At 44.6% G+C, this 72089-nt stretch overlaps 2 protein-coding genes across 2 annotated transcripts in view; both read right to left on the reverse strand.

The window, feature by feature from the left end:
- Nucleotides 1–33285: 33285 nt before the first annotated feature.
- Nucleotides 33286–47824, reverse strand: LOC103191322 (hatching enzyme 1.2-like). The gene is made up of 10 exons (XM_042341548.1): nt 47765–47824; nt 45892–45922; nt 44489–44566; nt 43676–43831; nt 42594–42711; nt 39883–40064; nt 38026–38107; nt 37343–37470; nt 36103–36221; nt 33286–33495 (listed from the first exon to the last, which is right to left on the reverse strand). Exons 1-10 carry the CDS (start codon nt 47822–47824, stop codon nt 33286–33288), a joined length of 1164 nt encoding a protein of 387 aa, XP_042197482.1.
- A 5825-nt stretch (nt 47825–53649) lies between these two features.
- LOC103190832 (hatching enzyme 1.2-like) overlaps nt 53650–72089 on the reverse strand; it is a 19724-nt gene continuing 1284 nt past the window's right edge. Inside the window, exons 3-9 of the mRNA XM_042341549.1 lie at nt 71611–71757; nt 69975–70092; nt 67853–68031; nt 66855–66936; nt 65486–65630; nt 64316–64432; nt 53650–53790 (exon numbers count right to left, since the gene is read on the reverse strand). Of these exons, the coding sequence (XP_042197483.1) occupies nt 53650–53790; nt 64316–64432; nt 65486–65630; nt 66855–66936; nt 67853–68031; nt 69975–70092; nt 71611–71757 (929 nt within the window). The remainder of the gene's footprint in view (nt 53791–64315; nt 64433–65485; nt 65631–66854; nt 66937–67852; nt 68032–69974; nt 70093–71610; nt 71758–72089) is intronic.

A 72089-nucleotide genomic window follows, 5' to 3' on the forward strand; every position in this document is an offset into this window, starting at 1 on the left:
TTTGAGATGTCTCCAAGACGTGATAAGGTGCTGTTTCAAATGCCAGGATTATTATTATTATTAGTGATCAGCCTCTGCCTACCCTCATTTTCAAAATTTTCATAAAGAACTTGAAGGACCACGTTTATAATCCTCGACTGTGGACCATAAATACAAATTATAAACAAACACTTACTGCACTGATACAACTTGTTTATCCTAGTAATATCTCCCGCAGAGAAGCCCGATATCTGTCCAATCCGCACAGTTTTATTATGCCTGGCTTCCATTGTGACTGCACCAACCTTTTTGGAAAAACCGTAACTGTAATCGAAAATAAAAGCTTTAATTCCTTCATTTTACCGCAGAAAAGCAATGATTAAGAATTATAAATTGAAACTTTTTTTCTAATAACCTCTAGTTCAAAATTACTTTTTAGTTACTACCTGTGGTACAAATAACAATCATTTATTTTCAGTGACCAATCATCACCAATCTTTCCCACAAAATAGTTTCTATTTGTTTTGTTACCTATATAATGATTGCATTAAAACCTATCTAATATACCTACCTACCTTCCAAAGTGGGTAAGTGAATGATAATCATAAGGTGTGATCTCGTTATTGGTCCTTGTTTTAACGAAAAAGATACGCAAATCTGTAAAAATAAAACACAGGATGAATGGGAATAAGATGGCTTGGATTTAAGCCTCTATTAGTCATACGTACAATATATGGTGCAAGTAAAATTTACAAGCATTTGGTAATGTTGAATAAATATCTTATTTTAATATCAGAAGCAGTGGTTGGGGACATCCAGTCAAGGTATTAAGGTAAAGTCCCATCCATACTATGATCAATGGTTAGAGTAAATTCTACACTCACATTGGATAGGCTGAACGTGCGAGGTACAAAGACTGAGACGTATCTGAGACGGATGAATCTGCACAATGGCCGAAAAAGAAATTTATAATAATAATAATCTTTACATTTGATAGAGAACCTTATCACATCGTCAAGACTTCTCAAAGGGCTTCACAGGATACACTGCAAAGTGATATGACTGTGTATTTTATGTGCAAATGCAGAAGCCAGTTTTGTGCACAGCGACGTCCCACAAACAGTGGACATCAGCCTAGACTATGTGAGTTCCATTTTCCCATTTTCCAATGCAGGGCTTGTACCCTTGAACCTTCTGACTCAGAGGCGAAAGTGCTACTAACTGAGCCAGCCTGACACACATTTATAAGAACGTTTGTGTGTAAATTGGAAACATTTGTCTGGTAAATACAATATTTTCTTGAAGAAGGACATCAGCCGAATAAAGAAAATGCATCAGCAGCAAAATCTGTAACTCATAGGAAGAATCTTCCTACCTGGGATAACATTCTCCAAAAAGATTACTACGTAGTTATCCCGGTCATTTCTACAGTGTTCTAGATGAAACCCTAATGTGCTCATTATAGTTCGTTGTATGATATATCGTTTCATACACAGTATTCTTTCCAGTGAGAGCTGTACCTCTCTTCCTGTTGGTCCTATTTCTGACCAGCATCTGGGAAAGAGGAACAAAAAACATCACTTCAGTTGTTCTGCTTCCAAAAGGTCTTCAATTAACTTAATTGTTAATCACCAAATATACACAAGGAATGATAATGATATCCCTTACATTTGGTAACTCTGGGTCTGAACGTTGAAGGGTTCAAGCAAGCCCTGCATTGTACAGTCTGTAGCTCTCCAGGGCCTTGCACCTCTGTGATCTGCTAACACCCATCCATTCTCTGCTCAGCCAGCTCTGGCCTGCTCCAGGTCCCCTGCCTGGCCCACCCCACCATCGGCGGTCAGGCCCTCAGCCTCTCTTCCCACACCTTTTGGAACTCCAATCCATAGTCCATTTGCTTTGCTCCCTCCCTTGCCTCTTCAAGCCACATCTCAAGACCCTCCTCTTCGACCACATCTTCGGCTAATCTCCTATCCCTACCCTCTCTGCCCTCCACCCCTTCTGAGCCCAATCCCTTGCTTGGATCCAAATTCCTGACTGTCCAGCAGCTTAGGATGTCCACCTGATGTGAAAGGCACCGTACAAATGTAATTTGTTGTTGTATAGAGCCTTTCATGTCAGGAGGAAGTCCCAAGGTGCTTCACAAGATTTACTGAAAAGTGGGTATTTTGTGGGCAACACGGTAACCAATTTTGCAGACAGCAACGTCTCTCAAACAGCCATGAAGTGAACGATCAATTCCACGTTGATAGATTGTTGGACAGGACACCGGAAGAGAGAAACTCTCTTGCCGAATAGCGCCATGGGATCTTTAACATCCACTTGAACAGACAGACAGGACCACGGTTTAGCGTCCCATCTGAAGGATGGCATCTCCAAAAATGTAGCACATCCCCAGCACTGCACTGGAGTGCATTAGACTATTAGACGCTACTCAAAATTTAACCTAAATTAACATAAAACTTTTGAACTTACCCTTTCTCTGCCATAATCTTAACATAGGAATGCTCAAATTTTCTACGTCTGAATTTGACACATGTCAAAGAACTTAACTCAACCAGTGCAGAATTGACCAATTTTTTTTCAATACTTACTGCAGGGAAACACAACAAAGAACATTTATTTACAAATTTAACTAAACAGATGTTTTTGTCAGTTCAAGAACTTCTTTTAAAAACACGGCAGCAGATATATGTACTGTATATTTAGTCTTTTTACTCATGTGGTGGATGGATTTTGGTCCTTTTTCTTCCAGCAATTCCTGTGTTTTTATGTTCATCAATTACTCCCATGTGGAAAATTTTAATAATAATCTTGCATTTGCCATTGCGCCTGATCACGTCTTCGAGACGTCTCAAAGAGGTACACTGAATATACTGTAAAGCAAATTGACTGTATATTTTGTATGAGAAATAATTCAAATTATTATCAGAATTTTGGTGAGATACGTTTTGAATAAAAGCTATTTGACCCATTGATCTCATCCTTCCAGAACAAAAAACATGTCAGTTAGCAATTACAACATGTGATTCCTCTGTTCTGTAATTTTACTGACCTTCTCAGAGCACGCAATACAATGGTGACAGATCTGTGTATCTCACAGAAACATCTGGCACTGGTTGGCTGTGTTGAGAGCAGCTTTGGGCACAAGGATATTACAGGTAAGATATAGTGGATTCACTGGGATGATACTAACAATGAGAGATCACAATTGTGTGGAGAAATTTGAAAAGTTGGGTATGTTTACAATGAAACGAAGAATGGTTTGCATGTGATAAATAATCCCTACGAATAGTTTCTTTATTTAAATAAACTGATAAATAAATAATTTCATGGGGTAATAATCTCTCCAAATTTTTAAAAAAACAATAATGTGGTCACTCAATCCACGACTGTCGGTGGGACACTGCTGTGCGCAATTGGCTGCCGTGTTTCGCCCACAAAATATATAGTCACTACATTTTATCTTGTGAAGGGTTTTGAGACTCAACAACGTGATAAGGCGTTATATTAAATGCAAGGACTATTATATTACTATTTATTATTATTTATTATTATAAATAGTGAAAGATTATTTCCTCTGGTCAACGCATCAGTAACCAGTGGGAATGAATCGTCACCACTACCACCAGCAACAACAACTTGCATTTATACAGCTCCCCTCATGCAGGATAGCACCTCAGAGCGCTTGAGAGTGGTGGAGCCTCCTGCCAGGGGTGGGGGGTGACTGTAAGCATGGTTGACGAGCAAGATCTTCAGGCGCAACCTGAAGATGGGGAAGGAGGGGGCATAGGAGACGGATTGGTGGACAGCGTTCCAGAGCTTTGGAGGGTAGTGGCTGAAAACAACACCAACAAATTACACTTGTATAGCAGACTTTCCCTGGCAGTCAGATGACATGGGTAAATGGCACATGAGTGAAAAGGAACCTTCTCGATGCAACTGGTAAGATTATAAATATGTGAACAAAAGAAAGAAAACCTGGTCCAGTTCCGTGCACAGTCAAAATAAAACATATTCACACCCTACCTTGTGCTTTCCCTCTGCAACACGCTACATGATTGATCCCATTCCATCAGAATGTGTGAACCTCTGAAGTATATAGAGCAATGTCACAGCAATGTCCCACAAACAGTCGTGGATTGAAAATGACCCATTTATTATTGTTTTGTTTTGGAGGGATTATTATTAGGCTCTGTGTGGAGTAAGGAAACTTGCCCAAGGTTTCGCCCTCTGCCGGGAATTGAACCCAGGTGTCTCGCTTGCAAGGCGAGTGCTCTAACCACTGAGATTGCTTAGATTGCGCACTGGTTCAGTGCGTTTGAGGGAGAGCCCAGGGAGGTTGAGGAGTTCAGATCCATATGAGCGAAGACATTGACAGGAGCCAAGGAGTATGGCTTCCGTCTTGTCCACATTTAGAGACAGGAACTTTATACTCATCCATGCCCTAATGTCTGCCAGACAAGCTGATAGAACATTGGGACCTGGAGTTGGTACTGGAGGAAGCAAAGTAAATTTGTGTGTCATCCACATACATGTGGAAGGTCTGCAGATGACATCACCCAGAGGGAGCATAAAGATGAGGAAAAGAAGAGGCCAAGGATGGAGCCCTGGGGTACCCTGCAGGTGACCAGGTGGGGTCAGGTTGAGAAACCATTTGCCGAGATGAAGTGGAGGCGGTTGGTTACGTAGGACTCGAACTATGCAAGTTCAGTCCCTCTAAGGTGGATGAGGGAAGAGAGGCGGTGGGAGGAGGATGGTCCACTCTGTTAAATGCGGCAGAAAGATCTAGGAGGATGAGGAGGCAGAGGAAGCGCTGGTCACAGATAGAGAGGATGTCATCACTTTGACAAGTGCTGTCTCTGTGCTGTGGACAGGGAGAAAACCAGACTGCAGGGGCTCGAGGAGGGAGTGGAGGGAGAGATGTGACAGAAGTTGACCTGCAACACAACCATGCGTTCCAGGACTTTGGCAAGGAAGGGTAGGTTGGAGATGGGATGGCAGTGTGAGTGGCTAGAGGGATCAAGCGTGTTTTTTTGAGGAGAGATAACAGTGGTTTTAAAGGGGAGTGGAATAGAGCCTGAGGAGAGAGACTGGTTGACCATGTCGGTCAGCAGGGGGAGAGGATGGGGAGTTGATTGACCAACAGCTGGGTGAGGAGGGAGTCGAGCCAGCAGATGGTGAACTTTGTGCAGGTGATTGTGATTGAGAGGTGGTGTGGATGGTCTGGGTGGGGTGGAAGTGGACATGGCGGGGAGGACGATTCAGCCAAGTGGATGCTATCAATTCAGAATGTAAGCTTTAGACGTTGAGCAACTTCAAATACAAAGTTGTTTTAAGCCATGGGAATCAAGATATATGCAATAGAATTAAAGCTATTTTACCTTACTGTGTTTCATCAAGACATGAATCGAACAATATTGGCTGAACAAAAAAAAATACCATCCAGCCATTTGTTTACAAATTATTCTTGGTTTTATTTTGCTGAGCTACAAATCAAATTGAGAAGTAATTGTATAAGTGTTAAAAGTTTTGATTGGTTTGGGTTGGGATGGGTTCAATCTTTTAATTTTAACAAATCGATAATTACTTTTAATGATTGTTGTTTTAAGATAAAGTTACCACAAATTTTAAGTTCCCTATAAAGGTAATGTTAGTTGAGATGTAAGATGCATTTTTCTACATGTTTTTGGATTGATAAATTTACTCTCAAAAATTGAAAAATGTAACTGACCAACTGATGCTTATATGTTGGGGGAAAAAAAGCTTTGAAAATGTCTCCCAAATTGCACTCCAATGCAATGCTCTGCTGCATTGTCAGAGGTGCTGTCTTAGATGAGATATTAAACCAAAATCCTATTTGTCTGTTCAGGTAGACATTAAAGATTCTATAGCACTGTTCGAAGAAAGAAGGAAATTTCTTCTCGGGGCCATGGTCAACAATCCTCCAAATACAATTGGTCATCCACTTCATGGTCGATTATGGGACATAGCTATACAGAAAATAGCAACCACTTCTTCTACAAAGATTGTTAGTTCACATTCATTAGATGAATCTTAATACATCCGTTTATACTAAAAACCTGTACAGAACTTGAGCACATTTTTAGAAATGTGTATTGTAATAATGTTTCAGGGGTCTGCAATTGATTTGCAGTTCAGGACCAAATTAGTTTTATTGGAGTTTGATCTAGGAGATGATAAATGAATAGGAAGACATTCAAGATTCAAAATACTTCAGAGCTAAGACAATTGCATCAAAAAGGGACTCTTAATTAAGTTTTCCCAGGAACAATTCACTATTTAATATTCTTCTGTAGTTAAGGAATTTTTAATAGCATTAGATAACATTTTTATAGCTTCAACTTTACCTTGTTTTAGATTTTGCTAATTTTTCTAAGAGGTATATTGTTGTTGTTATAGCTAAGGAGAACATGGCATTATGGGTGATAATCATATTGACCAAACATGCGGTAAAAAACAGTCATTAGTTAGGGGTGAACAACCCCCAAACCCCAGACGTCTCAATGAGCAGAGAGCCCGGAGCATGAGGAGGCAACAGAGTGAGGAGGAACAGAGTGAGGATTCTGTTTGGGAATTAGGTGAGAGTAGGAATTCGGTGCAGGTGAGAACTTGTAAAGGAGAAACAAACCCCCCAAGAGCCTGCTCAAAAAGGTCACATTCCTGTGGCGGTAGGTGTTGAGTAGGCTTTTAGTATATAAGGAGTGTGAGCAAAGGAATAAAAGGTGTGAAATTGCTTGTTTTTATCTATTTACCCCGAAACTGTTGAGATATATTACAAAACATGTCTGAAAACCTGGGCAGCTGAGACCCATTCCATGCACATTGTGTGCCTTGTGGGAACTCCAGGAGGTTCATGTGTTCTGGACAAACACGTGTGTAGGAAGTGCCTCTGGCTGCTGTGCTTGAGGAGAGGCTACAGTCACTACATAGGATACGGGAGGCTGAAGAATTTATGGATCGAACTTTTCAGGAGGTGCTCATCCCACAGCCACAGAGAGTTCAGGAGGTGGTCACCCCACAGCCACAGGGAGTTCAGGAGGTGGGCACCCCACAGCCACAGGGAGTTCAGGAGGTGGGCACCCACAGCCACAGGGAGTTCAGGAGGTGGGCACCCCACAGCCACAGGGAGTTCAGGAGGTGGGCACCCCACAGCTACAGGGAGTTCAGGAGGTGGGCACCACAGCTGCACAGAAGGCTCAGAAAAAGAGTGAGTGACCATCCGACGTAGAGCAATACAGAACAGACAGTACAGAAATCCCCTAAGAGTGTGGCACTCACAAACCGATTCTCGGTACTGAATACCGGTGAGGACGCCTCTGGTAAGAAAAGTCGAAGGTAATGGATGTTCAGGGAGATAAGGGGAAAAATGCCAATGCTGTTGTTATCGGGGATACAACAGTTAAAGGGATAGACAGGCGTTTCTGCCATAAAAGACGAGACTCGCGCCTGGTGTGCTGCCTCCCTGGGGTCAGGGTGCAGGACGTCACGGAACGTGTGCAACAACAACAACAAAATTGCACTTATAGAGCGACTTTCACGTCGGGAGGATGTCCAAAAACACTGCAAAATATACTACAGGGGGAAAGGGAAAATCCGGAAGTTGTGGTCCATGTCGGGATCCATGATGTAGGTGATAAAAGGGCTGAGACCTCACAGGGAGAATATCAGAAGCTTTGGAAGAAGCTAAAGAGCAGGACATCAGAGGTGGTGATCTCGGGATCACTCCCAATGCCTTATGCAAGTGAATGCCAGACCGGGAGGATCAAACACATGAATGCCTGGCTGGAGAAATGGTGCAGAAAGGAGGGCTTCAGGTTTCTGAACCACTGGGATCACTTCTGGGGCAGTTGGGACCTGTACACGAGGAATGGGTTACACCTGAGCAGGGCTCGGACCAATATCAAATGCTGTGGGGAAGCAGTTAAACTGATTTCGAGGGGGGTTGGGGATCAGAATGTAGCATCAGGGAGGGGAAACGAGTTACATAGTGGATGAGGAGAGACAAATGGAAATGAAACAAGGAATAGTCCAGCAAAAAGGGTAAAAAGACGGGGGAAAAATGTAGATCGGATTAAACCGGTTTTGGAGTGCATGTGTGTAAATGCACGGAGTGTGACCAATAAGCTTAGTGAGCCTCAGGCTCAAGGTGCCACATGGGGCTGTGATGTAGTGGCAATTGCAGAGACTTGGCTCAAGCAAGTACAGGAATGGGAGCTGAATATTCCTGGCTACAACCTATTCAGGAGGAACAGAGAAGAGAAAAAAGGACAGTGGTGGCAATACTCATTAGGGTCACGGTCCTGGTAAAGGACAATATGTCAGAGGGTCCAAAGACTGAATCTATTTGGTGAGAGTTAAGGAGCAGAAAAGGAGCTGTTACTCTGTTAGGTATTTACTATAGTCAAACCTCCCTGGATGAATGAGGAAATTCGGATTACAATGAACCGAAAAAAGGAGGCTTATGACAAATGCCAGGTCCAAAACACACGGATAATCAAATAGAATATGGGAAGTACAGAGGTGAAGTGAAAAGGGAAATAAGAGGGGTGAAATGATTGTACGAGAAAAGATTAGCAGGAAATATAAAAGGAAACCCTAAGACTAAAAGGTTAGTCAAAGATAGGGTGGGACCAATTAGGGACCCAAGTGGAAATCTTCTTGTTGAGGAAGAGGGCATTGGCTGATGTTCTAAATAAGAACTTTGCAACTGTCTTCACAAAAGAAGACAATGCAACCAATGCCCCAATATCACAGGCGCGTGAACAGAAATTGGATATGATAAAAATCAACAGACAAAGGCTGTCGGTGCTCAACATAGATAAGTCACCCGGTCCGGACGGGATGCATCCGAGGTTACTGCGGGAAGCAAGGGTGGGAATAGCGGAGGCTCTGGCCACAATCATTCAATCCTCTTTGCACACTGGAGTGGTGCCAGAGGACTGGAAGGTTGCAAACGTTACTCCCCTGTACAAAAAGGGGCAGAAGGACAAACCTGAGATCTACAGCCAATCAACAACAACAACAACAAGATTCCATTTATAAAGCGCCTTTCATGTCGGGAGGACGTCCTAATCAGCCTAACATCAGTAATAGGGAAACATCAGGAGACTATAATCAGAGACAATATAAATTCTCACTTAGAAAAATATGGTTTAATAAAGGACAGTCAACACGGATTTGTTAAAGGCAGATCGTGTCTGACAAACCTGATAGAATTTTAGATGAAGTGACTGAGAGGGTGGATGAAGGTAGTGCAGTAGACGTAGTTTATCTAGACTTTCAAAAGGCATTTGACAAAGTGCCACATAAGAGACTTATAAACAAAATAGAAGCCCACGGTATTAACGGACAGTGGCAACATGGATCCAGAAGTGGCTCGGAGACAGAAAGCAGAGAGTGGTAGTAAACAGTTGCTTTTCTGACTGGAGGGAGGTGTGTAGTGGTGTCCCTCAGGGGTCGGTATCAGGACCACTGTTCTTTCGTGGAGTCCTGTAGCTCAGTGGTTAGAGCACTCGCTTTGCAAGTGAGAGAACTGAGTTCAATTCCAGGCAGAGGGCGAAACCTTGGGCAAGTTTCCTTACTCCACACAGAGCCTAATAATAATCCTCCAAAACAAAACAATAATAAATTGGTCATTTTCAATCTACGACTGTTTGTGGGACATTGCTGTGCGCAATTTGCTTTACAGTGTGTTCTGTGAAGCGCTTTGGGACGTCCTCCCAACGTGAAAAGCGCTATATCAAATGCAAGGATCATTATTATTATTATTTCTGATCTATATTAATGATCAGGACCTGGATATAGAGAGCACAATTTCCAAATTTGCAGACAATACTAAGCTCGGAAAGGTAGTTAATGGTGAGGAGGACAGCACCAGACTCAAAGGGGACTTAGACAGATTGGTAAAATGGGCAGAAACGTGTCAGATGAGGTTTAATGTGGAGAAATGTGAAGTGCTGCATTTTGGTACAGAGAATGAAGGAGAGGCAATATAAGCTGATGGTGCAAACTTAAAGGGGGCAAATGAACAGAGAGACCTGGGGGTCCACATCAGCAAATCTCTGAAGGTAGCAGGACAGGTAATAAAGCTGTTAAAAAACGTACGGGATACTCGGCGTTATAAATAAGGCATAGAATTCAAAAGTCAGGAGGTTATGTTGAATATTTATAAAACACTGGTTAGGCCTCAGTTGGAGACTGTGTTCAATTCTGGGCCCCGCACCTTAGGAAAGATGTTCGGGCATTGGAGAGGGTAAAGGAGGTTTACCCGGATGGTACCAGGGATGAAGGACCTTAGTTATGAAGAGAGGTTAGCGAAACTAGGATTATTCTCATTAGTTCAGAGAAGATTAAGAGGGGATTTAATAGAGATTTTCAAGATCATGAGAGGATTTGATAGGTTGAACTGGGAAAACTGTTTCCACAGGCAGGTGGGTCAGTAACCCGACGATAGCGATTTAATATCGTTGTTAAAAGAAACAGACAGGAGGTTAGGAAACAATTTTCACCAGCGAGTTACTGGGATCTGGAATGCATTACCTGAAAGGGCAGTGGAAGCCGATTCAATAACAACTTTTAAGAGAAAAGTGGATGGGTATTTGGGGAGCACAGGATTTCCGGGCTATGGAGAGAAAGCGGGCCAGTGGGATTGAGCTGGATTGCTCTTTTAGGAGCCGGACAGACGCGTTTCTGTGCTGTGTGATTCTCTGATTCTATGAAATGCAGCCGAAACCCTCGTGCAATGTGTTTGTCACCTCCCACTTGGATTACTCCAACGCACTCCTCACCAGTCTCCCCAACTCCTTCAGAACTCTGCCGCCCACAAACTGACCCCGACCAAACTCCGTGCCCACACCTCCGCAGTTCTGGCCCGGGCTCCACTGGCTCCCCATTACCGAACAGATCGATCCTCACTCTCGTGTTCAAATCCCTTCACTCTCTGGCACCTCCCGACCTCCTCACTCCCCAATCCAGCACCCGGCACCTCTGCTCGACTGGCACCGGCCTCTTGCTTGTCCCTCGTGTCCTCCGCCCCACCATCGGAGGTCGCGCTTTCAGGCACTACACCCCGAAACTCTGGAACACTCTGCCTCAATCCCTCCGCCTCGCCTTCTCTCCCCTTTTTCAAGTCCTGCGTAAAAACCTTCATATTCAACCGTGCTTAGTCAGGCTCCGCCACTGTTAAGCACTTTGAGATGCTACCCTGTGTGGAAGGCACTATGTAAGTGCAAGTTGTTGTTGTTATTAGAGCAGTTGTCTTGCAAGCCCCCGGGAAATTAATGCCCCCGGAAAAGCGATCGACTAACAACCGGATTCCTGCTTACTGCCAGGTAAACAGCGGCGTGTAGAGTAGGGAAACTTGCCCAACGTTTCACCCTGCCCGGGAATCGAACCCAGTTTCTCTCGCTTGCGAGGAGAGGGCTCTAACCACTGAGCTACAGGACCTTACAATGTACGGTTAGGACCAACGAGTTTTGGAAAAATATAATTCCAAATAACTTACAAAAATGTGCCGCAAAAGCATAAGGTATGTAAACAATCCCATCTCTCGAACGAGGCCACACGCAACTCCCGGGGTCTTTCCCACATTTCTTAAAACTTGAAATGGTAGTAGTGACGCTCATTTTTCTCTGTACTTTCTTCCCAAGAGTGGTGTTAACTGAAAAAAGAAAAAAAACAAGGAAAAATATATTCACAGCTGTTTAAAGCATGACAAACAAATTGGAAAAAACAGCTTGTCAATGTCTCTGTGCTTATTAAAGCTCCCCCACTGTTAAGCGCTCTGAGAGGTTACCGCTGCAGCACATTATATAAATGCAAATTGTTGATGGTTAAATTTGCCTCTCGTAGCATTGAGTCATAGATTGTCCCAGTTTCAATCCTAAATCTGTTGTAATAATAATCCTAGAGGATGTCCCACAGCACTTCACAGTGTTTACTGTGAAGTGGAGTGACTCTGTATTTGTGGGTTAAAATACTCATCAGTTGCACACAGCAATGTCCCACAAACAACCATGAACTAAATGACCAATTTTATTTGGGGGATTGTTGCTCAGGACACCAGGAGAGCGAAACTCCCTGCTCTTTACAAATACAACACCCCTCCCCCTCCGCACCGCAGTGCAGTGTCAGCTCAAAGAACCCACAACTTTCTGCCTCAGAGGTGAGAGTGCTATCGATGAGCTGATGTCAGAGATGACCCGCACCTCTGGATTACAATGAAAAAATCATTAAAGGCTCCCAATTCTTTATTGGAATTGGAATTGGAATCTATGGGGAGGCTGCACAGGTTGTCCCAGGGCAGGAAAAGATATTTAATCCATCAAGTCTGTGATGGTAATTTTCTTTTAACGTGTCATCTAATCTACACTCCTGCTTGCTCTCTTTTAATAATCCTCTTTGATAGATTAATTTTTCTGTATAATTTTGGCTGCTATAGTTTAGTCTCCCCGCCCCCCATCACTGCTCCCACCTCCCAAACTGAGTGTATTTTTCTGACGCCCTCATGTTGTATTTGTTAAATAATAATAATCTTAAAAAGCATCATGAAAAGATCTAAAGATACCTCAAACTGTATTAATTTTAACCTGTCATTTTTCTATAATGGAAATTATTGCAGTTTATTTAAGTCAGTTTCTTCCTCTTTCAAAGAATCTGAAAATAAATGATGACCTGATAGATATTACTCTATCATTTTCACTTTAGGTTTCTCCCTCCAATTCAGTCCGTCACGTCGCTCTTGAGCAGAAAAATCAGCTTGATGACAACCTCCCGTCTGATATCTGACCATCTCCAACATTGCAGTAGATGCACAAAATACCCCAAGTGGCTCAGTTGCTGATATTTTCCTTTATTCTCCTGAGCACAACACCTCACATTTGGCCAAACAGTTTCTCGCATATTCTTCATGTCAGCAATGTGCCATGTGGAAGAATAGTAACGCAAAGCCACACTCTCCTTGACAAGAAATTGAAGCACAAATTTTGAAGAAACACTAAAAAGGCAAATGATAATTCGTGATAGTCATGGTAATCCATCTCAATGCTGAAAGGACTGCAATGGCGCACCAAAATGAGTTGCCCACTCAAAGAACAGCACGGGCAAAATGAGTCCTCCCACAGGAGTCCTCCCAGATGAGTATAGATAAAGATGAAATGTCTGTCTGTGTGTCTGTCTGTCAATCTACATTCCATGTTGGATCCTTTGGTTGCAAGCGTAGCTGCAATGGGTACAGCTAGTATTATGTATACTAGAAACAAACCTTCTGATATTGTTCCCGACACATTATGCACCTGCATTTAAAGAATAAAAGTGTTACAAAAATAATTAAAAAGACAACAACAGCAACAACAAGGTCAGTAAACCGTACTAATATTCTCCCTCACCACTTACCACAACTGGATCACTCCATGAGTTGCTTATCATGGATAAGGATAAGACAACTACAATGATGAAGTCCATCTTTTGCTGTTAACAATATTTTCTGAACACCGGTTTTGTATAAAGTAAAAAAGCGATTTGTTAAATTGTTCCAGGAAAAAGGCTACAAAAAGAAATGAGCTCAAACACATAATAATAATAATAATAATAATAATAATAATAATCCTAGCATTTGATATATCTCCTCATCACGTTTCGAGATGCCTCAAAGCGCTTCATAGAACATACTGTATACACCCATAGCACACTCACAGTACACAGCGCACACACTGTATACACACACAGTACATACACACTGTACACACAGTACACACCCACTGTACACACACACAGTACACACATACATTGTGTACACAGTACACATACACTGTACACAGCACACACTGTGTACACAGTACACATACACTGTACACACAATACAGAGTGTATATACACATTGTACACACTACACACACTGTACACACTTCATACACACACTGGACACACACACTGTACAGTGTACTAAATGTACACTGAACACACACTGTATACACGCTGTACACAGACATTGTACACAGCACACACACACACAGTACACACACACTGCACACAGTACACACTTTACAAACACAAAGTACACTGTACACACACTACACACACAATGTACATACACACAGAACACATTGTACATACGCACTGCACATACACAGTACACACACTGTACATACATTGTACCCAGACACACTGTGCAGAGCACATACACATTGTACACACTGTGTACACACACCACACATACATTCTATATACACTGTACACACACTGTACAGAGTACACCCACACTGTACAGACACACACTCACACTGTTTACACTGTACACACTCACACTTTACACACGGGGGGCGAGAGAGGGGGGTTTGGTCGGAGAGAGTAAGAGTGTGTGTGAGGGAGAGGTAAGAAAAGGGGAGTGAGAGAGAGATTGAGAGTGTGAGAGGAGGAGACAGAGTGTGAGATGGGGAAGGAGTGAATGTGAGGGAGAAGTGGGGGGAGTTTGAGAGAGTTTGAGGGGATAGTGTGTGGGAGATCGGAGTGTGAGTGAGAGGGGAGGGGTGGAGTGTGAGGGCAGAGAGAGTGAGAAGTGGAGTGACACAGTCATTGAGAGAGTGTGTGTGTGAGAGAGGAGTGAGAGTGTCCCCCTCCCCCTGTGTACTGTGTGTATGTAGTGTGTGTGTATATACTGCGTGTGTGTACTGTGTGCACATAATGTGTGTACTGTGTATGTGTACGGTGTGTATGTACTGTCTATACTGTGTGTATGTATTGTATGTACTGTGTATGTGTACTGTGTGTAGTCATGTGTACTGTGTATGTACTGTTTATACTGTGTGCAGTATGTAGTCAGTGTGTAGTGTGTGTGCATGTACTGTGTATACTGTGAATGTATACTGTATGTATGTACTGTGTGTATACAGTATACAGTGTGTAGTGTGTGTGTATCTACTGTGTATACTCTGTGTATGTACTGTTTATACTGTGTGTAGTCAGTGTGTAGTGTATGTGTGTGTACTGTGTGTGTATGTACAGTGTATACAGTGTGTAGTGAGTATATGTACTCGATTATGGAAACTCCCTCCTCATCGGCCTTCCCAACTCTTCCCTTCACAATCTGCAGATCATTCAGAACTCTGCAGCTCGTGTCCTCTCACCAGGATCCGTGTCCCCATCACTCCCACCCTCCGCAACCCCATCACTCCCACCCTCCCCAACCCCATCACTCCCACCCTCCCCAACCCCATCACTCCCACCCTCCCCAACCCCATCACTCCCACCCTCCCCAACCCCATCACTCCCACCCTCCCCAACCCCATCACTCCCACCCTCCCCAACCCCATCACTCCCACCCTCCCCAACCCCATCACCCCCACCCTCCCCAACCCCATCACCCCCACCCTCCGCAACCCCATCACCCCCACCCTCCCCAACCCCATCACCCCCACCCTCCCCAACCCATCACCCCCACCCTCCCCAACCCCATCACCCCCACCCTCCCCAACCCCATCACTCCCACCCTCCCCAACCCCATCACTCCCACCCTCCCCCGACCCCATCACTCCCACCCTCCCCCGACCCCATCACTCCCACCCTCCCCCGACCCCATCACTCCCACCCTCGCCCAACCCCATCACTCCCACCCTCCCCAACCCCATCACTCCCACCCTCCCCGACCCCATCACTCCCCACTCTCCCCCGACCCCATCACTCCCACCCTCCCCCGACCCCATCACTCCCACCCTCGCCCAACCCCATCACTCCCACCCTCCCCGACCCCATCACTCCCACCCTCCCCAACCCCATCACTCCCACCCTCCCCAACCCCATCACCCTCACCCTCCCCAACCCCATCACTCCCACCCTCCCCAACCCCATCACTCCCACCCTCGCCCGACCCCATCACTCCCACCCTCCCCAACCCCATCACTCCCACCCTCCCCAACCCCATCACTCCCACCCTCGCCCGACCCCATCACTCCCACCCTCCCCAACCCCATCACTCCCACCCTCCCCAACCCCATCAAAACCACCCTCCCCAACCCCATCACGCCCACCTTCTCCTGACCCCATCACTCCACCCTCCCCAACCCCATCACTCCCACCCTCGCCCGACCCCATCACCCCCACCCTCGCCTGACTCCACTGGCTCCCCATCCCCCAGAGGATCGAGTTCAAGATCCTCATCCTCACCTTTAAGGCCATCCATGGCTTTGCCCCCTCCTACCTCTCTGACCTGCTGACTCCCTACCAACCTGCCCACTCCCTCCGTCCAGTGGGCTCTGACCTGCTCCATGTCTCCCGCCCGACCCGCCCTACCATCGGTGTCCGGGCTTTCAGCCTCTCTGACCCCACACTCTGGAACTCCATCCCACGGTCCCTTCCCCTCGCTTCCTCCCTCGCCTCCTTCAAGGCCGGTCTCAAGACCCTTCTCTTCGACGTGCCTTTGGTCTCCCTCTCACCGCTCCGCCTTCCCTCACCCCTACCCCCCCCCCCCCCACCACGCTCGGGCCCCAACACCTGACCGTTCAGCGCTTTGGGCCGTCCTCCCGACGTGAAAGGCGCTCTATACATGTCATTTTGTTGTTGTTGAATTTTGTTATTGTACTGTGTATACTGGGTTTATGTACTGTGTATACAGTGTATATGTACTATGTATAGTGTGTAGTGTGTGTATGTACTGCATATACAATGTGTAGTGTGTGTATGTACTGCATATACAGTGTGTAGTGTGTGTATGCACTGTGTTTACAGTGTGTAATGGTTGTGTACTTACTGTATATACAGTGTGTAGTGTGTGTATATGTAGTGTGTGTAGAGTGTGTAATGTACTGTATGTACTGTGTAAACTGTAGTGTATATATCTTTAGTATGCATACTGTGTGTAGTTTGTGTATGTATTATGTATAGTGTGTATGTACTGTGTATACAGTGTGTAGTGTGTGTAGATGTACTGTGTTTACAGTGTGTTGTGTGTATGTACTGTGTACACAGTAGGTAGTGTGTGTATATGTATAGTGTGTATACTGTATGTAGTGTGTATGTACTATCTACAGTGTGTAGTGTGTATCTACAGTATATGTATGTATCTACAGTGTATAGTGTGTGTACGTGTATACAGTGTGTACTGTGTATGTATATGCACTGTGTATATACTGTTTATACAGTGTGTAGTGTGTGTGTATGTACTGTGTTTACAGTGTGTAATGGTTGTGTATGTACTGTGTATACAGTGTGTAATGTACTGTATGTTCTGTGTAAACTGTAGTGCATGTATATATTTAGTGTGCATACTGTGTGTAGTGTGTGTGTATGTATTATGTATACAGTGTGTATGTACTGTGTGCATGCACTGTGTATAGTGTGTAGTGTGTGTAGATGTACTGTGTATACAGTGTGTTGTGTGTATATACTGTGTATAGTGTGCAGTGTGTATATGTGTATAGTGTATACGGTATGTAGTGTGTATGTACTGTTTATACAGTGTAGTGTGTATCTAAAGCATATGTATGTATCTAGTGTATAGTGTGCGTACGTGTATACAGTGTGTACTGTGTGTGTATGCACTGTGTATACTGTGTATATAGTGTGTGTATGTTCTGTGTATAGTGTATGTACTGTGTGTAGTGTGTAAATAGTGTGTGTATGTGCTGTGTGTGTATACAGTGTATGGTGTGTATGTGCTGTGTATAGTGTGTGTATGGTGTGTGTATGTGCTGTATACTGTGTGTGTATGTGCTGTGTATGGTGTGTATATGTACTGGGTATGATGTGTATACAGTGTATAGTGTGTGTATGTGCTGTGTTTAGCGTATGGTGTGTATACACATTGTATGGTTTGTGTATGTGCTGTGTTTGGCATATGGTGTGTATATACATTGTATGGTGTGCGTATACAGTGTATGGTGTGTGTATGTGTGTGAAGTGTATACGGTGGTTTGTGTATACGGTGTATGGTGTGTATACAGTGTATGGTATGTATACAGTGTGTGGTGTGTGTATGTGCTGTGTATAGTATGTGTATACAGTGTATGGTGTGTATACAGTGTATAGTGTGTGTATATAACAACTTGGATTTGTATAGCGCCCTCCACGCCGGACGGTGTCTCAGAGCTTCACAGTAACGGATCCCAGGGCCGAGCCGGGGAGGGGGGGAGGGGGTGGGGGGAAGGAGGGGGTGGGGAAAGGAGGGGGGGGGAAGGAGGGGGTGGGGAAAGGAGGGGGGGGGGAAGGAGGGGGTGGGGGAAGGAGGGGGTGGGGAAAGGAGGGGGGGGGGAAGGAGGGGGTGGGGGGGAAGGAGGGGGGGGGGGGGGGGAAGGAGGGGGTGGGGGTGAAGGAGGGAGGGGGGGGGAAGGTGACCAATGGTGCGGTTGAAAAGGTCTTCAGCCGAGACCTGAAAATGGGAAGAGAGGGGGTGTGAGGAAGGCAGTTCCAGAGCCTCGGGGGGTAGTGGCTGAAGGCACAGCCCTCGAGGGGGGGGCGGAGGTCTCGGGGGATGAGGAGGAGGTCAGACCCGGAGGAGCGAAGGCAATGGGTACTGTGTTGAGGAGAGAGGAGGTCAGAGAGGTCGGGGGGTGCGGAGGAGTGGAGGGACTTGAATACAAGGGTGAGGGTCTTGAAGTGGATCCCTCTGGGACAGGAGCCGGTGCAGTCCGGCATACACATATATAGTGTATGGTGTGTGTATGTGCTGTGTATATACAGTGTATGGTGTGTGTAGTGTGTATATGGCGTGTGTATGGTGTGTAGTGTGTAATGTATCTAGTGTGTGTATGGTGAGTATGTACTGTGTATGATGTGTATGAGCTGTGTAGGCTGTGTGTATGGTGTGTATATGGTGTGTGTAGTGTGTATGGTGTGTATGTGCTGTGTAATAATAATCCTTACATTTGATATAGCGCTTTTCACGTCTTCTCGACGTGAAAAGCGCTATATCAAATGTAAGGATTATTATTACACAGCACATACACACCATACACACTATTGTTTCCTAACCTCCTGTCTGTTTCTTTTAACAACGATATTAAATCGCTATCGTCGGGTTACTGACCCACCTGCCTGTGGAAACAGTTTTCCCAGTTCAACCTATCAAATCCTCTCATGATCTTGAAAATCTCTATTAAATCCCCTCTTAATCTTCTCTGAACTAATGAGAATAATCCTAGTTTCGCTAACCTCTCCTCATAACTAAGGTCCTTCATCCCTGGTACCATCGGGTAAATCTCCTTTGAACCCTCTCCAATGCCCGAACATCTTTCCTAAGGTGCGGGGCCCAGAACTGAACACAGTCTCCAACTGAGGCCTAACCAGTGTTTTATAAATATTCAACATAACCTCCTGACTTTTGAATTCTATGCCTTATTTATAACGCCGAGTATCCCGTACGTTTTTTAACAGCTTTATTACCTGTCCTGCTACCTTCAGAGATTTGCTGATGTGGACCCCCAGGTCTCTCTGTTCATTTGCCCCCTTTAAGTTTGCACCATCAGCTTATATTGCCTCTCCTTCATTCTCTGTACCAAAATGCAGCACTTCACATTTCTCCACATTAAACCTCATCTGACACGTTTCTGCCCATTTTACCAATCTGTCTGAGTCCCCTTTGAGGCTGGTGCTGTCCTCCTCACCATTAACTACCTTTCTGAGCTTAGTATCGTCTGCAAATTTGGAAATTGTGCTCTCTATATCCAGGCCCAGATCATTAATATAGATCAGAAATAATAATAATAATGATCCTTGCATTTGATATAGCGCTTTTCACGTCGGGAGGACGTCCCAAAGCGCTTCACAGAACACACTGTAAAGTGAATTGACTGTATATTTGTGGGCGAACGCGGCAGCCAATTGCGCACAGCAATGTCCCACAAACAGTCGTGGATTGAAAATGACCAATTTATTATTGTTTTTGGTTTTTGGAGGGATTATTATTAGGCTCTGTGTGGAGTAAGGAAACTTGCCCGAGGTTTGGCCCTCTGCCTGGAATTGAACTCAGGTCTCTCACTTGCAAAGCGAGTGCTCTAACCACTGAGCTACAGGACTCCGAGTGTGTATAGTGTGTACGGTGTATACAGTGTGTACCTGGTGTACAGTGTGTAGTGTACAGTGTGTATGGTGTGTAGTGTGTACCCGGTGTGTAGTGTACAGTATACAGTGTGTACCTGGTGTGTAGTGTACAGTGTGTAGTGTGTACCTGGTGCAGTGTGTACCTGGTGTGTAGTGTACAGTGTGTACCTGGTGTACACTGTGTAGTGTACAGTGTGTAGTGTACGGTGTGTACAGTGTGTACCTGGTGTGTAGTGTACAGTGTGTACCTGGTGTGTACAGTGTGTACAGTACACAGTGTGTACCTGGTGTGTACAGTGTGTAGTGTACAGTGTGTACAGTGTGTAGTGTGTACCCGGTGTGTCCAGTGTAATGTGTAGTGTGTACCTGGTGTACAGTGTGTACAGTGTGTAGTGTGTACAGTGTGTAGTGTGTACCTGGTGTACAGTGTGCACAGTGTGTAGTGTACAGTGTGTACCCTCCATTCCTCCCCATCCCCCGCCCCAACCGCCCGACCATCGGTGGCCTTCAGCCTCTCAGCCCCGAGGCTCTGGAACTCCATCCCCAGTGCCTTCGCCGCTTCCTCCCTTTCCTCCTTCAGGGCTGTGTCTCAAAACCTTTCTCTTTGACCTTCAGCCTTCAGCTCCGCTCTCAACTCTCTCCCCCCTCCTCGCCCCCTCCCTGCCCTCCCCTCACCCTGACCATTCCCCCCCTCCTCGCCCCTCCCTGCCCTCCCTCACCCTGACCATTCCCCCCTCCTCGCCCCTCCCTCCCCTCCCTCACCCTGACCATTCCCCCCTCCTCGCCCCCTCCCTGCCCTCCCCTCACCCTGACCATTCCCCCTCCTCGCCCCTCCCTTCCCTCCCTCACCCTGACCATTCCCCCTCCTCGCCCCCTCCCTGCCCTCCCCTCACCCTGACCATTCCCCCCCTCCTCGGGTCCTGACCCAACTGTACAGCGCTTTGGGACGTCCTCCCAACATGAAAGGCGCTCTGTAAATGGAATCTTGTTGTTGTTGTACAGTGTGTAGTGTACAGTGTGTAGTGTGAACCTGGTGTACAGTGTGTACAGTGTACAGTGTGTAGTGTGAACCTGGTGTACAGTGTGTACAGTGTACAGTGTGTAGTGTGAACCTGGTGTACAGTGTGTACAGTGTACACAGTGTAGTGTGTACCTGGTGTAGTGTGTACAGTGTACAGTGTATGTAGTGTGTACCTGGTGTACAGTACCCGGTTTGTGTAGTGTACAGTGTGTAGTGTACAGTGTGCAGTGTGTACCCGGTGTGTAGTGTACAGTGTGTAGTGTGTACCCGGTGTGTGTAGTGTACAGTGTGTAGTGTGTACCCGATGTGTGTAGTGTACAGTGTGCAGTGTGGACCCGATGTGTGTAGTGTACAGTGTGCAGTGTGTACCCGGTGTGTAGTGTACAGTGTGCAGTGTGTACCCGGTGTGTAGTGTACAGTGTACAGTGTGTAGTGTACAGTGTGCAGTGTGTACCCGGTGTGTGTAGTGTACAGTGTACAGTGTGTAGTGTGTACCCGGTGTGTGTAGTGTACAGTGTACAGTGTGTAGTGTGTACCCGGTGTGTGTAGTGTACAGTGTACAGTGTGTAGTGTGTACCCGGTGTGTAGTGTGTAGTGTGTACCCGGTGTGTAGTGTACAGTGTACAGTGTGTAGTGTGTACCCGGTGTGTAGTGTGTACCCGGTGTGTGTCTGTACAGTGTGTAGTGTACAGTGTGTAGTGTGTACCCGGTGTGTAGTGTGTAGTGTGTACCCGGTGTGTAGTGTACAGTGTGTAGTGTGTAGTGTACAGTGTGTAGTGTGTACCCGGTGTGTGTAGTGTGTAGTGTACAGTGTGTAGTGTGTACCCGGTGTGTGTAGTGTGTAGTGTGTAGTGTACAGTGTGTAGTGTGTACCCGGTGTGTAGTGTGTAGTGTACAGTGTGTAGTGTGTACCCGGTGTGTGTAGTGTGTAGTGTACAGTGTGTAGTGTGTACCCGGTGTGTGTAGTGTGTAGTGTACAGTGTGTAGTGTGTATCCGGTGTGTGTAGTGTGTAGTGTACAGTGTGTACCCGGTGTGTGTAGTGTGTAGTGTACAGTGTGTAGTGTGTACCCGGTGTGTGTAGTGTGTAGTGTGTAGTGTACAGTGTGTAGTGGGTACCCGGTGTGTGTAGTGTGTAGTGTACAGTGTGTACCCGGTGTGTGTAGTGTGTAGTGTACAGTGTGTAGTGTGTAGTGTACAGTGTGTAGTGTGTACCCGGTGTGTGTAGTGTGTAGTGTACAGTGTGTAGTGTGTACCCGGTGTGTGTAGTGTGTAGTGTACAGTGTACAGTGTGTAGTGTGTACCCGGTGTGTGTAGTGTGTACCTGGTGTGTGTAGTGTGTAGTGTACAGTGTGTAGTGTGTACCCGGTGTGTGTAGTGTGTAGTGTACAGTGTGTAGTGTGTACCCGGTGTGTGTAGTGTGTAGTGTACAGTGTGTAGTGTGTACCCGGTGTGTGTAGTGTGTAGTGTACAGTGTACAGTGTGTAGTGTGTACCCGGTGTGTGTAGTGTGTACCTGGTGTGTGTAGTGTGTAGTGTACAGTGTGTAGTGTGTACCCGGTGTGTGTAGTGTGTAGTGTACAGTGTGTAGTGTGTACCCGGTGTGTGTAGTGTGTAGTGTACAGTGTACAGTGTGTAGTGTGTACCCAGTGTGTGTAGTGTACAGTGTACAGTGTACAGTGTGTAGTGTGTACCCAGTGTGTGTAGTGTACAGTGTACAGTGTGTAGTGTGTACCCAGTGTGTGCAGTGTGTAGTGTACAGTGTACAGTGTGTAGTGTGTACCCGGTGTGTGTAGTGTACAGTGTGTAGTGTGTACCCGGTGTGTAGTGTACAGTGTGTAGTGTACAGTGTGTAGTGTGTACCCGGTGTGTGTAGTGTGTAGTGTACAGTGTGTAGTGTGTACCCGGTGTGTAGTGTACAGTGTGTTGTGTACAGTGTGTAGTGTGTACCCGGTGTGTAGTGTACAGTGTGTAGTGTGTACCCGGTGTGTGTAGTGTGTAGTGTACAGTGTGCAGTGTGTACCCGGTGTTGTAGAGTGTAGTGTACAGTTGTAGGGTGTAGAGTGTAGTGTACAGTGTGTAGTGTGTACCCGGTGTGTAGTGTACAGTGTGTAGTGTGTACCCGGTGTGTAGTGTACAGTGTGTAGTGTGTACCCGGTGTGTGTAGTGTGTAGTGTACAGTGTGTAGTGTGTACCCGGTGTGTGTAGTGTGTAGTGTACAGTGTGTAGTGTGTACCCGGTGTGTGTAGTGTGTAGTGTACAGTGTGTAGTGTGTACCCGGTGTGTAGTGTACAGTGTGTAGTGTGTACCCGGTGTGTAGTGTACAGTGTGTAGTGTGTACCCGGTGTGTGTAGTGTGTAGTGTACAGTGTGTAGTGTGTACCCGGTGTGTGTAGTGTGTAGTGTACAGTGTGTAGTGTGTACCCGGTGTGTGTAGTGTGTAGTGTACAGTGTGTAGTGTGTACCCGGTGTGTGTAGTGTACAGTGTGTAGTGTGTACCCGGTGTGTGTAGTGTGTAGTGTACAGTGTGTAGTGTGTACCCGGTGTGTGTAGTGTGTAGTGTACAGTGTGTAGTGTGTACCCGGTGTGTAGTGTACAGTGTGTAGTGTGTACCCGGTGTGTGTAGTGTACAGTGTGTCGTGTGTACCCGGTGTGTAGTGTACAGTGTGCAGTGTGTACCCGGTGTGTAGTGTACAGTGTGTAGTGTGTACCCGGTGTGTGTAGTGTGTAGTGTACAGTGTGCAGTGTGTACCCGGTGTGTGTAGTGTGTAGTGTACAGTGTGTAGTGTGTACCCGGTGTGTGTAGTGTGTAGTGTACAGTGTGTAGTGTGTACCGGTGTTGTGTGTACAGTGTGTAGTGTGTACCCGGTGTGTGTAGTGTACAGTGTGTCGTGTGTACCCGGTGTGTAGTGTACAGTGTGCAGTGTGTACCCGGTGTGTAGTGTACAGTGTGTAGTGTGTACCCGGTGTGTGTAGTGTGTAGTGTACAGTGTGCAGTGTGTACCCGGTGTGTGTAGTGTGTAGTGTACAGTGTGTAGTGTGTACCCGTGTGTGTGTAGTGTGTAGTGTACAGTGTGTAGTGTGTACCCGGTGTGTGTAGTGTGTAGTGTACAGTGTGCAGTGTGTACCCGGTGTGTGTAGTGTGTAGTGTACAGTGTGTAGTGTGTACCCGGTGTGTGTAGTGTGTAGTGTACAGTGTGTAGTGTGTACCCGGTGTGTGTAGTGTGTAGTGTACAGTGTGTAGTGTGTACCCGGTGTGTGTAGTGTGTAGTGTACAGTGTGTAGTGTGTACCCGGTGTGTGTAGTGTGTAGTGTACAGTGTGCAGTGTGTACCCGGTGTGTGTAGTGTGTAGTGTACAGTGTGTAGTGTGTACCCGGTGTGTGTAGTGTGTAGTGTACAGTGTGTAGTGTGTACCCGGTGTGTAGTGTACAGTGTGTAGTGTGTACCCGGTGTGTAGTGTACAGTGTGTAGTGTGTAGTGTACAGTGTGTAGTGTACAGTGTGTAGTGTGTACCCGGTGTGTAGTGTACAGTGTGTAGTGTGTAGTGTACAGTGTGTAGTGTACAGTGTGTAGTGTGTACCCGGTGTGTAGTGTACAGTGTGTAGTGTGTAGTGTACAGTGTGCAGTGTGTACCCGGTGTGTAGTGTACAGTGTGCAGTGTGTACCCGGTGTGTGTAGTGTACAGTGTGTACCCGGTGTGTAGTGTACAGTGTGTAGTGTGTACCCGGTGTGTAGTGTACAGTGTGTACCCGGTGTGTAGTGTACAGTGTGCAGTGTGTACCCGGTGTGTAGTGTACAGTGTGCAGTGTGTACCCGGTGTGTAGTGTACAGTGTGCAGTGTGTACCCGGTGTACAGTACCCGATGTGGAACTCCGGTGACGGTTTAATTTGAATTATTTTATCGTTAATGATCTCTGACGGTTGGTGGTTGGGGTCTCGCGTCACCGGTCACGTGGGGCCCCGCCCCCTCCCGTCCGACGTCACTGCCCCCGCCCCCCGTACTGCCCCGCTCCCGCCCCGCCCCCATATCACCCCGCCCCCCACACTGCCCCGCCCCCCGCCCAACACTGCCCTGCACCCCCGCCCTGCCCTGCACCCCAACACTGCCCTGCACCCCAACACTGCCTGCACCCCCTCTGCCCTGCACCCCCTCCCCGCCCTGCACCCCAACACTGCCCTGCACCACCTCCCTGCCTGCACCCCCTCCCTGCCCTGCACCCCCTCCTGCCCTGCACCCCTCCTGCCCTGCACCCCCTCCCTGCCCTGCACCCCCTCCTGCCCTGCACCCCCTCCCTGCCCTGCACCCCAACACTGCCCTGCACCCCCTCCTGCCCTGCCCCCAACACTGTCCTGCACCCCCCCCCCCCCCCCCTGCCACCCCAACACTGCCCTGCACCACCTCCTGCCCTGCACCCCCTCCCTGCCCTGCACCCCAACACTGCCCTGCACCACCTCCTGCCCTGCACCCCCTCCCTGCCCTGCACCCCCTCCTGCCCTGCACCCCCTCCCTGCCTGCACCCCAACACTGCCCTGCACCCCCTCCCTGCCCTGCACCCCAACACTGTCCTGCACCCCCTTCTGCCCTGCACCCCCTCCCTGCCCTGCACCCCAACACTGCCCTGCACCACCTCCTGCCCTGCACCCCCTCCCTGCCCTGCACCCCAACACTGCCCTGCACCACCTCCTGCCCTGCACCCCATCCTGCCCTGCACCCCCTCCCTGCCCTGCACCCCAACACTGCCCTGCACCTCCTCCCTGCCCTGCACCCCAACACTGCCCTGCACCACCTCCTGCCCTGCACCCCCTCCTGCCCTGCACCCCTCCTGCCCTGCACCCCCTCCCTGCCCTGCACCCCAACACTGCCCTGCACCCCAACACTGTCCTGCACCCCCTCCCTGCCCTGCACCCCAACACTGTCCTGCACCCCCTCCTGCCCTGCACCCCCTCCCTGCCCTGCACCCCAACACTGCCCTGCACCACCTCCTGCCCTGCACCCCACCACTGCCCTGCACCCCCTCCTGCCCTGCACCCCCTCCCTGCCCTGCACCCCCTCCTGCCCTGCACCCCCTCCCTGCCCTGCACCCCAACATTGCCCTGCACCCCAACACTGCCCTGCACCACCTCCGGCTCTGCACCCCAAAACTGCCCTGCACCCCAACATTGCCCTGCATCCCCTCCTGCCCTGCATCACCTCCTGCCCTGCACCCCGACCCTGCCCTGCACCCCCTCCCTGCCCTGCACCTCAACACTCTCCTGTACCCCAACACTGCTCTGTACCCCAATACTGCTCTGCACCCCATCACTGCTCTGCACCCCAACACTGCCCTGCACCCCCTCCCTGCCCTCCACCCCCTTCCTGCCCTGCACCCCAACACTGCCCTCCACCCCCTCCCTGCCCTCCACCCCCTTCCTGCCCTGCACCCCAGCACTGCACTGCACCCCCTCCTGCCCTGCACCCCAACACTGCCCTGCATCCCCTCCTGCCCTGCATCCCAACACTGCCCTGCACCCCAACACTGCCCTGCACCCCCTCCTGCCCTGCACCCCTCCTGCCCTGCCCCAACACTGCCCTGCACCACCTCCTGCCCTGCACCCCAACACTGCCCTGCACCACCTCCTGCCCTGCACCCCAACACTGCCCTGCATCCCTTCGTGCCCTGCATCCCCTCCTGCCCTGCACACCAACACTGTCCTGCACCCCAACACTGCCCTGCACCCCGTCCCTGCCCTGCACCCCAACACTCTCTTGTACCCCAACACTGCCTTGTACCCCAATACTGCTCTGCACCCCATCACTGCCCTGCACCCCAACACTGCCCTGCACCCCCTCCCTGCCCTCCACCCCCTTCCTGCACTGCACCCCAACACTGCCCTGCACCCCAACACTGCCCTGCACCCCCTCCCTACCATGCACCCCTTCCCTTCCCTGCACCCCCTCCCTACCCTGCACCCCTTTCCTACCCTGCACCCCAACACTGCCCAGTACACCCACACTGCCCTGTGCCCCCTCACTGCCGGTGTCCTGACCAGCAATCCCCCAAATAAAAAGTAATCATTCACTCCATGGCTGTATGTGGGACACTGCTGTGCCATAACTGGTTACCACATTTCACCCACAAAATAGTCACTTACTTTACAGTATATCCTGTGAAGCATTTTGAGACGTCTCGACAACGTGATAAGGTGCTATATCAAATGCAAGGATTATTATTATTTTCACTCCAAATGTTTTCCAAATTTTAAGGCAATAAATGTGCATTTCTAGTAAAGAATGATATCTGCTATATTCTTTGCATGTTTCAGTTTTATTTGGCCCTGAAGACTGTAAACAAATTAAACTTATGAGTATTTATTAAAACACTACTCATTCTTTCATTCACAATATTTTTCAGAAATACATTTTCATTTGGAGACAGGTTTTGTCTGTATGGATAGTAAACGATGGAAGAGTAAATAAGGATCAACCAAACAATGATTTCTGAACTTTGATTTACAAAACTATTTACATAAAGTAAAAAGGTATTTAAAACTTCCTGTTCACCATTGTGCAAAATAATGGCAATCTTTGTATTCTGGAATAGAAACCAATGTACCAAAAGGGAAAACAGCTGAAGTTAAGCAGGAATTATGCTAAAATTAACAACATGGACAATACCAACATCAATGCATTAAGATGGTTCCAATGAATCGAACCTCCATCTGTGGAAAAAAAGGAAAACAAAACTTAGGAAGATCATTATCACCTGAGTTCTCTTAACTAAACAATTCATTTAAATAAAGCCACAGCTATGAACTTGCAGTAAAACTATAATGCATATATATATATAACTATACTGCAGTAAAACCATAATGCTCTGTATGTTAACCAACAGTGAAGATGATTGATAACAGCTTAGCTGATGAAGTACATGTGATTGAAAACAAAATATTTTAATTAAATAATTGTTAGTCTGTTGGATACAAGACCTAATTAAAAACTCTTTATTCTAGGTTTTAAGCTTTGTAAGCGTGAACCTTCTCTAGCTCTTAACACTGTCTAAAGCAACATTGGAAACTAATGACAAAAATATGAAGTGACTTCAGTTTGTCTTGGTCATTGGACCCCAAGACCAAGAACACCCCCTGCTGTATCTTGACTATACTGGTTGATGGTGAATGATTCAAACACATTTAGGATAGATTTATTGGGAGGGAGAAACGTTGGACAAGTTTCCTTACTCCATACACTTCTGGAGTCCTGTAGCTCAGTGGTTAGAGCACTCCCTTTGTAAGTGAAAGACATGAGTTCAATCCCAGGCAGAGGGCGAAACCTTGGGCAAGTTTCCTTACTCCACACAGAGCCTAATAATAATCCCTCCAAAACCAAAAACAATAATAAATTGGTCATTTTCAATCTACGACTTTTGTGGGACATTGCTGTGCGCAATTGGCTGCCGCGTTCGCCCACAAATATACAGTCAATTCACTTTACAGTGTGTTCTGTGAAGCGCTTTGGAACGTCGAGAAGACGTGAAAAGCACTATATCAAATGCAAGGATTATTATTATTATTATTATTATTACCTAGCAGTAAGTAGGAACCCGGTTGTTAGTTGAGTGGTGGATCACTTTTCCTAATCCTTTTTTAAAAAAATTGGCCACTCAATCGACGAGAGTTTGTGGGACACTGCTGTCGGCAATTCCACCGCGTTTCGCCCAGAAAATGCACAGTCAATTCATTTCACAGAATATTCTGTGAAGCACTTTGAGTCACCTCGAAGATGTGATAAGGTTATATATCAAAGGCAAGGATTATTATTATTAAAGAATATCATATCGCCAAATTTTTATTTTGATCTTGCTAATCCTTTGCAGATTTGGGAATTAGACACACAACAACAAAATTACATTTATAGAGCGCCTTTCACGTCGGGAGGACGTCCCAAGGCGCTGGACCGTCTGTGATCAGGAGCCGAGCATGGGGGAGGGGTGGGATACGGGTGAAAGAAGGCAGAGAGGTGGGAGAGCGACCGAAGGCACGATCAAAGAGGATCTTGACACCGGCCTTGAAGGAGGCGAGGGAGGAAGCGAGGCAAAGGGACCGTGGGATGGAGTTCTAGAGTGTGGGGGCAGAGAGGCTGAAAGCCCGGCCACCGATGGTAGGGCGGGTCGGGCGGGAGACATGGAGCAGGTCAGAGCCCGCTGAACGGAGGGAGCGGGCAGGTTGGTAGGGAGTCAGCAGGTCAGAGAGGTAGGAGGGGGCAAAGCCATGGATGGCCTTAAAGGTGAGGACGAGGATCTTGAATTCGATCCTCTGGGGGATGGGGAGCCAGTGGAGTCGGGCGAGGGTGGGGGTGATGGGGTCGGGCGAGGGTGGGAGTGATGGGGACACGGAGCCTGGTGTGTGAGAGTATACGAGCTGCAGAGTTTTGGATGATCTGCAGCTTGTGAAGGGAAGAGTTGGGAAGGCCAATGAGGAGGCTTCCATCTGACAATTTTAAATTACTGTACTAGATTCATAACAGGTAAGACATCGTGGTAGGCCTTGATTGTTGACCTATGAAAGGCATCCTACTGTAACAGTCTTGACTTTATCAGACTCTGCAAAAGGAATATCCAAGTACCATTTCCAGTGAGTCCTGCTTCATGCCCTAGATCAGAATTAGGTATTTTAATAAGGGTAAAAAGCAAGAATCACTGTTGTGTGGTTGGGGTAGGCCTGAGGACAAGCAAGAGACAACATAAAGTATTTATTTCATAGAGGATAATTAATGGTTTATAATAATATAATAATTCTTGTATTTGATATCGCGCTTTCCCCACCTTCTACGTATCTCAAAGCACTTCACAGGATACACTGTAAATTGAATTGATCGTATATTTTGTGGGCAAAACACGGCTGTCAATTGCACACAGCAGTATCCCACAAACAGTCATGGATTAAGTGACCAATGTATTATTATTATTTTGTAAGGAATTATTACCCCCGGAAAAACGATTCGCCAATCGACTAACCGGGTTCCTACTTACTGCTAGGTAAACAGAGACATGGAGTAAGGAAACCTGCCCCACGTTTGCCAGGAATCAAACTCATGTTTGTGAGGAAAGTGCTCTAACCACTGAGCTACAGGACTCCATTAATATCAGGAAGGTGGATGAAGGCAAGTCACTGGACTTGTTTAAGAAATGGCTTCATGCTGTAATGGTAGGATGGTGGAGAGCGTATTCAGGAAGGACGCAGTCAAATGGCCTGAAGGATTTTCTTCATCTCTTTTTATCTTGTGAAAGTAGGGAAAGCTCATTTGACTGTTCAGAGAGCAATGCTTCTGTCTCCAGTGATTTTCCCTTGTGATGATAGCAATTCCTATTTTTTTTTGGTCAGCCGGGTGTCTGACATATGCGGAATCCCAACACCTGCTTAAGAGTATCCAAACCGAACTGATGTCAACTGCATTCGGTTGAAGTTTACTTTGCTAACTGAGGAAAGATGATGAATTCATTTTGATTTTTGTTAACTTACCTCTAAATAAACATTTATAATCAATTCCAAACGATTTCGTTTTCCAAGGGCTGTTTAATTCTATTAAAAGTGTGGATCCCTCAACCACAGCATTTTCTCCACAGAATTTCCCTTTGTTGACTGGAGGTGCTTTAGAGACATCTCGAACGCTCAAGTATCCCTCTCCACAATCAGAACTTTGAAGACTGAATGTAATGTTCAGCACTATCTGTAAAAGCATAGCAATATTAATGTTTGACATTTTTATGCAATACAAAAGTGAATGTGCAAAATATGTAAAGGACCAGAAAACAAGAAGTTATATTGGTATTTCTGCTTCCAGAAATGGCATGCACTTTCACGTGTTTTATTTTAGACATTTCCAGAACAGTTCCTGCTGCTTTGAGGATGGATACAAACAACATCCCACCATCTGTGACAAGAGCTCCCTCTGCCGTCTCGTCCTCCTGGATCTCTCTGCCGATTTGACACAGTCGACCACGCCATCCTCCTCCCTTATCACACCTTAGTGGGACAGCGCTCAAATGGTTCAAGTCCTACTTAACCAACCGCCTCCACTTCATCTTGGCAAATGGTTTCTCCTCCTGACCCCAACCGGTCACCTGGGGGTGCCCCAGGGCTCCATCCTTGGCCTCTTCGTTTCCTCATCGTTATCCTCTCTCTGGGCAATGTCATCTGCAGATATGGGGTAAACTTCCACAATGTATGTGGATGACACACTTTGCCTCCTCTAGTATCAACTCCAGGTCTGGCAGACAGTAGGGCCTGGATGAGTGCAAACTTCCTGCTGCTGAATGTGGACAAGATGGAAGCCATACTCCTTGGCTCCTGTCAATGACTTCACTCCTGTGGATCTAAACTCCTCAATCACCCTGGACTCTCCCTCAGACTCACCAAACCAGTGTGCAACCTTAGCGTCTGGTTCAACCCCCAGCTGTCCTTCCTTCCACACATCCAATCCCTGACCAGGACCACTTTCCTCCACCTCCACCACATTGCCCGCCTCCGACCGTACCCTACCACAAATGCAGCCGAAACCTTTGCACATTCGTTTGTCACCTCCCTCTTGGATTACTCCAACGCACTCCTCACCAGTCTCCCCAGTTCCACTATTCACAAGATCCACTCACTCTGCCGCTCACATACTGACCCCGACCAAACTCGGTGCCCACATCTCACCAGTTCTGGCCCAGGCTCCACTGGCTCCCCATCACCAAACAGATTGATTTCAAGATCCTCAATCTCGTGTTCAAATCCCTTCACTCCCTGGCACCTCCACACCTCTCCAATCTCCTCACTCCCCAATCCACCACCTCCGCTCGACTGGCACCGGCCTCCTGCTGATCCCTCGCACCCTCGTACTTTCAGCCACTAGACCCCAAAACTGCTCAATCCCTCCTTCTTGCCCCCCCTCTCCCCTTTTTCAGGTCCTGCCTAAAACCTTCCTTTTCGACTGAGTTGATGGTGAGCTCCCCACCCCCAGCAGCTCAGAATCAGGCTCCGCCACTGTTAAGCGCTCTGAGACGCTACCCTGCGTGGAGGGCACTACATAAGTGCAAGTTGTTATTGTGTTGTTGTGGATAGTTGCCCTATTCCCAAATTCTAAACAATTCTGCTCTTTAATCAGCTGATATGCAGGAAAGTATGATATGATATATCATATAAAATATGATCTGCCTGAAAGTGTAGTGAAGTCCGATTCGTTAACAGCTTTTAAGAGAGAACTGGACAGGTATCTGGGGAAGACGGGTTTGCAGGGTTATGGGGAGAAAGCTGGTGACTGGGGTTAGTGAGAGTGACGCTCTGTCAAAGAGCCGCACAGACTCGATGGGCCGAATGGCCTCCTTCTGTGCCGTAACATTCTATGAATCTATGAAAAATAAAAAAAAAGTACTTTGTGATCCACTTTGTACATATTTTCATGCTTTCTTCCAGTAAGGCATCAATATTGAACCATATATCATTGCGTCGTACAACTTGACTCAAAGTGGAGTGGCAGAATCGAGTCAACCTTCTCACTGCGGAGAACAGCATCAATGGTCAACTGAAATTAAGTTAAACGTGAAGGAAAGTCTAGGGGAATAGTTTTTGTCGTCGATGTAAAAAAAAGCTATGTCAGTTATCCAAATAAATAATAAGCTTACAATTTATACTTATCTTTTATCTTTATAGCATCTTTTACGTTGGGAAGACATCTCAAAGCAATTTACAAAGATGGATGACAAAGTTATGTCACAGCACTACTCTAGATATTAAGGTAGTTTATGGTAGAGAGAAACCTCACTTTCCTATATTACTAAGGATACATCTTCATTTCTAGGCTCTCACCAACAAAGAGGAGCCACATACATCCTACAGTGGCTCCTTTGCATTTAGCGGGGAAGAGTGCTTTAATAATAATTCTTGCATTTTGTTTCTTCAAACCTGATTGGTAGCTACTCAAACCTGAAAGTATGTTAATTTTGAAAAATGGAGCCAAGTGAAGAACATCTGCCCCACTAATTGTTCTGGTCCTTCTAGTCCTGCTGACGACCCAGGCTGGCTGTTTTCTCATTAACAGAGGAACCATCCTTTGAAGCCACTGGACTCAGGAGACACCGCCAGAATTTTTTGATTCCACCGTCTCCCTTGGGAGCCTGTTCCATAAGTTTATAACTCGCTCACTGTAGTAGTGTTTCCGCAGATTTGTTCTGAATTTACCCCCTTCAATCGCAGGCCGTGTTCTCTTGTTCTACTGTTCAATACAACAGTTTTTCATGGTCTACATTATCGTAGTCCAACAGGCGGCACATGGGCTGCCAGCGGCCCGGCAGCTGATGCGGCCTGTGACTATTTCCACCATTTCCAAGTTCCACTCCCTTCCTCCCTCCCTCCCTGGTAAACACCCCCAGGGCAGCAGCAGGAGCCGGCGGTTGCAAAGACTCGGGGCCCAGAGGCTTTACTGCAGTCTGTCAGGAAGGCAAACCCGTCTCTTACCAACCGCGTCCTTAGCAGCCGCCGGCTCCTGTCACTGCAGATAGTGACACACGCTTGGGAGAGAGTGGGATTTAGACAGAGGAAGAGGGGAGAGAAAGGAGGGTGTTGGGGGGTGGGAAGGATAGAGGAGGCGGAGAGAAAGAGGGGGGGAGATAGAGGACGAGAGAGAGAGAGAGAGAGTGGGGGGGGGGGAGAGAGTGTATGTGTGTGAGAGGTAAAAAAGGGGGAGTGAGGGAGACTGAGAGAGTGATTGAGAGAGGGAAAGCAGAGAGAGATTGATATAGAGAGTGAGATGGGGAAGAGAGTGTGAGAGGCTGAGAAATAGTGTGAGGTGGGAGGGAGTGAATGTGAGAGGGGGAGAGAAAGAAACAAAGAGGGGCGATTGAGAGTGAGATTGAGAGGGTGACTGAGAGAGTTTGAGAGGGGATAGAGAGTGTGTGTGGGAGAGAGCGTGTGTGAGAAGAGGGGTGAGAGAGTGATTGAAAGGGGGAGGTGGAGTGTGAGAGGGTGTGAGAAGGGGAGTGAGAGACAGTAATTGAGAGAGTGAGCGCCTGAGCGAGAGGGGGGAGAGAGAGCATCCCCCTCTCTGTCCAGCCTCCCCACTCTTTCTCCCCCCTTCTCTTTCCCTCTCGCCCCTCTCTCCACCTCCTCTCTCCGAACCCCTCTAGCTCTCTATCTCCCAATCTCTCTCCCCTCTCTCCCAATCTCGCTCCCCCCTCCCTACCTCTCTCTATCTCTCCCCTCCCACTCCTGCCTTCCCCCCCCCCTCTCTCTCTCCCCCTCTCCCCTCCCCCAATCTCTCTCCCAACCATAGGTTGCTAAGGACACGGTTGTAAGAGACGCGTTTGCCTTCCTGACAGACTGCAATAAAGGCTCTAAGCCCCGACTCTTCCCACATTGGAACTTGGAGAGCAGACATCAGGAAATGCTTGTGAACGTCCTGATTAGTTGTACAAATAAGGGACAATAATACTTATTATGACAAAATGTGAAACACTATGGGGCTGAATTAGTGGTTTTCAGTAAATTCTGTTTTCAGTGATACATTGCATTAAATGCACATTTAATGATGTAGAAATGAGACATTACTTGTTTTAAAAACAGATGTCCTCATACAAATGAACATGATTAAATAATACCTAATCCAATTTTTAATTTTGTTTGATGGAACCATCCTGATGTGCTTCTTATGATCTGAATAATATTTTCAATAGTATAATCAACAATTTCTGGGCTGTGTTTAAATCATGATTTTATGTCCCTCATGCATACCTTAAATTTTCTATTTTGTTGGATGATCCAGAAACACGTATCTTTAGTTTGAATCCTCCTTTTATATTCAATTCTACCTGTAAAACGGGCGAATGGAATGTACACCATTTTGCCACATTTAACTAGAAAATAAATGGTTAAAATAAAGTGTTAACCTGCTGAAATGTATGGGAATATTATATCAATGTATAATTCTGAATAAATGTTTATAAAATATATAAAGCATTACCAAATTGATATTTAGCACTGAAACCCTTTTTTCCTTGGTTGTAATATGCTAAAAAGTGAATCAATAACTTTTGGTAAGATGAGATGACTGCTGGAGCCACTGTGCCACAAGTTGGTCCTTTAATAATTTGTGAAGCAGTACTGGGACCATCAAAAATTATTAGTTGATCATGAAAGCATCCTACAAATGGTTGAATATGAAAGAAATCAAATTCCAAGAGAACCTGAAAAAAATGAGATCACACAATCAAATGGTAAATGTGGTGCAGGGAATCATAATCCAGAACACTGTATTATTGTACAACCACAATACTATTTTTTGTAGAGAAAATGTTCAGGTTTCAAATGTTTATTTTCTCTCTTGTCCTCTAAGAATTATTCCTGACTCCTGGGAACAAAAGGACCCAATAAAGCACAATGACATTGTGTCAAACTGGGGGAAAAAATTGTACCTGATCACTCAAATTAATTTTAAAGAGGAAGTCAATGACACATCCTGATCCTGAACTGCACTGTTGATATATACAATATAACCGCAGAAACTAAATAAAAAATGTAGGCCGATGCATTTTCCACAAATCAATAATTTCAGAAACCCTCAGTTCAATTACTTCATTATATCTTCTCAAAATGTTTTTTTTTATCATATCTGCTCCACAGGTTTAGGGCTGCAAAAGGCAATTTAGATTTGTTTTCCAGAGGATCGGATAAGTGGGAAGAGAAGTTGAGGCCAGGATACAGGCAATACAGTTGGATGCTTCACAGTTTAGGAGCTGAGGTCTCAGTCACTGAAGGTGGGGTGGAGGATTCTTGGCATCTTATCCGAGTGAATGGCTTGACCAGAGGACTGGGGGGAGAAAAGCGATAGGGAGTGGTGAGGACATGATTTGATTTATAGGTCAGATCCATTAGGAGACAGGTAGGTAGTGGAGCTTGGTAACTGGGCTGAAGTGGGTGTAGAGTTTGGCACACGGAAGGACACTGGCAGCAATGAGATCAATGAACAAATTAACATCTTTTTGATAATTTTGGATAAAAAAAATCAACCCCGTGAAAACTCTTACGTAGTTAGAATGTACCTTTTGGTTTTGAGGTGCCCTGATCATCCACTTACAGTCAGCATGATTTGGATAAGAACCTGGGTAATTTGGAGATGTAAAACTTCCATGATTACCAACAAACAGATTTCCACAAACCTCTGGAAAATTCAAGAAGGATATTATTGTTATAAAAACATGTTCAAATGTGATTATCACAGTTCAACAGTTTCAGGCAGCACAAGACCATTGATCCATCCAGATATTCATTTTCCAAAGGATTCCTATGAATTGGATTACCTCATCATCTAATTTCCATTAGTTTGTGAAGTTCCTTTTTGACACCCTTTACACAGAAACAGACCACTTGGTCTACCAAATCTGGTGGGGTAATTTTCTACATGAAACATCTAATCTAATCATAATTAGTCCCACTCTCTTGCTGGTTTCCCTAATCGTTAGCGTTTCTCTTTTTTAACAACTCTGATTATTTTTATAATAGATGAAGATACTCTGCTTCAACAATTCTTTTTCTGATTATCTCAAATCTATATCTTCTCCATACTGATTGTGAAAGTAATCTCCAGTAATCTTTTGATCAAGGCATGTTTAACTTTCTCAGATCCAGTGAAAATTGTCTAGCTTCAAATCTCTCTTCATAACTGAAAAGCTTCACCCCTGGTAAAATTCTAGTAAATCTCAGTGCACTTTTCCCATTGCTTTTGGATCTTTTCTTTTAATGGAAAATACAAGAATAATAATCCTTGCATTGGATATAGCGCCCTATTACATCTTCGAGACGTTTCAAAGCGCTTCACAGAATATACTGTAAAGTGAATTGATTGTATATTTTGTGGGCAAAATGCAGCAGCCAATTGTGCACAATATTAAATAGAAACTACAAATAACTTATCTTACAATGTTTAGCTATTTTAAAACTCATTTTCCTATATAACATTCTATGCTAAATTTAAATTATTATTTATCATCTGCTCAACATCATAACCCAATTTGCACCATCAAAGTACCACAAACAAAAGTGAGATGAGTCAAATAATTTTAATTTTTAGGTGAATTTGAAAAATCAAAAAAAGGCCAAATTCTCATTCCATTCCCACATGATTTAGACCTATTCAAATATTCAGCCCTATTTGCCTGTGCTGATTGTTAAAATTATAAATGCTTTTGCTACTCAATCATAACAGGATTGTTCAAATACCTTTTTCAAGAGGTACAAAAATTCTACTACAATGTGAAAAAATATTCTGAACAAAATACTTACCACACTTATACAACCGGTTTACCTTTAAAATATCCGTTTCACTGAATCCATCAAGTTGTCCAATTTTCGTGTTTGGATTTGGTTTTGGTATAATCGTGGGTAATTTAGGGCTTTTGGAAAAAAGGTACCTGGAATCAAAACACAATAATATAATAAGAAGAATAATAGTTGCATGGCAGCAGGACGTCCCAAAATGCTTCACAGAATTTATTATGAAGTGAAGTGACGGTGTATTTGTTGGTGAACGCAGCAGCCAATTGTACCCAGCAATATCCCACAAACAGCCATGAAATGAATAACTAATTTTATTTGGGGGATTGTTAGCCAGGACACCGAGAAAAATTCCCTTCTCTTTTTGAATAATGCTATGGAGTCTTTAACATCCACCTGAACAGACAAATGAGACCTCGGTTTAATGGCTCATCCAGTAACACATCCAGCACTGCATTGGGGTGTAGGCTATGCAAGTTCAAAATAGGTTTCAGTACTACAAAATATTCCATCTTTTAGAATCTGATATTTTATGTCTTTCCTCAACAGAACATTGTTATCTAAGAAAAGACATTCCATATATTGTACATTTAGTTCTTTACATAAAAACATTAAATTCTCATCAAAGTTATTGTAACCATTGAGGGTAATAGCGCTTTTATTATGGTAGTGCAAATAATAAATGTACTTGCTTTCCATAGTGCATCACTGAACTGTAATCATATTTTGTATTCAGATTATTGGTAATAACTTTCACAAAATTATCTTCAAAACCTGCAAAGAAAACACATCAGAAGTAAGAAATATTTAAATGTTACTGAATAAAAGATTAGTGTTCTGTCTGTTTCAAATAATGAAATCATTACCACAAAAAAAACATAATTTCATGAGAGTAATATCATGACAGGCAGCAAATCAAAACAGGCAGCACAGCACAATGGAGAATTGTGCTAAATTGACTTTACTAGTATTAATGACATCATTTGTTTAGCAATTTATTTCATTTTTTGTAATATGTGGAATAAATACAGAAATAATTGTTGCATTCGATGTAGCACCTTCAGATTATGATGAGAATCCTGAAGATACGATTGATCTTTCTTTTGTTGCAATGACCATAATCTGCTGTGATTTTGAATCTTGTTCACTTGTGGATGTAAATTGTATGCATCCAACAACAACTTGCATTTATATAGCGCCCCTCACCCAAGACGCTGTCTCTGAACCATTTTGTTTCTCAATCAGACACACAATGCTTTCATTTTGCTTTAAGACCCACCCAGCTGGAAAGAAACATTTTAAGCATAAAGAAAAAATTCATAAACCTTGCTTCAAAATAGATGATGGAACAGTAATAATAATAATCTTTCCATTTGATATAGAGGCTGATCAAGTCTTCAAGACATCTCAAAGCGCTTCACAGAATATACTGTAAAGTGAATTGACTGTATATTTTGTGGGTGAAACGTGGCAGGGAATTGCACACAAATAGTCAGTGGATTCAGTGACTTCATTTTATTTTTTTGAAGCATTACCACTGGAAAATCAACCCACCAATCAACTAACAACCGGGTTCTACTTACTGCTAGGTAAACAGAGGCATGTGTGTGAAGGAGGAAGGACTTGAACAACGTTTCGCCCTACCCAGGAATTGAACCCAGATCTTTTCGCTTTTGAGCGCTCTAAACAATAAGTTACAGGATTCCACAATTGTTGTAACATGAAGTACAATTGAGCAGTAGTTTATGGTTTCAAATCAATAATCTACTACTCCATTATAGTAGTTTATTGATTTGGGGAATTAATATGATTCGGTAGGTCCCAAAACACACCTTAATCCCAATGCTAAATTAGGTAATTTGATTAAAGATAAAATTCAATGATTTAAATCGATTGAACTAATAACTGGAATGAATTTTTACTTTTTTAAAAAATGAATCCAGCTGATGGTAAAGAGGGGAAACCATGCAATACCATTTTGCAGCCAAGAGGCAGAATCTGAAATGGCGTGAAGCCATGCATGGGAGTTTATATACAAATTCAGCAACAGGAAAAGGCTAATTGCCTCACCAAGTCTATTAGACTATAATCTGTAGTACAGACCACGACAGTACTATTTCACTCTCGACCATTCTATGTACTATTACTTCCCAATATAATTTCTCGGTAATCTTGTCATACTTGTTAACATGTTCAGCTCCCAAGTACCTATCCATTTCCTTCTCAAATTCTTTAATTATTAATTTATGGCTTTCTCAAACAGTATATGCTTATATTCAGCTTTGTGCTCTATACTACATCTCAATATCACATAGTGTAGGTAATAAATGTTTAATTCCGCTTTCTTAGGAATGCACAGAAATAGATTAGCTATTTTAAATGGCTTATTCTGTACAATTTTGATGAAGGCAACATCAAAAGAAATGTCTTGTACATATTGAGCACACGTAACTCTGATATACAATACCTTTAAAAACTTTAAAATTAGTGCATAGGAAAATGATATGAGAAATAGCCACCATCTATGTGAAATATTCCAACCGCCTTACCTGGTTGAACATTCTCCATTATGATGTCTACATATTGGTCACGGTCACTTCTGTTATGTTCATGATAAAAACCAATTGCATGTAACAGCTCATGCTGTATTACAGCGATTTGTATACAATCAGGTTTCTCCAAGGATAGCTTCTGTTGAATCCCTCCAGATGGACCTATATATGACCAGCATCTAAGAAAAAAAAATACTTTTGTGTTAGTTTTAAACAGCAATATTTAAATTGGAAAATAATTGAACTAAATAATCCAATTATTTTACCCATTAAAATCAAAATATTAAAGCTTGTAGCTTACAGTTGCTGAAGTGGATGGTATTTAAGTACTAGATATATTGCTGTGAAAGATCATAAGAACATAAGAATTAGGAGCAGGAGTCAGCCATTCGGCCCTTCATGCCTGCTCCGCCATTCAATAAGATCATGGCTGATCTTCTCACCTCACTCTGATTACCTGCTCTATCCCCATATCCCCTAATTCCTCTATTTTTCAAGAATCTATCAGTCTCAGCCTTAAAAATGTTCAAGGACTGAGCATCTACAGCCTTCTGGGGGAGTGAATTCCATAAATTCACTGCCCTCTGAGTGAAGAAATGTTTCCTCAACTCTGTTCTAAAAGGCTGACCCTTAATTTTCAGACTGTGACCCCTGGTTATAGATTCTCCCACCAGTGTCTACTTTATCAGCCCTTTAAGAATCTTATGTTTCAATAAGATCCCCCTAATTCTTCTGTACTCCAGAGAATACAGCCCCAGTTTATTCAGTCTATCCTCATAGGTCAGTCCCCTCATCCCAGGAACTAACCGAGTGAATCTACGCTGCACCCCCTCGAGGGCAAGTATGTCCTTTTTTAAATAAGGAAACCAAAACTGCACACAATACTCTCGGTGCGGTCTCACCAAAGCCCTATACAGTTGCAGCAAGACTTCCCTACTCTTATATTTTAAACCTTTCGAAATGAACGCTAACTGCCGTTCGCCTTCCTAGCTGCTGCTGCACCTGCAAACTAACTTTTTGGGACTGGTGTACAAGGACACCCAAATCCCTTTGAATACTAACACTATCTAACTTCTCCCCTTCCAGAAAATAATCTGTTCTTTTATTCTTGCTACCGAGGTGAATAATTTCACACTTGCTAACATTGAATTCCATCTGCCACCTACTTGCCCACTCCCCGAGCCTATCTATATCCCGTTGCAATCTTTTTGCATCATCCTGAGAGCTCACTCTGCTACCGAGTTTAGTATCATCCGCGAATTTAGACACATTACATTCAATGTCCTCGTCCAGATCATTGATGTAAATGGTAAATAGCTGAGGCCCGAGCACTGATCCTTGTGGCACTCCACTAGTCACATCCTGCCAATTCGAGAATGATCCGTTTATCACTACTCTCTGCTTTCTACCCGATAGCCACTCTTCTATTCATGTTAATATTTTCCCATTAATCCCGTGGGCCTTGATCTTTTTTGGTCCTCCTCTGTTGTTCCCTAAAGTTCTCCCAATCCTCGGGTTTACTACTCATCTTCGCTGTTTTATGGGCTTTTTCTTTTGATTTGATACTTTCCCTAACTGCTCTAGTTAGCCACGGCTGCACCACCTGTCCCATGGCATTCTTATTCCTCAAAGGAATATGTGCTCGTTGGGAATTTTGCACTATCTCCTTGAATGTCTGCCATTGCTGGTCTACCGTCAAATCTTTAAGTTTAGTCTCCCAGTTTATTCTGGCTAAATCCTCTCTCATACCAGCAAAGTTCCCTCGATTTAAATTGAAGACTTTTGCTTCAGACTTAACTACTTCCCTCTCATAAAATAGATGAATGCACTATAATGCCACAAGAAGGAATCAGGGAAGACGCACTGCTGAAAGTGGTTTTAACTAAAGAAACTTAACTAAGTAGCAAAGTAATAATAGTTATTGCAACCGATATAGCACCTTCACATTAGGACATCTCAAAGTGCTTCATAGGGTTTACAGTAAACTGTAGTAAATGTATTTTTTGTAGATGAATGGGTCAGACAATTTGTGACAGCAACAAATTGTATGACTGATTGTTATCTAAGAGATTGCTGGTCAGGCTACTGGGAGAAACCTTCTCTTTTCAATTAATGCCATAGCATCTTTAGATCTGAACAGGCAGTTGGGACTTTGGTTTAGTATTTTCAGCGTCATAGTACTCGACCAGAATTTCACTGGAGTGGTGACTTGAACCCATAACCTTTCCCTGACCCATAGGGAAGATTCCTGTCAACTGAGCCTCACTGACAGCTGAGTAGAAGCAAAAGAATTTCTGAGGTCCCAAATGGCTCTTTGTTAAAAGCAACTTGGAAATCCACAGTAAGTTAGCACTGAGTGTCTTATACTTAAAGCATTTGCAACTCTTTCTTAAGCAATCATTCTAAATAATGGCAAAGGCATCATTAATAATTATGGAGAAAACTGCCTCCTGTGCATGTCCTGAGCTTCAGATATGTAGTAAACACGATTGCCTTCATTAGATGGCCAACAACTCGTAGTAAATGACTTGCTTTTTTTAAAAATCACTTATAGAAGTATTTTTAAAAAATGTATTTTGGACATGAACATGTGAGTAGACCATTAATTTACCCTTGGAGCCTTATTCTAGAATAGACCTTTTAAATGCAATTAAATTAATGGTTACAATTAAACATAAACTTACAATGCTTTCCTATTTTTCACTTACCCCCTCTGAGAGGAAATCGCAATGTAGCCAGCTTCAAATGTTCTATACTTAAACCTGATGCAAGTCAACACACTGAATTCAGCTATAGCAGAAAATATTTCCTCTTGCTGGTATTGTTCTGCAGAAAGATATTTTTAAAATTTGAGTTTTAAAAGTATATTAAATATATTGCTTATACATTAGAATATGACTTAAATTATAGTTGCACATATTTACAGCTATTTATTTAAACTGATCCGCTGGGAGATGGGGAGCTGATGGAGCTGACCAAGGATGGGTTTGGTAGGAGTCTGATGCACGAAAGACCGGGGCTGTTGAGTTCTGGTTAGTCTGCAGTTTGTGTACTGAAGATGGAGGCAGAGTCAGGCAAGGTGTTGGAGGTGAAGAAAGCAGTCTTGGTCAGGGACCAATTATGAGTTAGGAAGGAGAGTTGAGCTTCAAAACAAACACCGAGATTACACACTGGTTCAGGGAGTTTGAGAGAGAAGCCACAGAGATTAAGATGATCAGAGTCAGACGTGAGGAGATGGTGGGAGTCAAAGAGGCTGGCTTTCCCCTTGTCCATGTTAAGGTCAAGAAAATGAGGCTCATTCAGGCCTCAATGCCTGGCAGGCAAGTCGACAGAGAATGAGTGGACCTGGAATCAAGCGTAGAAATGGAAAAGTAGATTTGGATGTAATTTGCATGTGGAATGGATGGAAATGGAGGAAGGCAGAGAGGAGAGAGAGAAAAGCTGCTGTTTTCGAAGCATTAGCTATAACTAATCTGAAGGATAGTTGACCAGGATAATGTTTTTTCGACTTGTCACAGGATAATGTTCAGGCATTGCCTCATCCAAAAAACAGCACCTCCAACAATGTGGTCTCCCCCATTACTGACCTGACAGTAAAATTAGGCAAGGCTATGTGATCAAAAGAATAATAATTCTCTAATAATAACAATTTTATAATATGATAATATGTTTACTGAGTTCAACCAACCAGTAAGATTCTACTTTCATCACTCATTTGAAAATTAGGAAAAATTTAATATTTAATTAGACAAAAATGATTTTGAAAGATTATTGATTCATGTTCAGTTACCAAAATTTGATGTGAAAGCATAAGGTATGTAAACATTCCCATCTCTTGAACGAGGCCATAGGCAACTTGTAGGACCATTCAAACACACAAGAGCATTTTTGGAAGTCCCAACTTTCATGTCCCCACCTACAATGTGGTTCCAAACACTGGTGTTTACTATAAAAAAAGAAACAAAATGTTAAGCTGTGATTCTACGCATTTACATCTACTATAAATACTAAAACAGAAAGAAAGCTGCTAAGTGGTTATTTATTGATGAAATAATAATTACATAAAGACCGAGACGGATTAAGTGTGTAGGCAAACTATGGCAAATGGAGTTTAACATTGCATGAAGTCAGTTATCTTCTCAACAACAGACACAACTTTTAAATGCATATCTCAATTTAAAGTCTCACGTTCCAACTCTTATTAGTAAGCTTATTCCACTCTGCTTAAGTTCCAATCTACATCTAGTCTTTAAACTTCATGATTCATAAAAAGCTTTTTAAAGGAGTCTGTAGCTCAGTGGTTAGAGCACTCGCCTCGCAAGTGAGAGACCTGAGTTCAATTCCCGGCAGAGTGAAACCTTGGGCAAGTTTCCTTACTCCACATGCCTGATAATAATCCCTCAAGNAAAAAAACAATAATAATTTGGTCACTCAATCACGACTGTTTGTGAGACGCTGCTGTGCGCAATTGGCTGCTGCGCTTCATCCACAATATACAGTTATTTCACTTTACAGTATATTCTGTGAAGCGCTTTGAGACGTTTAGAGACCTAAAAAGCACTATATCAAATGCAAGGATTATTATTATTAAAAAAATTCTTACCCAGGTGTTTATTAATTTCCATTATTCTGCTGATGACATCCAGCCTATTTAAGCCTATGTCTTCTTCCTTCACATCATCTGAAAATGAATAATGATTTACTTTGTTTGGGGAAGTGCTTCCAATGCAAAGTGAGTATGGGACAGATTGGTTTACAGATTTAGACCCTAAAGTTCCGCACTCCCCCTTTGTACGTACATTGCAAAGCCCTTCTGAACAGACCTCATTGATAAGTTGATCACCACAATACCAGACTATCTGTTACTATATTAAATTTAAACTATATTAGCATGTGCTGAATTGTTTGAGTATTCTGCTTAGTGCTATTTATTAAGTCCAATGATTAAAAAGCTGACCAATGCCAACTAGGCTGTTATACAGTAAACTCCTGATAACTCGTCATTTCAAGGGAAAAGGGCTCAGTGACGAGTAATCAGGAACGGCGAGCTAGGCATATGCACACATATATAAATAAATGCAGCCAACACATTGACAGCATAATGTGCTAGTGACAAGTTAAGCCAAGGTTGAGTTATCAGTTTATTGTAATTGCGTGTTTCAAGTATGGTACCTGCCTCAACAAGTTGTTATTTGCTGTGACTGTACACAACAAATCTGATCCAGATCTAAGAAGTGGATTAACAATAGCTCGCTTAGTTTACTACAGAGTTATTCATCAATCATCATATTGTTTTCATAAGTAGCAGTTTCTATTTAAGAACAGAGAATAGGAGAAGGTCGTACAACCACTTGAGCCTGTTTGTCAATTTATTAGACCTTTTCATTCAGTTTCCCTGCCTTTTCTCCATATATCCTCTCCTCCAAAATATCTATCTCCCTTTTGCGGAATCCCAATTGATTCTGCAGGTTTAGCCTTCCTGGGCAATGCATTCCACGTACTTACAACATTCAATAACCTACAAATCCAAAATATGTAGTATTCACCAAAACACTACCAGAAACTCTCAGGATTGGTGGCCTGCTTGGACAACTTCATAAAATAATAATATACTTCCTTCTCTGCGAATGCTCAGTTGTTGTCAAATCTCAGTGCACTCTCTGAACAGTGTGGATCTCACCTTTTCTCTACTACTTGCAGGTTTTTAAATCCAATGCTTGATGACTCACTTAGTTTATTCTACAGTGTGCAATTGGCTGCTACGTTTCATCCACAAAATACACAGTCAATCCACTTTACAGTATATTCTGTGATGTGTTTTGAGACGTATCAACGACGAGATAAGGTGCTATATTAAATGCAAGGAATATTATTATTGCTCTTTTAAATCTTGGGATACTGCACTATGCACTTTTGTCCTCCAGTTAAACCAGGATTAAAAAAAACTCTTGTCTCATTTCCAAATTTGAAAATACATTTGAGCAAAATTCTGATTAAGAAACAAACCTTCTAATACAGCTGCCAATTCATTCTCCACCTGCATCAAAAGAAAAATGTGTTTATATAATAATTCAGAATGAAGTTCAGAGAGCAGTCCTGATGTGGTCGTGGATAAACCTGCAGCTTACAGTTGTGCGGGATCAGGGAGAGAGAGGTCAGGCTGATATGCTCTCTGCTAGTAAGTGGGCCTACCGACACTCACTGCCAAAGCTCAGGCATGAACAATGGCCACTTGGGCACAGTATAGGAGGGCAACCAGTGCCCATGGAATTGCACCCATCAAGAGGGAGCCAGACAGGGAACACAGGCAGAGCCCAACCGAGAAAAAATAGAAAAATAACCAAACAGACTACATTTAACTGTCATTTAAGCTTACTGGATTGCTCCAAAAGATGCTTACCAGGGTTAAGACCAACATTACTGCAAGTGTAAAGTCCACCTTCCGGCATTTCAGTCTGTTCTGAACCTTATATTAATATGGAGAAAAGCAGATCTAAAGAACGGTTTTAAAAAATCAATTATAATAATAATAAACCTTGCATTTGATATAACGTCGTTGAGATATCTCAAAGTACTTCACAGAATATACTGTAAAGTGTAGTATAAAGTTACTTATATAAAGAAATGAAACCTCAAAAATACTAGTGTTAGTTGTTTGCATTGTTATTGCAGTTTCAGTTATTCATTTGTAATTATGATAAGTTTTTAAAAATATATAAATAGGTCAGTGGAAAGAAAACTATGAAAAATGACTTAATAATAATAATCCTTGCATTTGATATAGCGCTTTTTCACGTCGGGAGGACGTCCCAAAGCGCTTCACAGAACACACTGTAAAGTGAATTGACTGTATATTTGTGGGCGAACGCGGCAGCCAATTGTGCACAGCAATGTCCCACAAACAGTCGTAGATTGAAAATGACCAATTTATTATTGTTTTTTTTTTGGTTTGTTTTTTTTGGAGGGATTATTATTAGGTGTGTGGAGTAAGGAAACTTGCCGAAGGTTTCGCCCTCTGCCTGGAATTGAACTCAGGTCTCTCGCTTGCAAAGCGAGTGCTCTAACCACTGAGCCACAGGACTTATGCTCAATCTTATCACTGTTACCAACATAGAGGGAAATGGAATACCTTCCCAAGGTAAACATTACATTTGCAAGAAATGACAGAGATTTTAATTACAATCAGATTGTGAATAAAGAGCTGACAGGTTAAAGGCAATAAAGTACTGTACCAGGGTACTGACAAATATCATCATGTTCTGACAAATTTCAAACCTGGTCTTTTGCCAACCTGTTCCTGATACTCTCCAGTATTATATGAGATCTTTCTGATGAGAGTGCACATTCGATTCCAGACATGGAATTTCCATGTACAGGCATTATATATATGTATTCATAGAGTTCTTCTTGTGTCATAGACACCCATCTGACCCCAATATAAGCCCACTAGCTAAATCTGTGGAGACCAGTGCTAAAGTACCTTAAAGTGCCTTGTGCTATCCTCCTGACAAGAAAGGCACAACATAAATATATATTTGTATTGTAAAGCAGATTCAGTTGAAGACTTAATAAACAATCTGGCACTCGGTCTACAAAGATGGCATCTGCTATTAAACCAAGAATAAAAAGATATGCTGCAAAGAAGTATTCTAAACTCAGAGAAGCCAACGCAAACCATCTGACAGCAGGAAAACATGAACTAGGTCTGTTGAGGGGCTATAGAAATCATGTGTTGGTTTGGCTCCAGTAAGATTTCTTCATAATTGATGAATCCGATCTCCTGGAAGGCATTGACATAATAGGTAAGACTCATATCAACTGAGTCAAGCTGACTCATGTGGCCCAGGAGCCTATTCAACTCCAGATTCATCCCACTCACCTTCCCTTCTAAATAAGACTGCTTTGCCAACATTTTCACTCGCTCATGTATTGCTATCATTGTCCTATTCTCTTAATCAGCTGTAATAACTTCTGAACGACATCTTTATCTTTTTGCTATTTCTGAAGTTGACTGAATCCCTTGTATTCTCACTTTGTTGTTACCCAACAAAATGTCTTGTCATTGCCTCTCCTTTTTCTTGGGTATATTCTTCAGAACTTTCTACCTTCTTTCCAATTACCTTCTTTGTTTCTTCTCTAATCTTCTATCTCGCTTTCATACTTTGCCCATCTCAATTGCTCTCCCTCAGCCTTTTCCCTTTCTGTCTCTTCTAATCTTCTCTTTCCCTCCTGTTTTCAACCTTCTTAGTTCTTATGCTTTATATCCCTCCCCTCAATCTTAATGTCTCTCTTCCTGCCTCAATTATTCTTTTTCCTCTCTCAATATTTCTTTTGTCACAATCTTTCCTAATTGAATCTCTCTCTATCTCCTTATTACTCAGTAACTCTTCCTATTTTGCCTTTATCTGAATGTCTCTATTTCCTCCATCTGCCCCTCCTTCCCGATCTGTTTATCTCTTTGATATTGTATTTTCTGTCTGTTTCTCTGTCTTTCTCTCACTATCTTCTCTCTCTCATGCCTTCTCTGACTATCTTTCTCTCACTAACTTTCTATCTTTCTCTCACTCTTTCACTATCCCCTTCACTCCCTCACTATCTCTTTCTCTCACAATCCCTCTCTCTCACTATCTCATTTCTCTAACTCTCTCTTTATCTCTCTTCCTCACTATCTCTCTCACTCCCTCACTATCTCTCACTCCGACTATCTATCTATCTACCTACCTATCTATCTATCCATCTATACTTCTTTCTCTCACTATATCGCTCCCTCACTATCTCTCTCACTATCTCATCTTTCTCTATCTTTCACTCCCTCAGTATCTCTCTCTCTCACTATCTCTCTCCCTTACTATTTCTCTCACTATCTCTCGCTCTCTCACTATATCTCTCTCTCACTATCTCTATCACCCCCTCACTATCTCTCACAATCTCTTACTCTCACTATCTCTCACTCCCTCATTATCTCTCTCACTCTATCTCTCTCACTATCTTTCTCTCTCTCGATACCTCTCTCTTTCACTATCTCTCTCCCTCTCACTATCTCTTTCCCTCACTCACTATCTCTCGCTCTCTATATCTCTCTCCCTCGCTATCTCTCTCTCTCTCTCTCTATCGCTATCTATTTTTCACTCTCCCTCAAATCTCTCACAATCTCCCTCTCTCTCTCCCTCACTATCTCCCTCTCTCTCTCCCTCACTATCTCCCTCTCTCTCTCCCTCACTATCTCCCTCTCTCCCTCCCTCACTATCTCCCTCTCTCTCCCTCACTATCTCCCTCTCTCCCTCCCTCACTATCTCCCTCTCCCTCCCTCACTATCTCCCTCTCTCTCCCTCACTATCTCCCTCTCTCTCCCTCACTATCTCCCTCTCCCTCCCTCACTATCTCCCTCTCTCTCCCTCACTATCTCCCTCTCTCTCCCTCACTATCTCCCTCTCTCTCCCTCACTATCTCCCTCTCTCTCTCCCTCACTATCTCCCTCTCTCTCTCCCTCTCACTCTCTCCCTCTCTCACGCTCTCTCTCCCTCACTATCTCCCTCTCTATCTCACTCTCTCTCCCTCACTATCTCCCTCTCTCTCTCCCTCACTATCTCCCTCTCTATCTCCCTCTCTCTCCCTCACTATCTCCCTCACTCTCTCCCTCACTATCTCCCTCTCTCTCTCCCTCACTATCTCCCTCTCACTCTCTCCCTCTCTCACGCTCTCTCTCCCTCACTATCTCCCTCACTATCACTCTCTCCCTCCCTCCCTCTCCCTCTCTCTCACGCCCTCCCTCCCTTTCTCTCCCTCTCTCTCCCTCCCTCACTATCTCCCTCTCTCTCCCTCACTATCTCCCTCTCTCTCCCTCACTATCTCCCTCTCTCTCCCTCACTATCTCCCTCTCTCTCTCCCTCACTATCTCCCTCTCTCTCTCCCTCTCACTCTCTCCCTCAATCACGCTCTCTCTCCCTCACTATCTCCCTCTCTATCTCCCTCTCTCTCTCCCTCACTATCTCCCTCTCTATCTCACTCTCTCTCCCTCACTATCTCCCTCTCTCTCTCCCTCACTATCTCCCTCTCTATCTCCCTCTCTCTCTCCCTCACTATCTCCCTCTCTATCTCACTCTCTCTCCCTCACTATCTCCCTCTCTCTCTCCCTCACTATCTCCCTCTCTATCTCCCTCACTCTCTCCCTCACTATCTCCCTCTCTCTCTCCCTCACTCTCTCCCTCACTCTCTCCCTCTCTCCCTCTCTCACGCTCTCTCTCCCTCACTATCTCCCTCTCACTCTCTCCCTCTCTCACGCTCTCTCTCCCTCACTATCTCCCTCACTATCACTCTCTCCCTCCCTCCCTTTCTCTCTCTCTCACTCTTTCCCTCTCCCTCCCTCACTCCCTCTCTCACTCCCCCCCTCGCTCTTTGCCGCCCTTTTCTCCTCACTGAAACCGCCGTTTGCAGCACGCGCCCAACCGCCGCCCTGACCCCGCCCCCCGCGCCCCACTCAGCCAATCGGCGCTGCGGTGGGCGGGGCGACCACCATGTGATTGGCGGAGACCATGTGACCAGCGGCGCGGGTGAGCCACGCGGTGCGGTGAGTGTCCCACGTGCCGGTGCCCTGTGTCCAGAGCCCTGAGGCCATGGCCAGACTCCGGCCACTGGACACCAGGTCCCGGAGAGCGTCTGCCCCTCCAGAGCCGGCGGTACAGCCGTTTGACCTTTCCCGCTGATTCCTCAGCTACGAACTCTTGCGGGACTCGGATTCACACTGCAACTCATTTGTAAAAGTAATAATATTTCTTGTATGTGATTATATAATATACAATAATAACAGCATTGGATTTGGCGCCTTATGATGTCTTTGAGACGTCCCAAAGCGCTTCGCAGAATATACTGTGAAGTGTCTATGTTGTGGGCGAAACACGGCAGCCAACAGCGCACAGCGGTGTCCCACACACAGTCGGGGATTGAGTGATCACATGTTTTTTAGTACAGTGCCTCATCAACTCTCTTGATACGCAACGCTCTGTGAAGGGCGCAATATAAACACGTTGTCTAAACGTCTCAAAACACTTCACAGGAGTTTACAGTAGAGGTGAACGTGTACGTGTAGGAACGTTTTAATTCTAATATTTAGGGGTGGAGCCACACGGGTCATTTCCAGCTCTTCAATGATAGAAACGGCTCAAGAAAATAAAGACTAAGACGAGACAAAAAGAGAAAAAATAGGCTCAATGCAGGTTAACCTTGTGGCATTCAAGACGTGTATCGAGATAGTTCCTCTCCATGATTCAGAGCTCCTTAACTAAGGTGGATTTATAACATAAGAAATGCTGGACGAAGAAGGGCCAAGGTCCATCTAGTACGCCTTCCACCTTCCTGGCGGTCGCCTGCACATATGTCCCAAACTCCCTATGTACCACATCCCATAATGTTATGTCCTAAAAGAAAACTGTCTCATCTGTGTTTGTATGAACACTTCTTGTTTCAACTGTTCCACAGGTTAACTATTCACTCACTGAAATAGTGTTTGCGTAGATTCGTTCTGAATTTACCCACCGCTCCTCCCCCCACTGTTCTGAATTTATGGTTTAAGGAGATGTGGCAAGTACATCCCCAGTCTACACTAACCTATCGCTCAACACCCTAGAAATAGATATAATAATCATTGCATTTGATAGCTTTTTATCACATCTTCAAGACATCTCAAAGCGCTTCACAGAATATACTGTAAAGTGAATTGATTATATATTTTGTGGGCAAAACACTGCAGCCAAACAGTCAGTGTCCCCCACAAACAGTCATGGATTGAGTGACTAATTTATTATTTCTTTTGAAGGAATTATTATCCCCAGAAAAGCCATCTGCTAATCAACTAACAACTGGGTTCCCACTTAGTGCTAGGTAAACAGTGGCATGTTGAGTAAGGAAACTGCCCAACATTTCGCCCTGCTTGGGAATCAAACCCAGGACTCTTGCTTGTGAGGCGAGATACTTCGAGAACATAGGAGTAAAAAGAAATTGGTCAACCGGGTGTCTGACACATGCAGAAACCCATCACTATGCGCTTAAAAGTAACCAAACCAAACTAAGATTTGCATGCATCCCACCTACACATGGAAATCCCAGAGATAGATTGTTGGAACAGTATGGACATTTTACTCCTGGAGGGACGCATAGAATCATATGATTATACAGCACAGAAGGAAGCCATTTGGCCCAGCTCTTTTAAAATCCCCCCTACCTCCGCAACCTCCTAACTCCCAGCACCCTGCTCACTCCCTCCGCTCAGCGGGCTCCGGCCTTCTTCACGTCCCCCACCACGCTCGCCCCAATATTGGCAGACGGGCCTTCAGCCTCTCTGCCCCCATCCTCTGGAACTCCACCCTACTGTCCCTCTGCTTTGACCCCTACTTTGCCTCCTTCAGGACTCATCTCAAGACCCTCCTCTTCAACCATGCTTTCAATCTCCTTGCTTCCCTCCTGCCCTCCATCCTCCCTCACCCCGACCCCCAACTAAGGTCCAAAACTCTGTCTGTCCAGTGCCTTGGGATGACCTCCTGATGTGACAGGCGCTCTACAAATGTAATTTTGTTGTTGTCAGTATGCCCTCTGCCACCACAAGATTTCCACTTTGGTCCCTAATTGGACCCACCCTACCTTTGACTAACCTTTTATTCTTTATATGCTTATAAAATACCTTAGGCTTCCCTTTTATGTTACTTGTTAATCTTTTCTCATATAATCTCTTTGCCCCTCTTATTTCCTTTTCCAGTTCTCTGTACTTTCTATATTCTATTTGATTATCTTCTGTATTTTGGACCTGACATTTATCATAAGCTCCTTTTTCTGTTTTATTTTAATCTCAATTTCCTTATTCATCCACGGAGGTTTGGATGCCCTAACTTTCCCCTTTGTACGAATGCATTTGTTCTGTCCCTGAACTATCTCCTCCTTGAAGGCTTCCCGTTGCTCGTTAGCTGTTTTACCTGCCAATCTTTCTTTCCAGTCCACCTTGGCGAGGTCCCTTTTTAACTCACTGAAATCAGCCCTCTTCCAGTTGAGTATCTTCACCTTTGATTGCTCCTTGTCCCTTTCCATAAGTACTCTAAACCTAACGACATTGTGATCAGTTACCCAGATGCTCTCCTACTGAAACCTGCTCCACTTCATTCCCCAGAACAAGATCCAGCACTGCTTTCTTCCTAGTTGGGCTGGAAACGTACTGATCAAGAAAGTTCTCCTGCACACATTTCAGGAATCCTTCCCCTTCTTTGCCCTTTACACTGTTATTTTGACAGTCTATGTTAGGATAATTGAAATCCTCCATTATCACTATTCTATTGGTTTTGCATCTTTCTGAAATCTGCTGCAGATTTGCTCATCTATCTCCCTCCCATCATTTAGTGGTCCATAATACACACCTACCTAACAGAATAACAGCTCCTTTTCTGCTCCTTAACTACTAACCAAATAGATTCTGTGTTTGGACACTCTAGCATATCATCCCTTTCCAGGGCCGTAACCGTGGCTTTAATCAATATTGCCATCCCCTTCCTTTTTTTCCATACACTCCAAGACCCACTGAGTCTCCACTGCATTTCTCCTCCGTCTAATCACTCCTTTTTCTGGGTTACTCCCTATTACATTGCTATTTGTCTCTCCCAGCGCTCCATGTAACTTGTCTGTCCTCTCTAATGCTACATCCTGATTCCCTTCCCTCCCCCTGAAATTAATTTAAACCCTTCCCCACAGCAGTAGTTAATCTCCCTGCAAGGACATTGGTGTAACTCATCCACGTTCTACAGGTCCAACCTGCCCCAGAACTGGTCCCAATGGTCCAGGAACTTGAAGCTCAATATGGACCATGACTTCTGGATATCCCCCTTCCCCCTGTAGAACATTTTGCATCTGTTTCATGATATCTGGCACCTGGGTGGCAACATACCATGCGAGAGTCACATCTTTGGTGGCAGAAACGGCTGTCTACTCCTTTTGCTATTGGGCCCCCAATGACAATTGCATTGACACTTTTCCCTGTATTCCCTGTGCATCCATTTGCTTTTGACTCCTCTCCCCAGAGGTGTCGGTTGTGAGTGCCACACTCTCAGGGGCCAAGTTTCTGCACTGCCTATCTACTCTTCCTACCATGCCGGGTGGTCACCCAGTCACTCTCCTGAACCTTCTGTGGCTGTAGGGTGACCAACTCCTGAAATATTCGATCCTGGACTCTTCAGCCTCCCGTATGCTATGTAATGAAACCAGCATCTCCTCAGAAATCCTGAGCTCAAGCTTGAGCAGCCGGAGGCACTTCCTACACACTTGTTTGTCTAGGGCACCCAAAGCATCCTGGAGTTCCCACACTGGCACACAATGGATACAACTGGTCTCAGGTGCCCTGCCATATTTCCAGACATGTTTTATTTTATGAAAACAAAAACAGAAGTTGTTGGGAACACTCAGCAGTAGGCAGCATCTATGGAGAAAGGAAAGTGAGTCAACGTTTTGGGTCCACGATCCTTCGTCAGATGTTTTATTTTATTTTAATTTAACAATTATATGTTTTATAATTATGCACCTCCTTCCCCTCTGCACCAAATTCCCACTCTCACCAAATTCCTTCACAGATTTCTCACTCTGTTCCACCTCCTCAGTTCCTTCCTCACACTGCTAGGCTCTCTCCTCAAGTGAACCTCTCGCAAGTCTTCTTTATATAGGACTCAAACAAAAGCACCCAGTCTTGAGTGGTCAGCAAATTTATTAATCCCCAACACCTAGCCTATGATTAACTGCTAATTGACTTGCTTATCTGCTTATATATAAGGTTGCCTCTACCTCAAGAATAATTTCCCACTCTTCTGCTGAATGAGAGTTCTCTCTTGCACTCTGGTATCTCTCTTGCTGAAGAATTCTAGTGATTAATCAGCTAGGAGGGGAGGTAAGCAGGGTTCTCTGGGACTTGATCCAAGGTAACACACCATAATGAAAAATATCAGAATCAAGTCAATCCTCTTTGGCATTCTCAGTAGTCCAGTTCCCAAGCCAAGTTGGTCCATAGAATTCCAAAGCACTATTGATGACAAACCAGCCAGAGTGGATGGTCAGCAGACTGAGTAAGGGGCATACCAGTCACAAGAGACAGATTCTTCCCATTCAGTGCCTTGCGAGGTTCTCCTGATGTGAAAGGCATTATATATAAATGTAAATTTGTTGTTAATGTTGCAAACCAAGGCATAATGGGTATCGTGGCTCCAGCAGAACAAGCAGTGGGAAACTCACCAGACAGAAATAGCAATGGCAAGCTATGTATTATTTACCGGTTATATCCCAAAATGCACTCTGGAGTCCCCAGGGCTTGGCTCTTGCCAACTTGTGCTTAATACTTTCAGATAATTAAGATGCAACATTTTCCGACTGACAGGACACTCCGATGACCAAAAATATTTACATTAACTTTTTTTATTTAATAATGAGAAAATACAAAGTTTATATGTAGTGACACATGTATGGTGATTAAAGCCACAGGGCCTGATTCACCCCCAATGAAGAGGCTTGTTGAATTTATTCCAGAAAGTTAACTCCTTGAACTCAAGCAACTCAAGGAAAACAAACTTTTCCCTTCTTGAGTCACCCAAACAATGTAATATCAAAAATATACAAAGAAAATTAAGGGAACAACATTTTGCATCTGAGATAAACATCCAAAAAACAAAAAAAAAGCTTTGATACATGGGATGCATTTTATAATATATAACTCTATAAGCAACCACATATTGGTATATTTTTTGGGGGAAATGCCTAACACAATATTTAAATACACAGATATTACTTAACATTTTTAGCTAATCTCTGCTAAAAAGATCGACAAACTTTCCAAACTCCCAAAACAGAGGAAAGTCCAGTCGTAAAGAAGCTTTCTTTCAGAAACGATAATGTTCACAAATAAATCAGCAATATGCATACAAGCAATATGGAAGCACTTTGGAACCTCTCCTCACTGGAGTGTGACGTAACACGAAAAGGATTAGGATCTGTAAACATTGAAAAATAAAACATCTGTTTTATCAGAACTTAAATCACTTAATATTATTTTCAACAATAATCATATATTCTAACTATAATAATCCTTGCAAAAATAGAAGTCGCTGAGAACACTCAGCAGGTCAGGCAGCATCTACGGAGAAAGGAAAGCGAGTCAACATTTCAGGTCCACGACCCTTCATCAGAACTGGAGCATGTTGGGAGGGAAAGGCTTTTAAGAGCTGACAGAAAGACCAAGAAAGACAAAGGAGAAAATGGGGTCGAGGACAGGGGATGTTGGGCTAAAGAGGTGTTAATAATGCAAAACAAAGGGGGGGAAATTGTGAGAAAAGAGAGAACAGGTGTGTCTGGGACCCATATAATAGATAATAATCCTTGCATTTGATATAGCCCCTTAGTTTTGAGACTTCTTGACAACACGATAAGGTGCTATATTGCATGCAAGGATTATTATTATTATTATCACGTCTTCGAGACATCGCAATACGCTTCACAGAATATATTTAAATATAGTGAATTGACTGTATTTTTTTGAGTGAAGCACAGCAGCCAATTACTCACAGCAGTTTCCCCACAAACAGTAGTGGATCGAGTGACCAATATTGTTGCTTTTTCAGGTACTATTACCCTTGAAAAAGCAATCCGCCAATTGACTAACAACCAGCTTCCTAATTACTGCTAGGTAAACAGAGCCGTGTGGAGTAAGGAAACATGCCCAACATTTCAACCTGCCTAGAAATCGAACCTAGGTCCTCTCGCTTGCTTACTCCAACCACTAAGCTACAGGACTCCACGATCATAACAGCCCTCTGTGAAGTTTCAAGATGGTTTTAGAAAATGCTGCTTTTCTCAGCCACAACCTTCAGCCCCTAATCTCTGTGATTCCTTCTCTCAGTTTCTCTGTCTTTGTCCATCTTCAAATCAGTTGAAGACTTTCCTCTTTGACCAAGCCTTCAGTCACCTCCCATCCTTTTCCAGCTCAGTGTCAAACTACTCCGCTGTTAGGTGCTCTGACATGCTACCAATATGAAGGGCATTATATAAATACTAGATGTTGTAAATGTTACTTCTCTTCACAATCCTTCATGCTATGGCAATAAATTAATGTTATTCTAAGTATCATCAAAATTACTTTATTCTGGTGCCTAATGTCAGATTTTGTTTTTTTGTCAGCCATGCCATAGCATTAGAGAGAGTACAGGATATATTTACAAGGATGTTACCAGGGATGAGAGGATACAAGTATCAAGAAAAATTGGACAGATGTGAGATTTTCTCTTTAGAGTTGACACAATAGAGGGGATCCGATAGAAGTTGTTAGGATTATGAAACAATTTGCTAAAGGGGGGATTATGATAGGCTGTTTCCACTTGTTTGTGAGTCCAAAACTAGAGGATATAAATGATAGCTAGTAGTAGATCTAAGAGAATTTGAGAGGAATTTCTTTACACATGATGGTGAGAATGTGATTGAAGCAAAGTGCATTAAAGCGAAAATGTGATGCATTATTGAAGGGAATAGGAGGTGTGGACCAGCGTGCACCAGTCGGTGTGAATGTCTTGTTTCCATATCGTACCACTCTTTGTAACTTTAAGTAACTAATCACCATGCTTAAGAATATTCAAATCAGGCCAATAGTATGTGCACCACCTACACATGGAAAGTTCCGAGTCTGCAAAAGAATACACATTCTCTCCACTGAAGGAGGCAATGTTTTCCTTATTTTTTTTAAAATTCCGTACTTGACAATGAAAAATATCAGAATCAACTGGGTCGCAACAACAATAAAGATTTTTGTTGGTGTGAACACTTGAACACTTACTCACAATAGTTCTATAGGAAACTCCAAAACCATACTTCTGACTTGGGCTCCTATGAAAATACTCCACCAACACTGCACGGCCGGAAGAGATGAATTCTACTGTAGCTGGCATCTCGCCACAGAATTTTCCTGTTATGATGGGAGGTGTTGGGGAACCATCAAGAATGGATACATAGCCGTTCTCACATTTTACACTGTGAGGTATGTCCAATTTTGTAATCTTCAAGACAATCTGTTAAATAATAAAATGGAAGAAAATGTATTTTTATTCCAGTTTTGAGGAAAATAGAAAAATTATTACAACTGGCACAAATACAATTGCTCTACTTTACAGTATATTCTGTGACAGGCTTTGAGATGTCTCGACAATATCAAATGCAAAGAATTATTATTCATAATTATCATTAAGACTTGATAAAAAAACGGAATTGAAAGACAAGACATTTTATTTAGGATAATTTAAAACCGACTATAAATTACTAATTACGAACTGCACCCAATAGACCCATTTGTCTATCAGCTGTTTTCTTCGTAAAAACAAATTGCAGCAATGCACAATTTTCATGCAACCATAGAAATTTATGGCACAGAAAAAGGCCATTAGGCCCACTGCGTCTGTGCCGGCTCCCTTAAAAGCAGTCCTTTCAGTCTCATTTACCTACTCTTCCACCATACCCCTGAGGCTAACTCTTACCTTTGTAATATCTTTATATTGGCCTATTCCTGCTTGAAGGCCAATATGGATTCTGTCTCAAGCCTCACTCCCGACATATCCTAACCACTCGTGCCCGCAAACAAATTCTCCTTACATACCCATTTGCTGGTTTGCTAACTATCTTAAATTTACGCCCTCTAGTTACCACTCAACAACCAGTGGAAATAATTACTCCCTATTGATTCTATCAAACCCCTTGTAATTTTAAAGATCTCTATCAGGTCACCCCTCAACCTTCTTGATTAGAATGGAGAGTCCTAGTTCCTCCAGTCTCTGCACATAGGCCAAACCACTCGTTCCTACGATCACCCTAGTATATCTCCTCTACACTTCCTTTTATTGCCTTGATGTCTTTCTTAAAGTGCAGTGACCAATACTGGATACAATATTCTAACTGTGATCCAACTGATGATTTATATAAGTTTAGCATTACTTTTAGCATCTCAAACCTTATGTGCTCTTGGTACCAACAAACCCAAAAACACCGTTCTTCAGTTGAGCGACGCCTAGGTGTAAAATCAATGTTTTCTTTTTTCACCTTCATCATATACCCACATTTAACTGGAAAAAAAGCAACACAATGTTAAAAGGTTTGCATGAATCCTTAGATGCATAGGGCTGTTGTTGATGTAAATAGATAGAGAACGAAGAAAGTCAAAGTGAAAAAGAGAATATTACCAAATTTATACTTAGCCTTGAAGCCAGTTGCTCGTGACTTCGGTGTGGTCCTAAATTCAATTAGCATTTTACGATTATTTGCTAAAACAATGGGATTCTCTGCACCACAATCTGGTCCAAGCAGGACTTCGTCAAGGGCATTGCCACCATTGTAAATAGTTATATGATCACCAAAGCAGTTTAGAAAGGTTTGTATTTGATATGCAATGAATTCAAGGAGAATCTGTAAAATATATAAAATAATCAATGGTCCCAGAGACCACAGTTCACCATTCCTAGTAAAATAACATTAAAAGTTTTTTGTACAATGAGAATGAGCAACATTTGAGAATCATAAGAACATAATCTTCTATAATAAGGATTAGATTATTCAAGTCAGTAAATAATTGTGCAAGTATTTCCTTTGCGTTTTTCTGTAAACAGCGATTTAAACATTCTTTAAATGTTGTTTCTCAGACCGGAGAGAAGTATACAGTGAGTCGGGGAGCGGCGGCAGGACAGCGCGGGGAGGAGCCCGGGCCTACTGACCCAGGTACTTAAACTCGACGCCGGAGCGAGTTCAGCCCCGGGGGGGGGGGGGGGGGAGGTGTGGGGGCGGAGCGGGGAACTGCGACGTCATAGATTAGTTTTCAGGTGCGTGCGTGCGCGCGCAAAAAAAAAAAAAAAAACAAAAGCTCTCTGCGCCCCCCCCCAGGGCTCACATCAGAGCCCACTATGGTCCTGTTGGGTTCGCTGCCCCAATCTACGGGATAATGCCATCCACCTGACCGCTCGCTCCCGGTCCCCGCGTGCGCACTATGGCTGCCGCTTTGACCCTCACCCCCTCACCCCCTCCTCTCTCCCCCCAAACCCTCCCCCCTCTGCATCTCTCCCGCTCTCTCCTCCTCTCTCTCCGTCCCTCTCGTCTTCTATCCCCACTTGACCCTCCCACAACCTCCCTCTGCTCCAGCCTGGGAATCCTCCGCCGGGCTCACCGCGGCACTCGGCGTTGGCTGTCCAGCAGCAGCCACACCGACTGCCCCATTCCCCACCACACTCGCCACCCACCCCGGACACAGACCCGGGGAGTCAACCTCTCCTCCCTCATCCCCATTCCCCCCACCCCTGCCTCACAACCTGGACCCCCTCCCCTCCCACACACCCTTCTGTCAACCGCTCCCTCCACATCGGACTGCAAAATGTCCGCTCCCTCTGCAACAAGGCCCTGGTCATCAACGATCTCATCCTTGATGAGAACGTTGATATCATGGCCTTAACAGAAACCTGGCTCACCCCAGGCGACACCTTCCCCCTCACGGAGGCCACGCCACCCGGCTACACCTCCCACCACATCCCCCGCCCCAACCGCCGTGGCGGTGGTGTTGCCCTTATCTCAAGGACACCACTTGCCCTATCCCCCTACTCCACTGGCTCTTTCCCCTCCTTTGAGCACCTCACCCTCTCCCACCCCTCATTCCTCTCCCTTAAAATCCTCCTCCTCTACCGGCCCCCTAAAACCTCTCCCACCTTCATCTCTGACATTTCAACACTCCTCACATCTCTTTGCCTCTGCTCTGATCGCCTCATCATCCTGGGCGACTTTAACCTACACTTCACCCCCTCCTGCTCCATCTCCACAGACTTCTCTTCCCTGCTCTCCTCACTCAACCTCTCCTTACACATAAACTCCCCCACTCACAGTCACCCACTCGATTTGGTGATCACCCGGGGCCTCAGTGTCTCGGATGTCACCATTACCGACAAGGCCATCTCTGACCACTACTTCATCTCCTTCACCACCTCCACCCCCCTCCCCACCTCCACCAGACCCACCACCATCTTCTACCGCCCTTGGAAGAAGTTACCCCCACAATCCCTAACCGATGCCTTGGAGTCCTCTGAACTCCTCTCCCTCTGGCCTTCAACCCTCACCGACCCCTCTTCTCCTCTCTCCCTCCTCCACAATACCCTCTCCTCCACACTCGATACTCTTGCCCCCATCACTTCCCGCACTGTCTCCTACTCCCGCTCCTCCCCCTGGTACACCACCCACCTCCGCTCACTGAAAAGCCAGGTGCGGGCTGCTGAACGCACCTGTGTCAAATCTGGCCTAACGGTCCACCGACAAATCTGGCTGGACCTCCTCAAAATTTACCGCTCCACTCTAGCCTCGGCCAAGTCGTCCTTCTACTCCAGGATAATCCTGGAGGCGAAGAACAACCCCAGGCTACTGTTTTCCACCACAACCCGACTCCTCCGTCCCCCCCGCCACCCCGCGCAGGTCATCTCCTCCAACCTTCACTGCGAGGAGATGCTGGATTTCCTTGAATCCAAGATCAAGGGAATCCGCTCCGCGGTCACTTCCCCTCCAACTTCCACCCACCACCCACCCCTTCCCTCCCACACTCCGACTCCTACCCATCCTCCCCTACACACCTTCGTACCCGTTTCCCCACCCTCTGTCACTGAACTCATCCTATCCCTAAAACCAACCACCTGCTCCCTTGACCCCATCCCCACTCCACTCCTTATCTCCCAGCTCCACTTTCTTGCCCCACATATCACTGACATCATCAACCTGTCCCTCTCCTCTGGCTCTGTCCCCATTCCATTAAAAACTGCCATCATCACGCCCACCCTGAAAAAACCCTCCCTTGATGCGTCGCAGCTATCAAGCTACCGGCCCATCTCCAACCTCCCCTTTCTCTCCAAGGTCTTGGAAAGAGTTGTCGCCTCCCAACTGCGCTCTTTCCTTTCCACCCATTCTCTTTTCGAACCCCTTCAGTCAGGTTTCCGTGCTGCCCATAGCACAGAAACTGCCCTGGTCAAGGTCACCAATGATATCCTGACCATCTGTGACCAGGGCTCCCTCTGTCTCCTCGTCCTCCTCGACCTATCGGCAGCATTCGATACGGTCGACCACGCTATCCTACTCCACCGCTTGTCCTCCCACCTCAACCTTCAAGGCACTGTCCTTGAATGGTTTAGGTCGTACCTTTCTCACCGTCTTCACTTTGTCTCGACGAATGGCTTCTCCTCCACCCCCCGTACTGTCTCATGTGGTGTCCCTCAGGGCTCTGTCCTCGGTCCCCTCCTCTTCACCCTCCCCCTTGGTGACATCATCCGCAGACATGGAGTTAACTTCCACATGTATGCGGATGACACCCAACTCTACCTTTCCTCCTCTACTCTCAACTCCACGACCACCGATGTCCTGACAGCCTGCCTGTCCGACATCGAGTCCTGGACGAGAGACAACTTTCTTCAGCTCAACGTGCGAAAAACCGAGGCCCTCCTGATTGGCTCACGTCAGCGCCTCCGCACCTCAGGCGCTGACACCATCAGCATCCAAGGCTGCACTCTCCACCTCTCAAAGCCAGTCAGGAACCTCGGCGTTTTGTTCGACCCTGAGCTGTCCTTTCTCCCTCACATCCGCACCACAACTGGCACCGCCTTCCATCACCTCCGGAATATCGCCAGACTACGGCATTACCTCACCCCTCACGCTGCTGAAACCCTGGTTCACGCCTTTGTCACCTCAAGGCTGGACTATGGGAACTCTCTCCTCGCCGGCCTTCCCGCCACCTCCCTCCACAAGCTGCAGGTCATTCAGAACTCTGCAGCTCGTGTACTGTCCCGCACCAGGCTCCGGACCACATCACTCCCACCCTCGCTCGCCTCCACTGGCTCCCCATCCCCCAGAGGATTGATTTCAAGATCCTCATCCTCACCTACAAGGCCATTCACGGCCTTGCTCCCTCCTACCTCTCCAACCTACTATCCCCCTACCTACCTGCCCGTACCCTCCGTTCCTCTGGCTCCGGTCTGCTCCACGTCCCCCGCCCCAACCGCCCTACCATCGGTGGTCGGGCCTTCAGCCTCTCAGCCCCAGGCTCTGGAACTCCATCCCCCAGTGCCTTCGCCTTGCTTCCTCCCTTTCCTCCTTCAAGGCCGGTCTCAAAACCTTTCTCTTTGACCGTGCCTTCAGCTCCCCTCTCGACTCTCTTCCCCCTCCTCGCTCCCTCCCTTCCCTCCCCTCACCCTGACCATTTCCCCGCTCCTCGCTCCCTCCCTTCCCTCCCCCTGACCATTTCCCTCCTCCTCGCTCCCTCCCTTCCCTCCCCTCACCCTGACCATTTCCCCCCTGCTCGGGTCATGACCCAACTGTGCAGCGCCTTGGGACGTCCTCCTGACGTGAAAGGCGCTTTATAAATGGAATCTTGTTGTTGTTGTTCCCCAGGGGTCTGTATAGGGACCCTGCTCTTTTTAATCCATATAAATGATCTGGATATAGGGAGTACAATTTCTAACTTTGTAGATAATACAAAGCTAGGAAAAGTAGTAAATGATGAAGAAGATAGTAACAGACTGGAAAAGGACATAGGCAGATTGGTGAAATGGGCAGACACATGGCAGATGAAATCTAATGCGGAGCAACGCAAAGTGATTCATTTTAGGAGGAAGAATGAGAAGAGGTCATATAAGCTAGATGCTAAATTTTAGAGGGGTGCAAGAACAGAGAGACCCGGGGGTCTGCATAAGCAAACCTTTGAAGGCGACAGGCAGATAAAAGATGTTAAAAAAGCATACTTTATAAATAGGGGCATAGAATACAAAAAGAGGTTATGATGAACCTTTATAAATCACTAGTTAGGCCTCAGCGAGAGACCGTGTTTAGTTCGGGCACCACAATTTAAGAAGGATGTCAAGGCATTGGAGAGGGTGCAAAAGAGATTTACCAGGATGGTACCAGGAATGAGGGACTTTATCAGGAGAGGCTCGAGAAGCGAGGATTATTCTCCTTGGGGCAGAGAAGGTTAAGGGGAGATTTAATAGAGGTGTTCAAAAACATGAGGATCTGATAGGGAGAAACTGTTTCCACTGGTGGGTGGGTCGGTAACCAGAGGACACAGATTTAAAATAGTTTTCAAAAGAACCAGAGGGAAGGCATGGAGAATTTTTTTCACAGAACCAGTTGTTTGGATCTGGAGTGCTCTGCCTGAAAGGGTGGTGAAAGCCAATTCGGTAACAACTTTCAAGAGAGAAGTGGATAGATATTTGGGGAGGATAAATTGGAAGGGCTCTGGGGGGAGTGGGCTGAATTTGGAAGCTCTTTCAAAGAGCCGGCACAGATACAATGGGCCGAATGGCCTCCTTCCGTCCCATATAATTCTATGATTTCTTTAAATATCTGGCCTAAAGGTTTTCCTGCTGTTGCTTACCTTTTGACGGTGTTTTGACCTAATTAACCAATTGCACTCAGCTTTGTTAGGATACGATTCGGGGAAGTTTGGAGAGGTGAAACTTCCACTTGGGTCTATCATTAGGGCTCCACAAATCTCTGAAACATAAAAATAATATGCAGTGATACTGCTGATATTATTAGAAAAACACAATTATACAATTCAATACCTTTCAACCAGTATAGCATTTAGATGCCCCTTAACCAGGAGAGGATAGGACAGAACACATCAATTTAATTTATTTCCAATTAAGTTGTTTGGTTATGAAATCTATAGTAGAAATTAAATGTCTAGCTCCCAGTGAGAACAGAGCCCTGGGATGTGCATGAGGTAAATTATATTTACTTATTTTAGAAAATAGATTGAAGATCATAAGAGACGATCAGATTAAGAAGGTTCTTGAGCCTATCTAAATTCAGCCTTTTTTTGATTAACAAGGTGACTAATATGTGGATGCCCCTGTGGAATCCCATCACCATGCTTATGAGTCTCCAAACTAAATCACTGAAAGTCCACATATGTATATGGTATATAATATCCACTCACTTCTTGGAAGGACACACAATGCTTGCCGAACAGAGTGTTTTGTTGTAAAATGCATTGTAAAGCTCGCTATAATAATAGTAATCCTCACATTTGATATAATGCCTTATCACCATTTCAAAGTGCTTCACAGAATATACTGTCAAGTGGAGTGACTGTATTTTGTGGGCAAAACGTGACAGCCAATTGTACACAGCAGTGTCCCACAAACAGTTGTGGATTGAGTGACCAAATTTGTTTTTTTGAGGGATTGTTACCACCGGAAAGCGATCCGCCAATCGACTAACAACTGGGTTCCCACTTACTGCTAGTTAAACAGAGTATGAAGTAAGGAAATTTGCCTATTTGACACAGTGAATTTTTTTTAAGAGAGAAGTAGATAATTATTTGGGGAAGACAGGTTTTCGGGGCTATGGGGAGAGCGCGGGGAGTGGGGTTGATTTGGACAGCTCTTTTAAAAGAGCCGCCACAGATATGATGGGCTGAATGGCTTCCTTCTGTGCTGTATAATTCTATGATTCTATGAAGTCATCTTATTTTTATCTTTAGATTTAAGGATAAATATTTTACCTTAATAACAATTAAGTGACTATTATTGCAATTCACAGAAAACAAATTACACTTACGGCAGCCATTCAATTTGTTAATTTTTAGAACATCCAAAGGGGAAAAACCATCACGTTGTCCAATATTCACTCTGGGATCTGGTTTGGGTTCAATTGTAGGTCCTCCACCTTTAGAAAAAGAATATCTGTAATAAATAATAAAAACATTTAGTTGCACATTATGATTGCTCATTTCTACTTTCATTACTTTTGCTGTAAAAAAATCTTGTAAGATCAATTCCTTAAAATTAACTTATCCATCTTTACCACTCCCTCCCTGCATAACTTAAATTTGATTTTGCAAAACGTTTCAGTCTCTGACAGCTAAATTCCACGTATAGTCGAGGAATTTGGGGACAATATTGTGATAGAATACAGGATGAAACTGGAACATCCTTCTGAAAAGACATGAAGTTCACAAACATCTATTAACTCTTCGGGGTCGGGGAGGATGGAGGGCGGGTGGGGGGGGGGGAACAGAGAGATTGAAAACAAGGTCGAAGAGGAAAGTCTTGAGATGGATCTTGAAGGAAGCAAGGGAGGGGGGCGAGACATAGGGATTGTGGGATGGAGTTCCAGAGGGTGGGGCAGAGTGGCAGAAGGCCCACCCACCAATAGTGGGGCGAGTGAGGCGGGGGACATGAAGCAGGCCAGAGCCTGCTGAGCAGCGGGAACAAGCAGGCTGGTAGGAGGTTAGGAGGTAGGGGGGGAGAAAGACCATGGAGGGCTTTGAAGGGGAGGACGAGGATCTTGAACTATGCGTGATGGGAAGCTAGTGGAGTCGGGTGAGAATGGGGGTGATAGGGTCACGGAGCTTGGTGCGGAAGAGGACGGGCTGAGAGTTTTGGATGATCTGCAGCCTACGGAGGGGGGAGTTGGGGAGGCCGACAAGCAAGGAATTTGCATAGTCAAGCCTTGATATGATGAAAGTGTGAATGAGGGTTTTGGTGGCCTGCGGAGTGCGGCAGTAGCGGAGCCGGGCGGTGTTGTAGAGGTGGGGAAGACAGAATGGCCCATGGGGTAGAAAGGACAGTTGAGGGTCAAACAAGGCCCCAAGGTTCCGCACTGGCTCAGTAAGGTGGAGTGTGTATCCATGGATGGTGATGCTGTCAGAGTTGTGGAGGCCCTGACTGGAACCAATCCAGAGAGCCTCAGTCTTGTTGATGTTCAACTGAAGCAAATTAGCTCTCATCCAGGGCTTGATGTCTGGATGATAATTTGTACAACTGTTTGTGGGACATTGCTGTGTGCAATTGGCTGCCGGTTTCACCTACAAAATATAGTCAATCTCAAAGACGTGATGAGGTGCTTTATCAAATGCAAGGATTATATTATATTACTACAATGTAAACAGGTGATCTTATACTTACTTGCCATAATGCATAATGGAACCGTAATCATATGGTGTCCCCATGTTATTCGTCTTCATTTTAACAAAATTATGCTCATTACCTGTAAAAATAACACACCCAGAATTAATCACAGTGTGCTTGACACTGATCTATATTTTAAAGTAGAAGTACATTTACTTCCTCACATGCTAATGTTCAAAGTTTTGCTTTTCCTTAAATCTCTAATATATTTTCACTTTCAACAAATGGAACAATATTCAGTGGGTAAAAGTGTGTGTTTGGGCTAAGGGGGAGTAGCATGATAGTAATGTTATCATCAAGGAGGGGGAGAATTTTAAATACTTTTTAAAAAAATGTAAGGGTGAAAATGTTCCATTATATAATTTATTGGTTAAAAAAAACTAACATTTAGTACTTGAGCATGCTGCAGCCTGATATTTCAAATTGAGAACTGCTCAATTTTTTTTAAATAGATTTTTCCAGGGCTGATGGCTCCCAGGTTTTCACATTTTCAGCAGAAAAGTTCAGCTATTAATATTTATGCTTTTAATTGCAAGCTTGAGTCCGACAACTGAGTTTCATCTAACTCTAGTTCAAAGCTGAGACAAGCCTTATACCCTAGGATAGATACCAGGGAGCTTTTTGTTTTTACTCAGAGGTTATTTAGCAACAGGTTTCCAGAATCGGTGGTTGCGGTCAAGATACTGGGTCCATTTAAAAAGCAACTTGATGGTGTGATGTGGGGAGATGGGTGGATAAGCTGGGTTGAAATCAGCATATCCACCCCACCATCCTCCCATCACACCATCAAGACGCTTTTTAAATGCTGTGGGCCAAAGGGCCTTCTTCATCCAAACTAATTGTTTGATATCACACCTCAGTTGCATGTGAATTATTTAGCCCTACACCATTAGTGGTAATGTGAATCCAGAGAGTAGCTACAAGTTGACAAGATCTGGAAACTTCAAGACACAGGATAAACAGTACTACTGAATACACAACCGTTTCATACTAACCAGGCACAATGTTCTCCAACAAGATCCGTACATAGCCATCACGGTCACTTCGGGACTGTTCGTGATTCAAACCTAGTGCATGCATCAATTCATGTTCTATTACACCTTCATGTATACAACCGGGAATTTGCAGTGATAAACCCTGTTTTTGACCTGTACGTCCTACAGAGGACCAACAGCTGGGGAAGAAAAGAAAACAAACATGATTTTTGTCTTGCAATGCAAAAATAACTTATTTTACCAGATCTTAATACTCCACATGATGGGGTGGAGGGTGTTGGTGCTTGGAGGGTGGATGGGGGCAGGAGGAGTAGTGGGGGAGGGAGGAGGAGGAGGGGAGGGGAGCAGGGGGGGGGGGGAGGTGAAGTGTGAGAGGGAAGAGAGTATGAGAAGTGGAGCAAGAGTAATTGAGAGAGTGTGTGTTCAGGAGAGTGAGACGGGGAGAGAAGGAGAGTGTTCCCATTCCCCCTCTCTCAATCCCTCTCTTAATCACTCCCACTCTCGCTCGCCTCCACTGGCTCTCCATCCCCCAGAGGATTGATTTCAAGATCCTCATCCTCACTTACAAGGCCTTGCTCCCTCCTACCTCTCCGACCTACTATCCCCCGACCTACCTGCCCGTACCCTCCGTTCCTCTGGCTCTGGTCTCCTCCACATCCCCCGCCTCAACCACCCTACCATCGGTGGCCGGGCCTTCAGCCTCTCAGCCCCGAGGCTCTGGAACTCCATCCCCTAGTGCCTTCGCCGCCTCCTCCCTTTCCTCCTTCAAGGCCGGTCTCAAGACCTTTCTCTTTGACCGTGCCTTCGGCTCCCCTCTCGACTCTCTACCCCCTCCTCGCTCCCTCCCTTCCCTCCCGCTGACCATTTCCCCCCTGCTCGGGTCCTGACCCAACTGTACAGCGCCTTGGGACGTCCTCCCAACGAGAAAGCCGCTCTATGAAATGGAATCTTGTTGTTGTTGTTGTTGTTAATCAGCTGCAGGACTTTGTGGAGTCCTGTAGCTCAGTGGTTAGAGCACTCGCTTTGCCAGTGAGAGACCTGAGTTCAATTCCAGGCAGAGGGCCAAACCTTGGGCAAGTTTCCTTACTCCACACAGAGCCTAATAATAATCCCTCCAAAACCAAAAACAATAATAAATTGGTCATTTTCAATCTACGACTGTTTGTGGGACATTGCTGTGCGCAATTGGCTGCCGCGTTCACCCACAAATATACAGTCAATTCACTTTACAGTGTGTTCTGTGAAGCGCTTTAGGACGTCCTCCCGATGTGAAAAGCGCTATATCAAATGCAAGCATTATTATTATTAAATAGCTAAGTTGGTAAGAGATGCGTTTGCCTTCCTGGCAGACTGCAGTAACGGTCGGTATTGTTTCCACCATCCGCACTGCATCTTCCGCCAGCTGCTCCCACTGCCCTGGGAGGACATTCACCAGGGAGGGAGTGGAAGTTGGATATGATACATTCACCGGCCAGGTCAGATGTGGCCCACACTTGATGCAGCCCTTTCTCAAATAGAGAATCCGGCCTATGGCAGCCAAAAAGTTGGACCACCCTGCTTTAAGGTGTTGTGAGAAATAAACTTGTGGGATGTCATCTATGTGGTCTCATGTAATCCTTCCTATACCCATAGAAACCCATTGTATTAGTACTCTTCCACTCTCCTGCTCTTTAGCCATACTCTTAATGTGTTCAAATGCTGACAAGTATTGTTCCAAAAGAGTATGAGATGCCTTTGGGAAAGAGCAAGGAATATCTACTAAAATCAATGTTATGAACAACCACCAAATGTCGCTTTTCACCCAGAAAATCCATAAGATTCACTTTACAGTATATTCTGTGAAGCACTTTGAAACGTCTCAACGACGTGATGAGGAGCTATATCAAACGCAGAGATTATTATTAAAATCATCATGATCACAAATCCCTAATTAATGTTAATTATTTGTCATGAATTTGTAACTGAAACATTAACTGAAACTTGTAAAATCACTTGTTACTTTTTCAATATTAACCTTACTGTTTTAGATAATACATTAATTTAAATTCTATCAAGCTTTCTACAGCATGCTTAAGTAATTGTAATGAACACAAGTTAATAAATTGGACCTTTTTGAACTCACCCTGATTTTGAAATAAGTTCAATATAGGCAGCTTCGTTTGTTCTATGTACAAACTTTATGCATGTTAAAATGCTGTACTCCATCATTGCAGAATGGATTTTAATTCTGTTTTTCTCGCCTGTTGATAACAATTATTAACAGTATATTTAAGTTACTGATTGAGCAATAATAGCAATTGAGAAAATATCTCAACGTTCCATTGTCTCACACTGTAGGCTGCCTAATACTTGCATTCATAACATCCAGGCTCGACTACGCAAACTCCCTGCTTGTCGGCCTCCCCAACTCCTCCCTCCATAGGCTGCAGATCCTCCAGAACTCTGCAGCCCGTGTCCTCTCCCGCACTAGGATCCATGACCCTATCACTCCCATCCTCCCCCGACTCCACTGGTTTCTTATCACACAGAGGATACAGTTCAAGATCCTGGTCCTCACTTTCAAAGCCCTCCGTGGTCTTGCTCTCCCCCCACCACTGCGTCCTCCTAGCCCCCTACTAATCTGCCCGCTCCCTCCGCTCAGCGGGCTCCGGCCTGCTTTACTACCCCCTCCTCGCCTGCCCCACGTTGGCGGGCCTTCAGCCACTCTGGCCCCATCCTCTGGAACTCCATCCCACAGTCCCTCCGCCTCGCCCCCTCCCTTGCCTCCTTCAAGACCTGTCTCAATACCCTCCTCTTCGACCATGCTTTTGATCATCATCTTTCCCCCGCTGCCCTCCACGATCCCGACCCCCAGCTCGGGTCCGAAACACTGATTGTCCAGGGCCTTGGAACGTCCTCCCGATGTGAAAGGTGCTATACAAATATAATTTTCGTTGTTTTCACTTTACAGTAATTACTGTATGTGTATTGACTATATTATTACCTATCGAAAAATCTAATAATTGACAGCCAGCGCAGGTTCAGAAAGGTTAGGTCTTGTCTGACCGATCTCATACGACTTTTTTTTTGAGGAGGTGAAAGCCCAAATTTACTGTGGGTAGTCATGACTTCTAGACCTCTATGAGGCGAACCACAAAAAAAAAATCACATGAATGACTCGTGTGACAAACTCAGTCACAAACAGGATACTGGAAATCAAGAAAAAGATATGGACAAGGATTCAGAATAGTCTGAATATAAAGCAGCAGATAGTCACTGTCAGGGGAGTTAGGTCAAAATGGATGGGTGGGGTTTAACATCTTATCTGAAGGAGATCAATTCCCCCAACACTGCACTGTAATGCCATGAGCAATGTTAGGTCAATAATGTACAATAGAAGCTTGGAGCCTGAGGATTTATAAAATCCCTATGCATTATCAAGGATACCAATACTCAAAAGTATGATGATTCACCCGAGAAAGGGTTTGTAAGAAAAATGTCTTCTCAACATATTTGACTTTATCCGTTCAATATCGAACAAACAGTAATTGAATTCCTCAAAAAGAGAACAGTTGTGTTATAATCCAAAATCATTTGATGAAAATCCTCAGATTCCAAGTCTGAATTTCTCCATGTACTCTGTTCACAGAATTATCAACCTCTCAGGATTATAGTTTGAAGTCCCCAATGTATTTATCAGAAAGCGCAGGGCAAAGACAGCTAATTTAGAATAACGTATTATTTTAATTATTTGAGAATTATTAACAAAAATAACTTACTAAAGTCACTGCTGAATATATATGGTACGTAAACCTTCCCATCACTTGAACGATCCCAATAGCATTTGTTACACATTCTTGCATTTTTGGAAGTACTAACTGCAATATCTCCAAATTGAATGATTTGGTCACCAACACTTCTATTTACTACAAAAAAAATCCATTATCATTATAAATATTACATTTAAAGATAAAATTCAGTGTGCCTCACAAAAACTATGAACAATTAATACAGTAGTAACTAATAACTTGCTATAATTCCATACTGCAAGTTTGTACAATATCCTAAAACAAACTACATGTAAAAGGAGAACGTAGACGTAGAACGTCCCAATGTTTGGGACTGATGTTCTGTCTGTTTGTCTGTCAAACATGAAGACCTGGCTGATCCACAATTTCCTGCAACTAAATCTGGACAACACAGAAGCCAACCTCCCTGATTTCACCAAAGCTTCCTCACTCTGACTCTAACCTCAACT

Source organism: Callorhinchus milii, unplaced genomic scaffold (genome assembly GCF_018977255.1).
Source record: "Callorhinchus milii isolate IMCB2004 unplaced genomic scaffold, IMCB_Cmil_1.0 Scaffold17, whole genome shotgun sequence".
Taxonomy (NCBI): Eukaryota; Metazoa; Chordata; class Chondrichthyes; order Chimaeriformes; family Callorhinchidae; genus Callorhinchus; species Callorhinchus milii.

Bases quoted from the DNA above. Each gene is read 5' to 3' on its own strand.
- LOC103191322 (XM_042341548.1), bottom strand. From the start codon at position 47,824: ATGATAGCAATACATGAGCGAGTGAAAATGTTGGCAAAGCAGTCTTAT. The intron at 38,108-39,882 runs GTAAGGCGGTTG...TTTTCTTTGCAG, and splicing joins AATGGAGAATGTTCAACCAG to GTTTTGAAGATAATTTTGTG. The intron at 36,222-37,342 runs GTAAGTATTTTG...TGAATTTTCCAG, and splicing joins AAACCGGTTGTATAAGTGTG to AGGTTTGTGGAAATCTGTTT.